The 71,497-nt window shown below is 46.5% G+C and overlaps 1 protein-coding gene and 1 non-coding gene across 4 annotated transcripts; both read right to left on the bottom strand.

Annotated features, from left to right (window-relative positions):
• Positions 1 to 30,827: 30,827 nt before the first annotated feature.
• On the bottom strand, positions 30,828 to 69,176 carry MTARC1 (mitochondrial amidoxime reducing component 1). 3 transcript variants are annotated; one of them, XR_006213975.1, is made up of 8 exons: positions 68,890 to 69,176; positions 65,476 to 65,649; positions 59,829 to 59,991; positions 58,737 to 58,877; positions 54,200 to 54,261; positions 54,031 to 54,102; positions 45,847 to 47,630; positions 30,828 to 30,839 (listed from the first exon to the last, which is right to left on the bottom strand). XR_006213975.1 is itself a non-coding variant. In XM_042976293.1 (7 exons), the coding sequence occupies exons 1-7, from the start codon at positions 69,174 to 69,176 to the stop codon at positions 47,504 to 47,506; spliced, it is 1,026 nt and encodes a 341-aa protein (XP_042832227.1). In that variant the 3' UTR covers positions 43,689 to 47,503. The 3 variants fall into 3 exon arrangements, 1 of the variants encoding a protein (XP_042832227.1); XR_006213976.1 differs by lacking the exon at positions 30,828 to 30,839 and adding an exon at positions 37,070 to 39,036; XM_042976293.1 differs by lacking the exon at positions 30,828 to 30,839 and having other exon boundaries at positions 43,689 to 47,630.
• On the bottom strand, positions 34,591 to 34,711 carry LOC122236064. Its single transcript, XR_006214270.1, has one exon. It is a non-coding gene; the product is annotated as a U6atac minor spliceosomal RNA (small nuclear RNA).
• Positions 69,177 to 71,497: the final 2,321 nt, after the last annotated feature.

The raw sequence follows: 71,497 nt of genomic DNA, 5'->3' as shown, positions 1-71,497 counted from the left end.
TGGTTCCTTCCCTGCAATCCCCTTAGTGGACCTCACTGGATTGTTTGCTCGTTGTGGTTTTCAAAATCCCCAAAAGAAAGGAGTTTTACTCCAAGAATACCAACATTTCAGATGAGGACTTATACTATTAAATGAAGGCTTAATCTTGGCTGAGAAATCATGGAAGCAGGCAGCAAACACAAAAATGAACCTGTCACACGCAGGTGACTCTTCCTTTACACTCGGAGTAGGTGAATGGTTGACGATTACCCATGGAATTCCAGCCCAAACTCTCAGAAAAAGTTGGTTTGCTGTGACGAGCTTCTGTGACTGATTCCCTGACTTCTCCATGTATATCTAGCTACCTACTCAAAACCTCTGCTGTTGGTCTCATCTGTACCTCACACTTGCTGTCCCAGAATTAGCTCATCATTTACCTCTCCAAGCCGCTTCTCCTCCAGGGTTCTTGGTAAAGTCACCCTTGCCACCCCCCACTTTTTCTTTTTTTTTTATAATGTTTATTTTTTTTCTCTTTTTTTTAAATTTTTTTTTTTTAACATTTATTTATTTCTGAGACAGAGAGAGACAGAGCATGAACGGGGGAGGGGCAGAGAGAGAGGGAGACACAGAATCGGAAGCAGGCTCCAGGCTCTGAGCCATCAGCCCAGAGCCTGACGCGGGGCTCGAACTCACAGACTGCGAGATCATGACCTGAGCTGAAGTCGGATGCTCAACCGACTGAGCCACCCAGGCGCCCCATATAATGTTTATTTATTTTTGAGACAGAGAGAGACAGAGCATGAACGGGGGAGGGTTAGAGAGAGAGGGAGATACAGAATCGGAAGCAGGCTCCAGGCTCTGAGCTGTCAGCACAGAGCCCGACGCGGGCTCGAACTCACAGACCCTGAGATCATGACCTGAGCGGAAGTCGGCCGCGTAACGGACTGAGCCACCCAGGTGCCTCACTTTTTTTTTTTTTTTTTTTTTGGTTTAGTTAGTTGGTTAGTTTGTTTCAAAACCTGATCATCATCCTGGACTCTTTCTCTCATTCCGTACATCCAACCAGTCTTCCAAGTCTCGAGAACATTAAAACCCTTCCATTTTTCTCCCTCCCCTGGTCACCTCCTCAGTCCAGGCCACCATCGTCCCTCCTTCGAACTATCATGGCAGCGTCCTGACCCACCTCCCTACAGCCCCTCTTGCCTCCCTTCAGTCCGGTCCATAGTCTGCAAACGCAGTATTCTATTAACAACTCACTTCCAAGCATACCACTCCTCCTTCGGAAATCCTGCAGTGGTTTTCCACCTCCCTCAGCACACAGTCCCTAACCCTACGCATCACCTACAGCGTTCTGCGGATCTAGGGCCCCGTCCACTTGCCCAACCCCATCCAACTCCGCGGGCTTCACTCTCTGCGTGGGAGCTGAGCCAGCCCTCTCTAGATTCTGTGAGTGCACCGTGCCCTCTCTGCTGTGGGGCCCGTGCCGGCCCCGTCTCCGGACGCTGGAGCAGCCATCGGTCCCAGGCCCCTTCTGTCTGGCCACCTCTCACTTCCGGCTGTCAGTTTACAGGACATTTTCTAAAGAAGCCCCTCTTGATGCCAGCTAAGTAACGGCTGCCCCTTCCTTGCTCCCTCCCGGAGCTCCAAGCATCTCTTTGAATTGGTCCCCATCACATCTTTTGTCCACTACCTGTCCTCCGCCTATCCACAACCAGCTCTAAACTTTATGAGGACAGGGCCTGTGTTTGGGAAGCTAGTGAAGTGCCAGATATATATTAGGGGCTCAGGAAACACTTGTGGACTAGTTAAGGGTTGACATAATGGATTGGCTCACTGCTTTCACGTCTAGGTTCATTCGTTTTAGGATCTCCCATCCACTGATGTCGCATATTCTCTTGCCTGTCTTCCACTGGCCACGTGAAGAACTAAATCAATGGACAGAGAAATGGGGAGCAATGCTCCCTCCACTCCTTTTATTTGTAATTTGGCAATTTCCTTAGTTCCAACTGCTGAAGGGGGCTGTTTGTTTACTGGGAGAGCCTGCTTTCTCACACACGGGTCTTCCCCTTATTCGAGATGTCTGGCTTTATATAGTAGTATCGACAGAAAGCAGACAAATAGAAGGCACTAGATAAGGTCCCCTTTTCTCTATGCAGCCAGTATCATGAAAAATTGAGGGTTATGGGAAGTTGTATAAATAGTATAGGAATGTGTTTTACACATTCCTTGTTATCTTTTGATCTGCCTGGCACCTTTTCCTTTTGGGAACTGCCTCCAAGAGCTGCGGGTGGTGGATCACGGGACCCTGCACAGGACGAGTACGCCACAGGCACACATGCAACCAGATGCATGAGACCGCAGTGAAACCAATCAGACTCATTTTCCAAGGTTGGTGGAGAAGGTAAGAGAGAGAGGATCTCTCCCTCTCCCTGGAATTACTGGTTCGAAGGAAAACATATGCCTGGATGCCCATCAAGAACACGGAACCTGTCGAAGAGAGGAGCCAAGAAGAACTGAGAGAGAGAGAGAGAGAGAGACAGTCTGGATATCAACATCTGGTATTCGGTGTGCTGCTGAGGCTCCTGGCCGCCCCTGGCAAATTTCACTATTGTGCCATTTCTTTCCAGGGCTTTGTTCCTCCCTGTTGAAAATTATGGGCTCTAACTTAGTTTCTCCCTCATTGCTCATTGCCTTTCTTTGCATAGTATCCCGCAATGTGAATGTATGGTAGCATATCATTCTTATATTGATGGACACTTATCGGAGTTTTAGGGTTTTCCCCCCATGATCAGTGATATTTTTTTGCAATAAGCACCCTTGTGTGTTGGTCCTTATATACTGGTTTCTCTCTCCCTCTCCCTCTCCCTCTCCCTCTCCCTCTCCCTCTCCCTCTCCCTCTATAAATATATATATAGAGAGAAGCTGGGTGTGTGTATATTTCAATATACGTATATACATACATATACATTCAAGTAGATGTTTTCAGATTGTTTTCTAAAGAGGCTGTAACAAATCACCTTCCTGCTGCCAGTCATGACATGAACTTTATTCCCCACATCCCCGCCACCCGTAGATCGTATTGGTCCTTTTAGCTCCTGCCTACCTGATAGGCATCAATTGGTATCTCATTATCATTTCAACTTGCATTTCCCGGACTTCTGGCCAGAGTGCACAGTTGTCCCACCCTCTCCACGGTGGATGCTCGCCATCTTTGTTTGCCTCTCTACATGATAAACACACAGTAACTCTTCAAGTGGCCCCTGTTTTCAACACACCCTTGTCGGGAAGAATCCCAGCTCCGTGAACCCTCCTCACGAGCCCAAATCTCTCTCTCCAGCGTTGGGTGCACACACTTCCTTGCCTCCCACCTTCTATGAGGCCGTCTGTGATCAGAGCCCAGCGAGGGACACAAGACTCTGCCCAATCCACATGTGCAAACGAAAAGACATCCCTCTGTTTATATTCAGTGCCCGTGCACTACTCAAAGCGCATCACCCTGAATATTTAAAATCTTCAACCAATGAAGTATGGTTTGGAAAACAGTCCAAGGAAGGCATTTATCTAAACCGGCTCACTCTCCGGTCTTGCCCTCAATCATAACATTCAGGTCACCTTTTTCCTTTGCAGCTTGGGAGCAGGGTCTATTTTGATTGCCGGCAAAGCGCCCAACTTGAGAGCCATGACCCTCGGGACCTAAAAATGCCTCTCAGCCTTATATGTGGCCTCCTCTCTCTAGTGCCCAACCGCCCACCCCCACTCCCGGCTCCCACCCCCATCTTTCCACAGCAGCCACGCACGATGGAGAATTCCACGGGAAAGGGGGCATCTGAGGAGCCCCTGAGGCAGGAACCCCAGAAGGCTGAGTGGATTTTAAGTGGCTTCCCTGCAGGCGCCCAGAAGCAGGCGTCCGGGACAGCAGGAAGCCTCCACACCGACAGGCCTGGCCTGTTATCCCGATCAGCTGGGAGGTAAAAGGGTATCGGCGACCCTCGACCCTCGACCCTCGTCTTTCCTTTGCCCTTCTTTCCCCTCCCCTGTAACACATACAATTGAGTCATTAAAGTCATGGAGACTCTTCTGAAACTTTCCTTAGGTTTGCAAACCTATTGCCACCTCTGGGTTCAGAGACTCCTTGCTTTATGCCTAGATAGATAAAAACAGTGAGTACGAGGGCCTGACACTCTGCTAAGCTCTTACAGATATGATCTCAGTTGATTTCAAAAACAAACCTAGAGGGCGCCTGGGTGGCTCAGTCAGTTAAACGTCCGACTTCGGCTCAGGTCATGATCTCACGGTCCGTGAGTTCGAGCCCCGCGTTGGGCTCTGTGCTGACAGCTCAGAGCCTGGAGCCTGCTTCGAATTCTGTGTCTCCCTCTCTCTCTCTGCTCCTCCCCCGTTCAGGCTCTGTCTCTCTCTGTCTCAAAAATAAATAAACATTTAAAAAAAAAAAAACCTAGAAAGGAGCTTTCCATAGGATTTCCATTTACTGGGGAAAAATGGAGTTTTAAACAGTTAAGTAACCTGCCTAACGTCACAGTTAGTAATTGGTGCACCTTGGGTTTGAAACCGCTTTTTTGGTCACGAAGGGCCCTTGTTCATCCTTCTCCCAGCCATTCCTTGTTCTTGTTCTTTCTTGAGGTAAAGAGCCAGAATCTTCTCTCCCAGTCACCATAGCCTCTTGCACAGCAGTATCCTGATCAAGAGTCTTTTCCAGCCTTTTGTATCTGAAATCTTCCATCATCATTGACTAAGCCTGATTCCCCCCACCTAATCACGTCTGCTCTCTGCTCCACTCTCTCCTGCCCGAGTGGTGCACACACCGGGCTCTCTGAGTTCATTGCCCTTCATTCTCTCCCATTCATTGCATTTCAGCTCACTGGCCTTTCTGTCTCTGCAACATACGAAGCTCTGTGACTTTGTACCTGCTGTTCCTTCTACTTAGAATACCCTTCCCTGTGTTTTGTATGGCTATCTACTTTGGGTCGGTCAGAGTTCAACTCAAATGCTATCTTACAAAAGAGACCATCCTTGAAAACTACTCATTACTCCCCATGACACCACCCTATTTTACTTTCTTCAGTGCATTTCTAGGTACCAAGAACTCTGGCATTTATTTTTTCAGACGTGTTTATTGTCTGTCTATCCGCACCAGACTGTAAACTCTCTGAGGTCAAGTCTTTATCTGCAGACTCACTGCTGTTTCTCCCATAAACAGCACGAGGCACATAGTAAATGTTCAATAACGGTTTGTTGGTTGACTGCTAATCAGAATGCATCTCGGGAACTGTTCATTTTCCCATCCCTGCTGCCACAGGTCTATCCGGACAAATCTACACCTACCGTTTCTTTCACAGTTCAAACTGAGCTCACTTATGCTGTGAGGGTCACCTTGATTAGTTCCTCCTCATGATATGTGTTCAGTGTCCCTTTTCCAGAAATCTACAGAAGCTCATTTCTCACTACAGTCCTCACGTCTCCCCACTTTTCCGATGCCATTCCATGTGGAATGTCTCAGGCATTCTATTTTTGTGGGTGCTCTTTCTCCAATATTCCCAGAAGATGAGACATACCAGACAGTTTAAAAGAAAAATATAGGGGCGCTTGGGAGTCTCAGTCGGTTGAGCGCCCGACTTTGGCTCGGGTCATGATCTCGTGGTCTGTGAGTTCGAGCCCCACGTCAGGCTCTGTGCTGACAGCTCAGAGCCTGGACCCTGTTTTGGATTCTGTGTCTCCCTCTCTCTCTGCCCCTCCCCCGCTCATGCTCTCTCTCTCTCTCTCTCTCTCTCTCTCTCTCTGTCAAAAAAAAATAAACATTAAAAATATATACATATAGGGGTGCTTGGGTGGCTCAGTCAGTGAAGCGTCCGACTTTGGCTCAAGTCACGGTCTCGCAGTTTGTGAGTTCAAGCCCCGCATAAGACTCTGTACTGAGAGTACGGAGGCTGCTTGAGGCTCTCTTTCCCTCTCTCTGCCCCCTTCCACTTGCATTCTCTAAATAAATAAATAAATAAACCTTTAAAGAAAGAAAGAAAAATATAGATGTAGTCCTCAAAGTAGTTTGTCCACAGCTTTGAATCCAAATTCCAACAAATACTGTCAGCCTCAACCTTTTATTTGAAAAATGAACCTGACATGGTGTTAGTTGATCCTGACAGCCCTATCATGCACCTAGTTTCTGTTAAGTCTGTGATTCTCAGTCTTTGGTAGAGGCCGTTCAGGACACGCAAAAGGCCTTGGTGTCATTGGTCCTGCGTTGTAACCAGTGTCAATAGTAGGATCGAAGGGATCGCATTGAGTTAGCAAAACACTGGGGAGATAGGTCTGCTCCCCTAAGCTGCTTTGTTATTTTACCAATAAATATTCAATAGTTAAGTGAATCCTCAGTATTTCCTCGGAAAAATTTGCAAGGATAGAGCTGAGAATGAGGGGCAAGTGGGTAGATGCTTATACTGAGCTTAGCACAGGTTCAGTGTCAACAGAAGGGCCAGTTTACAGGACTTATCAGTGTACTTCTCAACTTCGTGCAATTACTTATTAGATCACAAATATTAACTGATGAAGTCAGACCTGGTTTTCTCAGATCTGGTTTTCTCCCTATATTTGCCCAGAACCTACTTGAGATTGGCCACAAATCTAGGGTGTATTAGTTTTCGGTGCCGAGGAACGAATCACCACAAATTTAGTGGCTTGACACAAAACATGTCTTATCAGGGTAAAGATGTTTCTCAAGGCCACTATTCAATTCTGTATGCGGCCTTGGGTTCAACTGACATTTTCACAGGGTTTGGTTGTTTTCAATTTCCTTTATCAAAATTGCCTTTTCTTGGCCCTCCCTCATTTCTTCCTGACGAGATCTTAATATTTTCCTTATTAGTAGCTGTGAACTTTTATATATGGAAGATGTGTTATGACTTTTGGTCTTATTTCCTTTTTCCCAGCTTGTGGCTTGCCTTGACTTTTTTTTTCCCCCCTTTGGCTTTGTCCCTAAACTTTCAGGAGAACTTGGGGCCTTGCTATCCAGGCCTGGATATCCAAGTACCACGGCTGCCTTACAGCCGTTGCTGTAGTCCCTACACCTGGGGGACAACCCCCTCCCTCCTTGTTAGACCTCTCCGGAGTCGGAGTCGCAGTCCCAGTCGGAGCTGACAGCTTCTGTGTGCAGAACAGTCGACTCAATCTACTTGCCCGTCTAGCTTTCCTGGCAGCGGGGACTGCTTATTTTCTGTTTCACCTGTCCTCAGTTCACCCTCTCAGGGCTAAACATACCACAATGTAAAAAAGAGAGAGAGGGGGCAGTGATACTTAAGATACACCCAGGCAAAAATCTGCAGCCAGTCCGATGATGAGCCGGGATCAGTGGTCACAACTCATTACAGTTTGCCTTGAAATATATGTTTAATATAACTGTGTAGTGAATTGGGTTGTAATGTTATTTTTAATTTGCTTATTGAATTATTTTCAAGAAATTCCTCTTCTTAATACTCTCAATATAAGCTCCAGAATGAGGACTGTTTGTTTCTCTGAGGCAGAAGTACCTCAGTGCTTTGTTCACTTGGACGTTGCCTAATAACAAGGAAAAAAACGTAGGTGTTTCTAGAACTCCTAGGTGAACAATGTAACTTCAATCGTGTGGACAGAGACTGTAAGAAGGAATATGTCTCAGAGAAGTTAGAAGATTCTCGAAGCAAACGCCAGACTTGACAACTGTGGGTAACCCCAGTGGAAGAAAGGAAGATACCAGAGAAGCCAACATGGTTGTATAGGGAGGTGGGGGCTCTTCAATAGCCTTCAGTTGTTTTTCTTTTTTAAATCACATCCAGTTACCAAGATCAAATCCAAAAGACTGGCAGGAGCCTCTGTGTATGGCTGCAGGATAGAGCCCAGGGAAACTTTCTAAAATGCGTGATTGGTAACAAATAAGACTTTTAAATTTTTTTTAACATTTATTTATTATTGAGAGACAGAGAGAGAGCATGAGCATGGGAGGGGCAGAGAGAGGGGAGACACAGAATCTGAAGGAGGTTCCAGGCTCTGAGCTATCAGCACAGAGCCCGACGCAGGGCTAAAACTCACAGACAGCGAGATCATGACCTGAGCCGAAGTCAGACACTTAACCGACTGAGCCACCCAGGCGCCCCAACAAAGAGGACTTTTAAATCTGTGTCTTCAAAGAAGGCTGGAAAAGCACCAGGCTTCAGTGAAAAATGTGTGATATCAGTAGACAACAGAGAAGTCAGAGTTAATCAACTTTTTATTCAAGTCTTCTAAGAAAGAATGGTTTTGAAATTGCAAATAATTTTTAAAAAGCTAATGTAGGTTTGAAGTTCACTCCAATACACTCCTTTATATCCACTTTAGTATGGAAGGTGCTAAAATAAAAAACAGTTACTTGAAATAAATTCAGTCTTTGAGCTCATATTCCCTATGTCCCAAAGTGTTAAAAAGCATTCAGATATAATCTTAGATTAATTATTATTTTGGGGAATCTGTTAGGAATGGAGAGGTGCCAAGCCCAGAGGCAAAAATTAGGCCAAACTGTAAAGTATTTTTCAACTTTAGACTATTAAGTATGATATTATTCTCTAGAAATCCTGGACTAGAATATTAAGCACATAATTTGCTTTGTTGAAAAGCAGATAGAATTCCTTTGAAACAAATGGATTTTTTTTTAAAGAACAAGTCATGTCAAACTAATGACATTTATTCTTCCAAAGTTGATAAATAATTAATTCAGTTCATTCACAAGTATTTATTGAGTCAGGCACCATGTGCCCGGAACTCTCTTAGATAACTAGAGAATTTTAGCAGGCAACCTAGCAGAACAGAACAGACAAGTCCTTGCTTTCTAGAAGCATACGTTATAGAGGGGAAGCTGGCAAAAAGTGAATAGATCTATCGTGTGTTAATGGTGATAAATGCTGTGCAGAAAGATAAGGCAGGAGAAAAGGATTCAAAAATAAGAGGAATAACACTGGAAAACCATATTTTGATATAAGTAAAACATTCAGCAGTAGCTGCATAACATACTTTAGGACAAGACAGTGAAATATGAATTACTGATGTGATACTAGTTGATTGACTTCTCCGAGCCTGACATCCAGTAGTGGATGCAGCCACAGGTTGGTTGAGGAACATGCCTCAAACTGTTTCTGGCTGAGTCCTGATCCACACCAGTATCCATGATGTTGATAGAGACGTTTAGAAGGCACATTACCAAATATGCGGTGCAAAAAACCTATAAAGAACAATCAGACAAAACCGAGAGAAAATCAAAAGAAGGCAAAATGATGGTCTGAGGGCCTCTGAAAATCCGCCCCTTTATAAGAACAATCAGAACATTGGGAAAAATAGTCAAAGTCAATTTTTTTCAGAACTCTAGAAATTAGCCAAAACCTTACAACAATTTGAGAAGTATTTATTTGAGAAAACTGGCTGAGTCTTGGTTGGAGCTTGAGGGTATAATGTTAAGTGAAATCAATCAGTCAGAGTAAGACAAATGCTATATAAATTCACTCATATGTGGAATTTAAGAAACAAAATAGGGGCACCTGGGTGGCTCAGTCGGTTAAGCATCCAAGTTCGGCTTGGGTCACGGTCTCATGGTTCGTGAGTTTGAGCCCCGCATCGGGCTCACTGCGGTCAATGCAGAGCCTGCTTGGGATTCTCTCTCTCCCTCTCTCTCTGCCCCTTCCCCACTCACCCTTTCTCTCTCTCTCTCAAAATAAATAAACAAAAAAAAGAAGTAAAACAAAGGAGCAAATGAAAGAAAAAAGAGAGAGAGTCAAACCAAGAAACAGACTCTTAGACAACAAACTGATGATTGATTACCAGAGGCGAGGTGGGTGGGGGGATGGGTGAAAGAGGTGATGGGGATTAAGTCATGATGAGCACTGGGTGACGTATGGAATTGTTGAATCAGTATGTTGTACATCTAAAACGAATATTAACACTATATGCTAACTATACTGGAAAGAATAGAGTAGAATAGAATAGAGGAAATAAAATAAAATAAAATAAAATAAAATAAAATAAAATAAAATAAAATACAATGGCTGGATCTTGTTAATAACAGCAAGCTTTATGACACTTCAGCTTACCCCATTCTGACCCCCTGTCTTCAGTTATGGAGTAGCCATGAAAACCAACAGCTTTGCAATTATAGTACCATGAAAACTAGCAGCCCAGCAATCATTAGAGCTGAATAATTTTGGAGTTCCCCAAAAGTCCCATCCGCAGACAATTGTCACTATTTGATCTGACAGTTCACGAGAAACTTCCACTTACAGGGCTAGCTTTTATCTCACCTGATTCAGAGTTTACTTGGTGTGAATGGCCTTTTCCTGGGGTCATTTATCAAAACAATCAACAACAATCGTTTAACCTCACATCTACCTGAATCTGCAGTAACAGTTGGGGCAAACAAGAACCTGATCAAAGTATGTTTTTAAAACGTCGGGAATGAGGGGCTCCTGGGTGGCTCAGTCGTTGAGTGGCCAACTCTCGATTTTGGCTCAGGTCATGATCCTAGGGTCATGGGGCTGAGCCCCACATTGGGCTCTGTGCTGAGCGTACAGCCTGCTTGGGATTCTCTCTCTCTCCCTCCACCCCTCTCCCCAGCTTATGTGCTCTCCTTCTCTCCCTCTCTAAAATAAATTAAAAAAAATTTTTTTAAGTCGGGGAACGAGAGGTCTCCAGGCGGCTTTATAAATCTCTGGCATATTCCTGAGAATCTGTAAGGTCATGCACACAAGCAAAGGTTGGCATGTGCTCAGGAAAATCTGAGGAGCCCTAATCTCCCATCTCTGGCTGACCCTGAGGATGTGCAAAAGCAGGAAATAAAGGCTAAAATTTTATCGTAAACTGCCGGCCACAGCATTAAACATGCACCCTCGACACATCCACAGAGCCTCTTGGCAGAGGCAGGAAGACGTACCAGTACAAGGTATATAAAGAAATCTCTTCCCTAAGGGCACCTGGGTGGCTCAGTCGGTTAAGCGGCCGACTTCTGCTCGGGTCATGATCTCGCAGTCCGTGAGTTCGAGCCCCGCGTCGGGCTCTGTGCTGACAGCTCAGAGCCTGGAGCCTGTTTCAGATTCTGTGTCTCCCTCTCTCTGACCCTCCCCTGTTCATGCTCTGTCTCTCTCTGTCTCAAAAATAAATAAACGTTAAAAAAAATTTTTTTAATAAAATAAAAAAAAAAAAAGAAATGTTTTCCCAATCACTAGTTGACCACTAAGCTAACTGAGCGAATCCTTCAGTGACTCTTAGTGATGATCTGCACTGACAGTGCAGAACCTGTATGGGATCCTCTCTCTCTCTCTCTCTCTCTCTCTCTGCCCGTCCCCTGATCCCTCTCTCTCTCTCTGTCTCTCAAAAATAAATAAAATTAAAAAAAAAAAAAAAACTGTCCCAAAGACACTTGATACTTTGGACTTACTAAACAAAGACTTACAACTGGCTCCTATGGATGTGTTCAAAGAACTAAAGGAAACCATGTTTACAGGGTGGAAGGAAAATACGAGAATGGGATGTCACCTAAGAAGGAACGTCAATAAAAACAGTCATTTTGAAAAGTTGAATGGAAACTCCGAAGTTGAAAAATCACATAAATGACATTGCTTTTTAAATACGCTAGAGGTTTGACAGCAGCTTTGAGTTGCAAAATAATGAAATAGTGAACTTGACAATAGGTCAATTGAGGTGCCCTGTGTGAGGAACAGAAACAAAAATTAATGAAGAAAAATGTACAGAAATTCACCAAGTGCACTAACATACACATAAGTGAGAGTCTGAGAAGGAGACGGGGGGAACAGCAGAAAGGATATTTGAAGAAATACAGCTTTAAAAAAAAGTCCCAAATTTGCTTTTTTTAAAAAAAACAAACACATTCATCTACACATCCAAAAAGTCCCACCACTTCCACGTAGGATAAATACAAAGAGATCTACACCCAGACAAATCATAATAAGACTGTTGAAAGACAAAAAAAATATCTGGAAAGCAGCAAGAGAGACGTACTCACCACGTATGAGGAATTCTCAAGGTAACTAACTGCTTTCTCAGTAGAAATCGTGGAGACTTTCTTTACAGAGATATTTGACAGTGTCCATTTTAATATATTCAGCAGAAGAAATCCCTCCAAAACACAAGTTTCCTTTTAAAATTGTTCAAGATTGGGGGCACCTGGGTGGCTCAGTTGGTTGAACATCCAACTTCGACTCAGGTCATGATCTCGCAGTTCGTGGGTTCAAGCCCCGCATCGAGTTCTGAGCTGACAGCTCAGAGCCTGGAGCCTGTTTCGGATTCTTTGTTCCCTCTTTCTCTGCCCTTCCCCCACTCACGCTCTGTCTCTCTCTGTCTCAAAAACAAACATTAAAAAAAATGTTTTTAAATAAAATGCTTCCATATGTGGGCACGTTAGTACTTTTCCATCTTATTATTTTCTTCTTTTATGTTTAACTTTGTGATTGTTATTATTTCTGAATTGAATGCTTTATTTATTTTTTAAATATTTATTTACTTAATTTAAGGCGGGGAGGGAGAGAAAGCAAGAGCAGGGGAGGGGCAGAGAGAGAGAAAGCCAAGCAGGCTCTGCACTGTCAGTGCAGAGAGCGAGGCAGGGCTCAATCCCACGAACTGTGAAATCATGTCCTGAGTCAAAATCAAGAGTCAATCGCTTGACCAACTGAGCCACCCAGGTGCCCCAGGATGCTTTATTTTTAAACTTTATATCTCCTAAATGATATACATTTTAAAACTCCAAAATTTCCTCTAAGTATTGCTTTGGCCATATCATTTGTTCTGATAACTTCACTTCTTATCATTTATTTCTAAATAGGCTTGATTTACTTTTAACCCCAAGAACCTAGAAAGACATTTAAAATTTTCCAAGTGGAGAGGTTAATATATGTGTGTGACAGTCACTTTTGGCAATTTTTATTTTTATTGCATTGCACTCAACAAATGCAACCTGTATGATTCCATTTATTTTGGGATATGTTGAAATTTTCTCTGTGGCTCAACATATGTTCTAATTTTTGTAACGTTTTAAAAAATAATCTGTGTTGTCACTGGTGAGGGCCAAGTGTTACATATATCTATTAGGTATATACAGGTTATTCAAATGCTATTATTATATCGTTACTTATTTTTGTAGACTTTATCTGATTTTTGTGTATCTTCATCAGTTTCTCCTTGCATTTCTATTGGTTTTATTTTGGTTTTTTTTGAAGTTGCTGTCAGATGCTGAGGTTAACAGCTTCTTGGTGGACTATACTTTTAATCAATATCAATCCATTTCCCCTTCCTTTTAACCTTTGGTTCTAAATTCCATTTTATCTTATATACATACTCTAATTTAAATTTAATTAAAAATTTTTGGTAGTGTTATAGTCACATATTCCAAACTTGAAAAGAAATAAAGACATATCCAGAGAAGTTGACTTTTCACTCCAGCTCTCCCCAGCCGTAGAATTTCCCTCCCCGGACACAAGTGTTATCAGTGTATTTAATATATATCTGGATTTGGGAAGGAGTAGGGAAGGCCAGCTCACAAGCTCAAGCTGCCGTCTTGATTCAGTCTCTATTATTTTCCAGTGTTGTGAATGCAGCCAGAGTATATATAATCTTGCATTAGTCTAGAATTGTAAATTCTCACATCAGACCCTAAAAGAATTTCTTGTGATCGTTCCATCTCAGGGCTTTGTGGCCTAGGAAAGCCCTACTGTATTCCAGGACCCAGACTATTTTTTAGTTTGTTGGTGGGAGAAGAGAGAGGAAAGGGTAGTGGGTGTGGAAATGTTGACATAGGTTTGAGCCCTGACTTAACTCATCTTGAAGAAATTTTCCAATTTTTATTTCTTGAAATGCCCACACATGAGAGATTTTCTAGCATTTCAAAACTTTGGTACTCAATAATTAACTGATCAATCAACCAGCAATTTCAACCGATGCTCATTGTCTTCATGTAGATAACCATCACAGACACAAGCTAGTTCCTATCATTGGAAAGCTTAAAATTGACATGCAGCTAAAAATATTCATGAAACAAGTAATAACATGAAAAACATAAGATCAGCTCTATGCTTCAGGATGATCCTGTTGGTGTGAGAAAGTGCTATTGGGATAGTTTACATAACTGATAGGCAGATGATAGATAGATGATAGATAGATAGATAGATAGATAGATAGATAATAGAGTTAGTTACACATGGTTATGGTACATTTGATATATAATATATATTATATAGTGTTATAGAACTCGTGTGTGTGTGTGTGTGTGTGTGTGTGTGTATTTCACAGAACTCCAATATATATCTTTAAATGGAGCATTGTTTCCTGCTGGCTGTTCCTTGCACATAGCATTTGAAACACAGCCCTCTGATATTTATGGGAATCATACCCAAAGCATGATTTATATTAACCGGCTATATATAGTTGCTGATACTTTGGGCCACCGATGGAGAATTAACTCTTCTCCCATTCGTTTGCCACTTTCTTAATTTTCTCCCCATTCTTAATCTTGTTCTATCTTTTCTTTCTCTCTCTCTCTCACTCCTCCTTTCGTTCTCCACTATCCTTCTCCTACCAGGTCTGATGTATTCCCCGCAAGCACTCTGAACAAACCGTCCTCTGTGGGCCTCCCTCCTGAGAAATTAGGTGGCTGGGTCAATGCCTCTGATGCCTATTTTTACACTCATGTTTGTCCGGAGTCTGACGTGGTTTATCACAGTCTCTCCAAAGGCCCATTGTTCAGCGCTTCAAGAAGAATGTTGTTATATTGACTGTTAGTGCGTCAGCCCCGCTCTCTCTGGAGGAACTTTTGGATGAAATTAGATAATTTCCATTAGGAGACCGTGCATTATTAGTCCCCGGTGCCAAAGTGGAGAATGAGCCAAGATGACTATTTCTGGCCAGGCTCACCTCAGGAAGGAACCTTCTCGGCTTTAATGGGATTTTGCTATTGTTGGTCGCCTTCTGTTTGACACTAGGCCAGCCCAGGGTTGGAAATTGTTTAGAAAGCTGCATGAAATATAATAGAACCCCAGCCATTTGCTGAGGCACATTCCTGCACAATGTTTATTTTGAAGAAGGAAAAAAAATATATTGTCCTTGGCAGACAACAATAAAAAAAAAAAAAAAGCTGTAACTTGAATCTTTGACCATATGCTTCTTGTTGCCAGTTGTGTTTAAAAACTCCCTGCTGGTATCAGAGAATTTCACACTGAGGTGATAAATCTCTTGCAATATTTATAAGCAGCTTCATTACAGACTCAGAAAGATATTTAAAGTCACCAAGGCCTTCAAGGCTGACTTCGGAACGGGTGGGTGATGTGGAGGAGATGGGCACCGAAAGCTATTCCAGGCTTACTCTGGTCCCAGTCTGGGCCCAGAAGTCAAGTCCACAAAAATCCCTCTGCCCTGCTGTCTCGCCAAGACCTTCCTCACCCAGCTATAGGAACCGAGCCTTTGTGAGCTAGCTCTGAAGCCAGGGGAGATGGTAGGCATTAACCCCTCTTCACTCTTGAGGAACAAGTGTAAAGGTCAGCTTTTGAGCAGAATGGTGGGGTTTTGGGTTTTGGTTTTGTTCTGTAAAAGCCGGCTCACCATCAGAGTTGACTTTGGAGCAAAAGTTGTCTCTATTCTGGCAGCCCTATTGCATGAACTGTCTAAGGATATTGAAACCTTGGGCGTTTTTAAATGATATTGAAATCCCTAAATCGCTTTCGTACATATTTGGTTAGTGTCACAGTCCTGGCCTTTTTTATTGTCCAACCCTTCTTAGGCTAAGTGTATGTATGTGAAAGTGGCAAACAGAACAAAGCAAAATAAAACCAAAAAAACTTAAGATAGGGTCTCAATAGACAACCCTTGAAAAGGCAATCAAATTCCATTTATAAGAGTTCCTTGGTTGAATAGCAGTTTCCCAAGACTGTTTAAAGATAAAATCTTCAAGTCTAGAAGCTGATTCCATCAATTGACATTTAGATGTCCTCAGACATGCTGCTTCCTTTCAATTATTTGGCGTTAGCCTTGGCCTTTTCCTTTTTAGCTCTTTCAATAAATAATATGTACAACTAAGTCTTGACTGTCGACAACAATAGGGGAGAGGGGAAGCAGAGATAATTAAAAGATAATCGCCAAATCTAATCACCAAATCAACTTTAGACATAAATGTCGCCGTTTTCCCATGAAATCTTGCACTGGAAATGCTGACCCGTGACCAAAACTGACTGATGGGTGGTAAGTGAGCCCTGCACGAGAGGAAATGGACACACAGAATTCCAAGTGCGCGTAGCTCACGAACAGAATCTGCGCTGGCCCTGCCTGCATAATGGGATGGGGTCCTGTTTTCACCTGAAGGAGGCCAACACATCCACAGGCACCAGGAACGAGTTCCACATGGCAGGCGGACTCCTAAGATGGCCCCCAAATACCACTCCCGGGTGTACACGTCCAATGTAATCCCCTCCCCTTGAGTGTGGACAGGCCCTGTAAGCAGGGTGGAGTATCACTCTTGTGATTAAGGCAATTCTAAGGTAAAGACGGAGAGATTTTGCAAATGCAATTGAGATCTCAAATCAGTCAGTCTCAAGCAAAAGGGAGATTGTCTTAAGTGGATCTGACTTATCAAGTGAACAGCCTTTTCAAAGGAAGCCTCAGTCCTTCCTCAGAAGAGAGATATTCTCCTCCTGGCCTTGCAGAAGCAGAAAGCTATGCCGTCAACTGCCCGTGGAGAGGGGCAACATCTAGGAGTCAAGGAGTCCTACAACTGCCAGGAACTGAATTCTGCCAACAGTCTGAATGAACTTGGATGGGGAGGCTGAGGTCTAGATGATACCATAACAGCCCAATAGCTCTGTCTGTAGCTTTGTGAGACGCTGAGCAGAGGACCCAGCTAACCCATGTCCAACAGCAGCTGTGAGACAGTAATGGGTGTTTCTGTAAGCCACTACGTTTGTGGTCATTTGTTATGCAGCGATAGGTGACTGATACAAGTGCCCCACGGACAACTTGACCAGTTTGGAAATGGTAGAGCTCTACCTGACATCCGCTATTGCTGTAGGTAAATCAAGGGCGGTTCATCTATGGGGATACACCGACGGTGGGCAGAAGACATTGCAGGGTCCGTGCCTGAGATCTCTCGATGACTTTCAGTGACACATGACTGCCTTCCTGGAGCTCCTGAGGCCCTCAGGGACCAGTGGCCACTTTTTTTTTTCTTTAGTCAGCATTGTGGATAGTTGGGGGACATGACATATTTTGAGACCATATCCTCCTGGGTTTAAATGCCCCTTCAGGGGCGCCTGGGTGGCTCAGTCAGGTAAGCATCCGACCTCAGCTCAGGTCATGATCTCACAGTTTGTGAGTCTGAGTCCCATGTGGGGCTCTGTGCTGACAGCTCAGAGCCTGAAGCCTGATTTGAATTCTATGTCTCCCTCTCTCCCTGCCCCTCTCTTGCTCATGCCCTCTCTCTCTCTCTCTCTCTCTCTCTCTCTCAAGAATAAACATTAAAAAAAGATTTTTAAAAATTCTTAATGTTTATTTATTTTTGAGAGAGAGAGACAGACAGAGTACGAGTGGGGGAGGGGCAGAGAGAGAGGGAGAATCCAAAGTAGGTTCCAGGCTTTCAGCTGTCAGCCCAGAGCCCGAGGCGGGGCTCGAACCCAAGAACCGCGAGATCATGACCTGAGCCAAAGTTGGACGCCCAATCGACTGAGCCACCGACGCACCCCAAAAAAGATTTTTTTAAATGATATTTGTTAGCCAGGTAACTTGGTCAGTTCATTTAATCTCACTGAGTCTCAGCCTTGTAAATGGAGACAACAATATAATTTCCAGGGTTATCACAAGAAGTACGTGAATTATCCGTATGAACGCCTGGCCCGGAGACTGGACTACCACACGTGCTACATACGTTCATTTTCTCCAAGACGTCGCTTGAGCTCTGTGGGACCACCAGCTTTGATTCTGCCTCTGCTGCTTGCTGGTAAGTCACTTCACTTTCTGCTTCCGTATCATCATGAATGAAATGAAAACAGCATTAGTACTTACTATATTTGGTTATTGTAAGCATTCAAGAAAATCATCCTGGGGCGCCTAGGGGGATCAGTCTGTAGAGTATCCGACTCCTGATTTTGCCTCAGGTTGTGATCCTAGGGTTGTGGGATCAAGCCCCACGTCGGGCTCCCTGCTGGGCCCCTCTCCACGTGTGCACGCATGCTCTGTCTAAATAAATAAACACACAAACAAATATGTGAACAAAATATAGAAAAGAACCCAAGTAGAGCACTTAGCACTTGCCCAGAACATAGTCACGTTAGTCTGTTATTATTGTCACTCCTTTCCCAGTTCCCAGACTTGAGTGCATCATTTCCTATCCCATGATCTCATGAACCTTGATTGGTTGCTAAGATACCACTTCTCATATTCTGAAACAGGTGTAATATAGTAAGTTATGTACATCTCTTTCTCTCCCATTCCACCTTTTCCTTTTTTGAGGGCGCAAGTCATGACTAATTCGTTTCCGCAGTGCACGCAAAGCTTTGCCCATTGCCTTCCACATAGCCCAAGACCAAGACGTATTGACTTGATCAAATTTTCAGTTGAAGTAAAGAGGCCAGGATGAGATAGGAGCTAACTATGGAACCCAAGAAACGGTAGTGACTTTGTAAGATCATTTGGTCCTTCATCTCAGTAGATCAAGTCGGCCAAGAACAATGCATCTCTAGTCTTGGTTGAAAGATCCCTACATAAGTAGTTGTCCATACCATTCATTAATCAACCAATCGGGCATCTGTTTCTGAGAATAGATATCTAGTAGATGCTGTGGCGGTACAAACCAAGAGATGGGAGACAGATCTCTGCCCCCAAAAGACTTCTTTTTCTTTTTTAACTTTATTTATTTTGAAATAAAAAGAGAGAGAGAGGGAATGGTGGGGGGGGGGGGGGGAGGGCAGAGGGAGAGCAAAAGAGAGAGAATCCCAAGCAGTCTCCACCCTTTCAGCGTGGAACCCAACGTGGGGCTTGAACCCACAAACCAACCGTGAGATCGTGACCTGGGCCAGACCCAGATGCTTAATCCACTGACTGAGCCACCCAGTCACCCCGAGCTTCTCGATTTCACAGGGAACGTGACCCCCCTAGACCCAGAACTCTTTTCCCTCCATATCCCTCCCTCCCTGTTGAGGCTCTGCTCACATCCTCTCCCCTGAACCCAGGACAGCTGTTCCCCATCCTCAGCCACATGACCCGCACATATTTAAGGCCCATTACCGGGTCACTCCTCAACCCCTGCATCGCTTAAGCTCTGCTTCTAAAGCGGGGATATTGATGACGACCTGCCCGGTGGGGTGACTCAGAAATAACTCATTCAAATGGCTGTGTGGTACGAGGAAAAGGCCAAGGAACAAGGCCGCGCGGCTTTCCCCAGCACTCCATTCATTTTCGAGGGAAAACAGCTCTGCATCGGAGCTATAAAAAGAACGTTGAAGATAAAGTCTGCATCTCTCCCCACCTCCAGGTCTTTGTTTTCAATGAGGACCCAGGCACTGGCCCGCCTCCTTTCAGACTTTATCACAGCACATTCCTCATCTGCTCTTTTATTCACGCGGGCTCATTTTCATTGTCTCCTGCTCAGAAGTGTTTGATAAGAATCTAGCTGAGTGGCATTAGGAAAATCCGCTGTTCAACAAAGGAACCTGCCATTGTGCCCCGAAGCACTTCAAAGCTCTCACAATATCTTATTTTTATTATTCCTTCATTTTTTTTTCAAAAGTATGAACAATGTGTTTTGCATCCTAGACCGTCTGTGGGAAAATGTAATTCTCATTCGTTGCATCCTGAGCCGCTATGAGTGACAAAACGCTATAGTAATTCAGGCTAAGATTTGTAAACAGGCTTCAGTTCTTTTCTCTTCTACTGAAACGGACAATGGTGCCGATTAGACGTCACTGCGGGCATCGGGAGAAACCAAGGGTCGGAGGTCGCACATAAATCATTCCAGACTTCATGTTAGAACATCTTTGTTTAAGTATTAACTCATTGTAACGGAGTGTTAGGGGTGAGGAGAATGAAAAGAGCCTAGATTCTCACAGAAAGGGCCTGATGTGTCCCCCAGACCCTAAAGGACAGTAACGGGGGCAGACGAATGGTACGTACAAAGAGCGTGAGGCTCAACGGATTTTAAATTCTTTTAATGTTTATTTATTTTTGAGAGAGAAAGAGAGACAGGGTGGGAGTGGGGGAGGGGCAGAGAGAGAGGGAGACAGCATCTGAAGCAGGTGCCAGGCTCCCAGCTGTCAGCACAGAGCCCCACGTGGGGCTCGAACCCACAAACTGCATGATCATGACCTGAGCCAAAGTCGGACGCTTAACCGACGGAGCTCCCCAGGCACCCCTCAAGGGGATTTTAGACCCAACTCGGGCCTCGCGATTCTATAGATCACTCTTAACAGACGTGGGGCTCATTTCACAGATCAAATTTATCAAAACAAAACTGATGCTTCATTATAGACACCAGGAACTAAGAGGAAATACCGCAGAGGGCAAGGAAGCATAAACTGAAAGGGAACGAGAAAGTTGGTTGCTGTGATGCAGTCCCAGAAGCAGAAGGAGTAGTGTAGACTCAGCCAAAAGCGGTTCTTCCCGACCCCTTCCTCTCCAGTGCCACCCTGGGCCTTCCCCGGCGGCGCGTGATGAATGCTCACTCCTCTGGCTTAGTGTCCTGGACGGGAAAGCGAGGGCCCAGAATGTTCCTACTTTACCCAGACCGTTCACCCAGCGTCTGGCAAGGTGCTTGGTGCTCAGTAAGTATGTGTTGTATGAATGAAATAATGAATAAAAACCCGAGTCTAGGGCTTGTTGGGCTCTGCCGTAACAGCACGGAGCCTGCTTGGGGTTCTCTCTCTCCGTCTCTCTCCCTCTCTCTGCCTCTCCCCTGCTTGCTCACACACTCTCTTTCTCTCTCAAAATAAATAAAAACTTAAAAAAAAAAAAAACTGAGTCTAAGAGGCATCTCAGCACTTCCTCTCCTTTCTTCCATCAACCCTCTGCTTTGTTCTGCTGTTGTCGTGATAGTCGGTTGGACCCGAGTGGCAGGTATTGAAACTAAACCTCTTTCTCGGCCGTGTCACACCGTCATCATCAGTGCTTGCAAGTCCCCTCCCTTAGTTACCTTTTACTGTGTGACCTCCTCCCCCTACTCCTCCAGCCCCACTCCCATCTCCCTCTCCTCACCGGCCCCAAGGTATCCAATTTATGTTCTTAATTCCGGGCGCACTTGTAAATACCGCGGTATTATCCCTGTGCATGTGTGTTTGATTCTCACATTCACCGCGGACCTCAGTCTGTTTCTCATCAGGAGACGGTATATGATAAAAATCTAGTCATGTTGTTGTACATCTACACATGTTGGGTTTTTTTTTAATTTGAAAGAGAGAGAGCGGAGGAGGGGCAGCGAGAGAGAATCCTAAGCAGGCTCCACACTCAGTGCAGAGCCGGACTCGGGACGCGATCCCACCCCCCTAAGACCATGACCCCAGGCGAGATGGAGAGTTGGATGCTCAACCAACTGAGCCACCCACGCATCCCGTGTATACCTATTTTTAATTCTGACAACCACATTCTCTTCCACCTTTTGTGTATACATAGCATCTTAGACTTATCTGTTCTCTTAAGAAGGGACAGATGAGGGGCACCCGGGTGGCTCAGCTGGTCAAGTGTCTGACTTCGGCTGGTGATCTCGCCTTTCCTGAGTTCGAGCCCCATGTCGGGGCTCTGTGCTGACAGCTCTGTCTCCCTCTCTCTCTCTCTCTCTCAAAAATAAATAAATGTTTAAAAAAAAAAAAAAAAGAATGGACAGAGATTGCCTCGAGCTCTCCACTATTTCCATTACTCCTACTAAACAATCAACTCTTTCTCCGTAGATTTTGTTAAGAATTTCTAATTTTGATATAATTTCAAACTCACAGAAAAATTGAAAGAATAGCACAAGGAACTCCCATCTAGTCTACCCATATTCATCAATTATTTACATTTTGCACCATTTGCCTTATCTATCATCTCTATATGTGTGCTTTCTTAAGCATTTAAGAGTAAGTTTGGAGGGGCGCCTAGGTGGCTCAATTGGTTAAGCAACCAATTCTTGATTTTAGTTTGGGTCATGGGATTCTCTCTCTCTCTCTCTCTCTCTCTCTCCCTCTCTCTCTCTCTCTCTCGCTTGCTCACTCTCTCTCTTCCTCAAAATAAAGAAATAAACTTTAATTAATTAATTAATTAAAAGTAAGTTTGGAGATATCATCAGACCTCTTTATCCCTAAATATTTTAAAAACTATTTTTTCAAATTTTGATTTATTTTTGAGGCAGAGGGAGAGAGAGACAGAGCACACGCAGGGGAAAGCAGAGACAGAGGGAGACACAGAATCCAAAGCAGGCTGCAGGCTCCGAGCTGTCAGCACAGAGCCCGACGCGGGGCTCGAACCCATGAACCGTGAGATCATGACCTGAGCCGAAGTCAGAAGCTTAACCGACTGAGCCACCCAGGCGCCCCTTCCCTAAATATTTTTAGTGCCTTTTTCCTTAAGAGCAAGAATTTGCTCATAGGTATCACAGTTTTATTATCAAAATCAGGATATTAGTTACTGAGTGCATAATTCAGGGTGCATATTCAAATTTCATCAGCTGTCCCACTAATGGTATAAAGTTATTATGCTTTCCCAGTCCCAGGGTCATGCATTTTGTGTCTCTTTAATCTCTCTTTTTTAACGTAATCTCTACACCCAATATGGGACTCGGCCTCACAACCCCGAGATCAAAAGTCCCATGCTCCACTGACCGAGCCAGCCAGGCACCCCCTCTTTAATCTCCTTTTATTTGGAATATTTCTTCAGCCCTTTTCTCAAGCTTCACATTTTGAAAAGTGCAGAACAGTTCTTTTGTAGAATGTTCTTCAATCTGGGCTTGTCTAAGGTTTCTTGATATAAGGTGGTGCCACTGTAACAGGAGCACATTTTTCCTTCCTGAATAATAAGTAATATATTTGAAGATCCTTTGACACCATGTAAATATTCTGTTCCTCTCCAAACTTTCAGTCATTAGTTTCAGCGTTCATTGAGTATTTTCTTTTTTTTAAGATTTTTTTAAAGTGTATTTATTTATTTTGAGAGAGAGAGAGAGAGAGAAAGAGAAGGGGGGGAGCAGAGAAAGAGAGGTAGGGAGAGAGAATCCCAAGCAGGCTCCACACTGTCGGTGCAGAACCTTATGCAGGGCTTGATCCCACAAAGCATGAGATCATGACCTGAGCCAAAGCCAAGAGTCAGACGCTGAACCAACTGAGCCACACAGACGCCCCCATTATTTTCTAATTCCACTGTGCCTTCCATCATAAGAAAGAGCTTGCTCTTTACCCACATTTATTTATTATTTATTTGCTTATTCGTATCACTATGGATTGGTAGATTCTCATTGTATTTAATGAGCTCAATCCTTTACTGTTTTTCCTTATTTTGATTATAAAATTGTCACAGATGTCGTTAGTGATAGCCACTTCAAACTAGCTTCAATATCATTTTGACATATCCCAATTATTGGTTGAACACTTCCTGACTTTCTGGCACAACAAGATGCTCTGGACTCACCTTAGAAATTCCTGCCCTCAGGGCTCTGGGTAGCTCAGTCGGTTAAGCATCTGACTTTGGCTCAGGTCATGATCTCGAGGTTCATGGGTTCAAGCCCACATCAGGCTCTGTGCTGACAGCTCAGAGCCTGGAGCCTGCTTCGGGTTCTGTGTCTCCCTCTTTCTCTGCCCCTCCCCCACTCACATTCTGTCTTCAAAAAATGAATAAACATTAAAAAGATTTAAAAAATAAAAAGAAATTTCCTCCCCTAGCCCTGGAATCAGCCTTTCCTTTGAGGATCTATCTATCTATCTATCTGTAATTATATGTGAGTGCGTGTATATATACATGTAATTATATATGTGTGTATATATATAATTATATATATGTGTATATATGTAACATACATTGTATAATGATTTGTAATCTAATTATAGAAAACATACTCTGTGAGATTTCGATCTTTTTTCAACGTTTTTTTTTTTTTTTTTTTTTTTTTTTTTAATTTTTGGGACAGAGAGAGACAGAGCATGAACGGGGGAGGGGCAGAGAGAGAGGGAGACACAGAATCGGAAACAGGCTCCAGGCTCCGAGCCATCAGCCCAGAGCCTGACGCGGGGCTCGAACTCACGGACCGCGAGATCGTGACCTGGCTGAAGTCGGACGCTTAACCGACTGCGCCACCCAGGCGCCCCGAGATTTCGATCTTTTGAAATGTATTCAGACTAATTATACAGCCCAGCATGGAGTCTATCTTAGTAAATGTTCCATGTGCCATGACAAGAATGCAAAATCTGCAGGTGTTAGTTATAATGTTCTATAAATGTCATTTAGATCAAGATATGTTGATAATATTATTCAGATCTTCCATATCCCTAATTATTTTTTTGTATAGTTGTTCTATCAACTTCTGAGAGGTAAAAGAATCTTTAACTATGATTGTGGGATTGTTTATTTCTCCCTTTAGTTCAATTGATTTTTGCTCAATGTATTTTGTAGGTCTGTTATCACACACACACACACACACACACACACACACACACATCTTTTGGGTAATGTTAGGTTTTCCTGATGAATTCACCATTTGTGATTATGAAATGCCTCTCTTATCTCTGACACTATGCCTTGCTTTGAAGTCTATTGTGCCTGATATTAATATGGTCACTCAAACTTCCTCTTTTTTATTTTTGTTTTTATTTTTTAAATGTTTATTTCTTGTTGAGAGAGAGCAAGTGAGGGAGGGACAGAGAGAGGGAGACAGAGGATACAAAGCAAGCTCTGCACTGACAGCAGCAAGCCTGACGCAGGGCTCGAACTCACCAGCTGAGAGATCATGACCTGAACTGAAGTCAGAAGCTCAACCGACTGAGCCATGCAGGTGCCCCAGTCCTTCAAACTTTCTTATGTGTATTGTTTGTATTGTATATCACCATCTGCTCTTTACTTTCAAACTATCTGTGTTCTTATATTTAAGGTACTTCTTTTATAGACAGCAAATGCTTTTTTAATCCATTCCCACAAATTCTCCTTATGAAATTGATCCATTTACATTTGATTTAATTACTGATGTGTTGGATGCAGGTCTACCATTTGCTCTTTGTTTTTTGTTTCTCCCATTTGTTTTTTTTTTATCTGTCTGTTCCTTCATATTAGAGTTAATATGAAAATATAAGTTAATATAAAATATAACATGAAGTATAAAGATAGCACAACAGTATAGTTCCTTTTACCCACCTCCAGCCTTTGTGCTATTGTTATATATATATTGCATCTTGTACATTATAAATCCCCAAATAGAGTACTATTATTTTTGCTTTAAACAGTCATACGTTTTCAAGAAATTAAGGAGAGGGGCGCCTGGGTGGCGCAGTCGGTTAAGCGTCCGACTTCAGCCAGGTCACGATCTCGCGGTCCGTGAGTTCGAGCCCCGCGTCAGGCTCTGGGCCGATGGTTCAGAGCCTGGAGCCTGTTTCCGATTCTGTGTCTCCCTCTCTCTCTGCCCCTCCCCCGTTCATGCTCTGTCTCTCTCTGTCCCAAAAATAAATAAAAAACGTTGAAAAAAAAAATTTTTTTAAAAGAAATTAAGGAGAAAAAAGGAGTACTTTCAACCACTGAGTTCTTTATTTCAACTATTATTATTTTCATATTCAGGATTGCCAAATGGAAATATGGCTCATATTCATAAGTTATTATTCCTGCTTCATGTTTTTAATATTCTTCATTAAGGCTTTGAAGATATGTATTAAGTTTATTTTACATTCCCATTCTTCCCTTTTCATTAATTCTGCTTCCTCTAGTATATGTTGTTCAGTTTTTGGCCTTTTTTTCATGATGTTTGTATTCCTTGGAGATCTCTTTTTTTTTTTTTCTTCTGAATTTAAATCCACTGGACACTCCAAAAGCCCTAGACTTCATGACATCCAAGTGAGTTGGGAGATGGAGAGTCTCTCCATGCTACAATTTCACTATAATCATTACCTATGTAACTACCCCTTCAGGAAATGCCTAGAACCTCTACCCTGGACCTGCTCTTTTTCAGAGACGATCTTTCTCTGTGGTCATCACCAAACCCAAAACCATCAGCAGGGATGTTTTAGTGAGGGAGTACTCAGAGGGGGCTAGCTAGCCTCCACTAACATTTCTAAGCAAAAGCTAGGATCATATTCTGCTGCCTTTGAGATACACAATTTTTTTGTTGTTCTGTAAGGTCCGTGTGGTGGACGTGATTCATCTAAGTTAATATGAAGGAGAGAAAAAAATCCAACTGGAAAGTACTTTCCTGGCACAACTATTGTGCCTTAGTCAGGGTTCTCCAGAGAAACAGAATGGATAGGTGATCAATCGATCAATAGATAGATTATAAGGAATTGGCTCCTGCAATTATGGAGCTTAATAAGTCCCAGGACCTACAGCCAACAAGATAGGGATCCAGGAGAGCCAATGTGTTGATCTAGCCCAAGTCTGAAGGCCTAAGAATCAGGAGAGCCAATAATGTAAGCTTCAGTCCAAAAGTGGGCAGGCTCAAGACCTGAGAAGAACTACATTTCAGTTCAAGTCTGAAGGCCAGAAAACACTGATGTCCCCACTCAGCAGTAAGGCAGAAGGGATGTCCTCTAACTCAGACTTTTTTGTTTCATTCAAGTCTTTGATTCATCCACAATGGGGAGGGTAATCTTCCCTAGTCATCTACAGATTCAGATATTAGTCTCATCCAGACACAGAACAGCATTTGACCAAATGTCTGGGCACCCCATGGCCCAGTCAAGCTGACGCCTAGAGGTGATCGCCATGTCCTGTCCTTGCCCCCTTCCACTCTGCATTCCTGTATCCCACCCTCACCATGATCCCTAGACTCTTCTCTTAAGCTCCAGGACCCATCAACTCCCTCTCACTTCTCCAAGACTGGGCTCTGGGAGGAAGCCAGCACCCTGTGCTAGGTGACCATCTTTCGTGGAGCCGGAAGCTCTCAATGTGTTTAATTTCCACTTCTTTAGAAAACCCCTGATGGTGAGAGATTTCTTTAAAAGGTGTGAAAGCCTCATTAGCAACTTTCTTAACACTTAACCCTTTTCAGATGTTTAAGAAACTTGTTATTTACCACATTTTGTTTGGTTGGGGATTTGTGCTTTGTTTTTGGTAAATGAGTTCTCATAGTTGCAATTCAACATAGTAGCCGTAGGAGAAATATGACAGGTCATGGGCCAAACATAGTCAGCTATAGGAAGTGGAAATTCTCAACAAGGCAGTTAATGAGATTCACTGACTGATAAATATAGTACATGCAGCAAGCTCTTAACCCCAGAGGAAAATGATTTTATAGACTCAGCATTATTGATGGCACAAGATTTCCCTTTCCCCCAAGGAAGCATTTCCCAGTTCTTCATCCAAACTTCCCGTTGCTCCCCTGCTCTCTTTTTCTCGATGGATATCCCCAAAGTCCCAGTTAGAGAATGCTCCTGGATGAATGGAGAGATGCAGAGCTTCAGCCTGAAAAAAACTAATAAAATCCAAATAAATATGCCAGGGGGCGCCGGGGTGGCTCAGTCAATTAAGCGTCTGACTTCAGCTCAGGTCACGATCTCACAGTTTGTGAGTTCGAGACCCACATCGTGCTCTGTGCTGACAGCTCAGAGCCCGGAGCCTGCTTTGGATTCTGTGTCTCCTTCTCTCTCTGCCCCTCTCCTGCTTGCACTTTGTCTCTCCCTTCCTGTCCGTCAAAATAAATAAACATAAAATTTTTTTTAAAAAAACAAATATACCAAGTATCAAAGTGCTATTAAGAGCTTCATCTGGACTCTGGTGTGGTCTGTTTGTTCTTTTATTTATTTTTTTTTTTAATTTTATTTTAAAGAGAGTGGGGGAGAGGGAGAGAGGAAGAGAGAGAATCCTAAGCAGGCTCCACGCTCAGCTCAGAGCCCGACTCAGGGCTTGACCCTGGGACCGTGACCTGAGCCGCAATCAAGAATCAGATGCTCAGCCAACTGAGTCACCCAGGCGCCCCCGGTCTGCGTTTTATGTTGCACTTCAATATGCCTTAATCAGTCTCTCCGTTCTTGAGGAAGAGGGGAGGGCATGAGATTTCCACTGCACCTTCCCTCGTTCTGTTCTGTGCAGAGCAGAGCTCTGGCCACTCTTGCAGAAGGAGGCAGGTGTAGGTTTGGCCACATACCTTCTTTAGGTTTTCCTTCCACCAGGTTGCCAGGACTCACTCAGATGGTGAAAGTCAGAAAGAACTCATTTTACAGGGGTGGGGGGAGACTGAGGCCTCGATGGAGTCAGTCATTAGCTTAAGATCTCACAGTGGCAGAGGTGGACTGGAAGCCGGGTGACCCGACTCCTCACCGATGGTTTTTCTACCAATAATGATTGTTAAAATCTGCCCTTTATTTTATTTTAAATGTTTATTTATTTTTGAGGGAGAAAGAGCGTGTGAGTGAGGGAGGGGCAGAAAGACAGGAGGAAAGGGGATCCAAAGCACCCTTCGCACAGAGCCCTACGTGGGGCTCTAACCCACGAATCACGAGATCCTGACCTGTGCCAAAGTTGGATGCTTCACCAACTGAGCCATCCAGGTGCCCCTAAAATCTGCCTTTTAAAGCTCCCATCTGTTCGGGGTGCCTGGGTGGCTTGGTTGGTTGAGCATCCAGACTCTTGATCTTGGCTCAGGCCATGAGCTCACAGTTGGTGAGATTGAGCCCTGCATCAGGCTCTGCGCTGAGAGCAGAAAGCCTGCTTGGGATTCCCTCTCTCTCTCTCCCTCTCTCTCTCTCTCTCTCTCTCTCAAAATAAATAAATAAAACACCTTTTTAAAAATAAGAAATAAGGCTCTCACCTGTTAAATGGAATTAGGTTTCTCATCCTGAATGAATGGCTGACCTTGGTTTTCAGAGATAAAATTTTTTTTCTTATTTGTTCCCATGGTTTTGCTTCTTCACATTTGGGGGAAGGCAATGAGGGTGATGGGTAAAAGGTAGAAATAAAGTAGCCTAATTCGAGACAATTCACATTTGCCTTTTTGTTGTTGTTGTTAATTTGTTTTGGTTTGGTTTTACAGTGTATTTATATTTATTTTGAGAGCAGTGGGGGGGGGGGAGGGAAAGGAGAGGCAGAGTGAGAGGGAGAGAGAATCCCAAGCAGGTTCTGCACTGCCCGCTCAGAGCCTGACGTGGGGCTGGAACTCGCAAACCGTGAGATCCTGACCTGAGCTGAAATCAAGACTCAGACTCTTAACCGACTGATCCACCTAGGCCGTCCTTGCATTTGGTTTGTTTGTTTGTTTGTTTGTTTGTTTGTTTTTGGACCCAAATGTTTCTTTCTTCTTTTTTTTTAACGTTTATTTATTTATTTTTTGAGAGAGCGAGAGAGCGAGGGAGGGGCAGAGAGAGAGAGGAAGACGGAAGATCTGAAGTAGGGCTCTGCAATGAGAGCGCAGAGCCCGTGCGGGGCTCGAACCCACAGACCGCGAGATCGTGACCGGAGTCGAAGTCAGACGCTTAACGGACTGAGCCTCCCGGGCGCCCCAGGACCGAAGTGTTTCTAAAGTGGTGGCTGAGAGAGACGGAGTAGAACACAAGAAGACCCTCCCTTGCTCACAGCCCTGAATGATAGGCAATAATCGGCGGGCCAGCTCGGGCCCAGCTCCAGCTCGCACTGCTGTCCCAAACTTCCAGTGAGTTGCATTTTAGTCACCTACTCTCCCCGGCGTCCTCCACAGGACCAGCTCACGGTCGGTGGCAACTACTTATTAAACGAATGAGTGCACAGAGAAGCATTACAGGTTTTGCAAACACCAGGTAGAATGTATAAAGGACCGAATGCTGTGTCTACACACACAGGTAGCAAAACCAGCAGCCACAGGTTAAATCTGATCCACGGACTTTTGTCTTTGGCCCACGTCGTGATTTTTAGAAACTGAGCCACATTTGACTTAAAAATATCCATTCTCTTACTCATAAATATGGAGAACCAACTGAGGGCTGCAGGAGGGGTTGTGGGAGGGGGGAGGGGCTAAATGGATAAGAGGCATTAAGGAATCTACTCCTGAAATCATTGTTGCACGACATGCTAACGAATTTGGATGTGAATTTTAAAAAATAAAAAATAAAATTAAAAAAGATATACATATCGATTCTCTTGAAAGACCAGCGGACTCTCTGGCAAACAGTGCGTGCTTATTCCAGAATGATGCCACCTGGTCCGAGCTACGTGGAACTTAGATCCCTTTCAATGGAGCGCAGGCCCAGAGGTGATTGTGTCCCTACCTGTCATACTGGGTGGACTTGTGCGCCTCACCCAGACGTCTTCTGTCATTTGTGTCACCGATGAGGATCCTGGAGGTGTTTCAGTCTTGGTCTGGACGGTCACAACGGTGGAAATGCATGTGGGGAACAGTAGGTATAGCTGGGGGAACTAAGGAAAGATTTCTGGAGTCCCAAAGGCCCGTAGAAGTGCAGACAGGTGCATGTGGGGACAAGGCAAGCTGGAGAGAGGGCAGCTCACCCTTTGCTAACACTTACATTGGCTCCGCCTAAGTGACCTTTGAGGACAAGGAAGGCCTCGCCTCCAGTTTCCCTCCTGAGAAAGGAGATTTTCAGTCGATGCTGACTTCTCAGGATGGGGCTGGGAGCTGCTGGTTGAATTGCTTCTCTGTTGAGGTTCTCCCAGGAGAGACGAGGAGTGTTAGTGCTCCAAAGAAACCGGAGGCCTGTGATCCGTCCTCACGTTTGCCTTTGAAGAAACTGAGGCTGAGACAGGAAAAGTGGGTTAGCCAGGGTCACACGGCAAGGTTAAGAGCCGAGACTAAAACCCAACTTCTCTCTTTTGCTTATTACCCCACCAGAGAAATACATCAAAGGGGAGGAGAGGGAAGAGATAGGTTCACAGAGACGAAAATATGGAACAAGTGCTCTGCTTTTAGGATAATCAACTCTGAATTCAGAAGGTCTTTTCTTTTCTTTTAAGAAAGGAATGTGTTTTTATCATCCACTTCAATGGCCAGTGGCGGGGGGAGGGGGGAAGGGAGGGGGGCAGGGGAAGCCCTTCAAATCCCCAGGGAATGTGAGAAAAAACTCCATTAAATTCTAGTCTTCAAGTCTGTCTCGGTCATAATAACTATAATAAACTCCGGGAGTGTGTGTTTTCTTCGGGTTTCTCTTTTGGTCACTTATGTAAGGGGTTGAGAGAGGACAACAAAAAGGAACAGGCAAGTTTAGTGTTTTGTTTTTTTTTTAACGTTTATTACTTACTTTTGAGAGACAGAGAGAGAGAGAGAGAGAGAGAGAGCGTGCACAAGCAGGAGAGGGGCGGAGAGAGAGGGAGACACAGAATCCGAAGCAGGCTCCAGGCTCCGAGCTGTCAGCCCAGAGCCTGATGCGGGGCTCGAACTCACGGACCGTGAGATCATGACCTGAGCCAAAATCAGACGCTCAACCGACCGAGCCACCCAGGTGCACCATGGAACAGGCAAGTTTTACGTGGATAATAGGAAAGTGGACAAATTGGGATGGTTTCATAATTAAGCACAGCCTCTCTGTGTCCAGTCAAGAAACTACATTCGCAGACTTCCAGAGGTGTCGAGATGAGAGGCTGGGGGTCGGATGGGGAGAGGCAGACTATGGCGTTACGCCCTTCTCATGGAGGAATATGGACATATGGACTGTTTGCTGGGAATGCTTTTCCTGACGTCTGACCCTAACCTCCGCCACACCCTTCCCTGGGCTGAGGCCATTATTCTTCAGGACTCAACTAAAACACCCCCTTGGCACCCTGCATTTCCCCCTTCAGAGCACTCATCACACTTGCAATTAATTACCTGTGTCATTCGTTGGTTAATGCCAGGCTCCCTTACTGCACCACCAGCTCCATTAATGACTGCAATGCCTGTGTCTGTCTTGCTCATGACTAATGGTGCCTCATCCATAGTAGGTTCTCCATAAGTATCTAGTGAATGGCTTCAAGATCTCATCCTTACCTCTTAAGACCTCACAATCTTATGGACAACACTCAGAGGGCAGCGAAGCAGTAAATGGGTGTTCAAAATGGCTGCCCCTGGCCTCCCTTCCCCTCTCAAATGTTCCCTGGCACATCTCATCTCCAAACCGAGGCATGTGCTTGAGGAGGCAGGTATAGAAGAGGGGGAGTCCATTGGCTTGGGTCCAAATAAGCAACGTAGAAAAACTTCTAAAGGCATCAGTTGCTGTAGAAGAAGTGAGTCTCGGGGCGCCTGGGTGGCTCAGTTGGTCAAGCGTCGACTTCAGCTCGGGTCGTGATCTCACGGTCCACGAGGTCGAGCCCTACGTCAGGCTCTGTGCTGACAGCTCGGAGCCTGGAGCCTGCTTCAGCTTCCGCATCTCCTTCTCTCTCTGTTCCTCCCCTCAACATCATGCCTCTACTATGGATGTCTGCACAGAGGTCGGCAAAGCCCTGGTCACACATTCAGCGGAACCAGAGCTGGAGCGTGGTCGGGCTGCTCTCCCGGCCACTTGCCCGTTCCCTCTTGCCTGTCACATGAGGGCCAGAGTTTCTTCCAAAGAAAGCGGACGATGATGATGTTGGGACCTGGAGCCTTCTATTCCAGCAGGCAGGTGGACCCCTGGACGTGAGTGCTTCTGCAGGGGGCCAGTCGGACCACTCCCGGCTGTGCTCCAGTGCAAGGGAAACCTCCCCACAGGCCAGGCGGACGACCTTGTTACTAAGCTCTGTTGACCTGGCTACCTCGTGGTGACCCCAGCATTTGGTGTCCCTGGTGCAGGGGAGAGTGGGGAGGGGGTCCCCCTGCGCGTATGGCCTTGTGTTCTTTGCACTTCAGAGGTGGGGGCCAGGGTCCGAGTTTGTGAAGCCCCTGCCCCGGGGAGGGGGGTGGCTCTGGGAAGCCCGTCCAGCCCGGAAAGTTCACTGCGGCGGGGTGGGTGCAGGGCAAGGAGGGAGGAACCGGGCCTGGTTTGCAAAATCAGTCTCCAGGCTGTTTTCTCCAGGAAAGGAGATGGGGGTGGGGGGGGCAGCGAGGGGGGGGGGACCTCAGTCCTCAGCACAGAATAAAAGAGAAATAAGGGAGAAAGCAGATGAAGCTGCTTATCTCATTTATTTATTTTTCCTTCCCCGCTTCCGCTTATTCTCCTCCAACCCACGTCCCCGGTGCCTCTCCCCAGCCGCTATCTGGCTAACGAGCTCCCCCATTAGAACTCCCGGCCCCCCTGCTCCCCGGCATCTCTTCTCCAGACTTGGCTGAGGGTGGGATGTACCACCACACAGGATTTCCGTGGGTGATAACCGCAGCCAGGGCCCCGCTCACCCCGGGGCTGTCCCTCCGAACGCGACCGTCCTCAGCGGTCTCACCTACACCAACAGCTCTGCCCGCCTCTTGGTCAGCGACACCTCACCCTTGACACCCCTCCGCCCTGGTCTCTGAGGGTGTGGATGCCTCAGATGGAGAGACAGGAGATAAAGTACCAAGGTGAATTTTCTGAGGTCACTCACAGGTCTCTAGACCGGGGAAGGACCACCAAAGGCCCCCTCGTCTGGGCCTCTGCCGACGGCCCTTGTCAAGCCAGGTCCCTGGCGGCCATGCTCACGAAACGTGCATTCACCCTCTCCAGAGCTGTCAGCTTTCCACTCAAAAGAGCGCGCACCTCACAGGGTGATGTGTTGTTGGCTTTTTAACCTTTTATGGATGTGCATTCGGGGCGTTCGGAAAAGTACCCCAGCCCCAAGCCCCACAGAGTTTCACAAGATGGAGACACTGAGATCATCGGCGACCAGACCCATAACAGAGTATGTCCCACAGCCCTTTATTAGGCCCCAACCTCACCACCACCCACCTCCTCCCGACCCCGAGCCCCCACCCCCCTCAACCGCTGTCCCGGCTTCCAACACCACACGTCAGTTCGCCTCATGGGATTCCCTCTGAAGAAGCTGGATCCCAGAGGTGCACAGAAAAGATTTTATTTTTTCTCTTCATCAGCAATATCTGGGAGGCGGGGGCTGAGCCCGAGCTGGGTGCTGTCTTCTATTTCCAACCATCAAGATCCCTAACTCCTTAACGCCACATAAACTGCGAGGAATTTTAGGGAAAGAGTCATCTCAGGGAGAAACCCCCACGCAGCGGGCGGAAGGCCAAGTGGGAAGGGACATGGAGTGAGATAAGAGGAAGCCAGTATGAGGAGATGGGGGCCCCGGAAGAAGAGCGTTCCAACCTCTCCCACCAGACGTCAGCCCGTCCTTGCCTCTTTCCACCTTTTTCTCTATTTCTAGAGACGCTGTTTTCAGCAAAGCCACACCCCCACCTCTCCGCTTGAAACAAACGTTGAAAACAGAAGTGTAACGGGAGACACATATGCCATTTTTTATGTTGGTGAAATACACTGAGCATAAAATTTATCATTAGTGACACTTAGGACATTCACGCTATTATGGAACCAACGCCACTGTTTATTCAGAACATGTTTGTTACCCCAAAAGGATACCTGGTTCCCACTCAGGGGTCACTCTCCTTTTCTCAAAACCACGTTTAAATGCCATCAAGTAGGTGGCAGTGTGTTGTAACTATGTGTGTGCCGCATAGGCCCCCTCTTCTTTCCTTGTCAAAGGGGATGCTGACCTTCTCTCCTCCGTGCAACATCTACGTATGTCATTTTAAATTTCCTAGTAGCAGGGTGCTTGGCTGGCTCCCTCGGTAGAGCATTCAACTCTCGATCTCAGGGCTGTAAGTTCACGCCCCAAGTTGGGCGTAGAGATTACTTAAGGATAAATAAATAAGTAAATAAATAGATTTTCTAGTAGCCACATTAAAAAGAAACAGATGAGGGGCGCCGGGGTGGCTCAGTCGGTAAGGCGTCCGACTTCGGCTCAGGTCATGATCTCGCAGTCTGTGAGTTCAAGCCCCGCATCAGGCTCTGTGCTGACAGCTCAGAGCCTAGAACCTGCTTTGGATTCTGTGTGTGTATCTCTCTCTCTGCCCCTCTCCCGCTCATGCTCTGTCTCTCTCTCTCTCTCTCTCAAAAATAAGTAAACATCAAAAAAAAATTAGGGGCATCTGGATGGTTCATTCAGTTAAACATCCGACTGTGGCTCAGGTCACAATCCCGAGGTTTGTGAGCTCGAGACCCACATCGGTCTCTGGGCTGACAGCTGGGAGCCTGAGGCCTGCTCCGGATTCTGTGATTCTCTCTCTGCCCCTCCCCCACTCGCACTCGGTCTCTCTCAAAAATAAACAAACATTAGAAAATATTTTATTTTATAAAACAAATACATTTTTTAAAATTTTAAAAAAGAAGAAACAGATGAAATGAATTCCAATAATTTACTTAATCCAATTTATCCAAATTGTTATCATTTCAACATGTAATCGTTTTAAGAACGATTGCTGAGATACCTTATACTCCTTCGTTTTTACGAAGTCTTTGAAATCCTGTATATACGTTACATGTACAACGTATCTCAGTTTGGACCAGCCACATGTCAATAGCCCCTAATGGCTACCGTCTGGACAGTGCAGCTCTAAACAATTTGTAGAACGCTATTAATATCCTAAATCATCTTTGTAAAAGGTGATTATTAAGTACACAAGTATTCTGAGGCTATAGTTCTATTTTTAATGTAAATGTATTATCCTAATTGTGAAAAATAATAGAAAAATTACCCATAGGTGTCAATACAAGAAAAACTGTAATAACTGAAAAACTTTTTTAAATGTTTATTTATTTTTGAGAGAGAGGGAGAGAGACAGAGAGAGAACACGAGCAGGGGAGGGGCAGAGAGAGAGGGAGACAGAGGGTCCGAAGACGACTCTGTGCTGACAGCACGGAGCCCGACGCGGGGCTCGAACTCACGGACCGTGAGATCATGACCTGAGCCGAAGTCAGACGCGTAGCTTTGTTCCCTAACAAAGCTAGAGGCCACCGAGCCTAACCTAGAAACCTGGCCTTGGATTTCGAAATTCCTCCCCACCCCCAGATTCGTATGGCTTTCTCTCCCACACACGTTTGAACCTAAGTTTGAAAACATGTCCTGGATAATGAGGAGGCTGGTGATCTAGCTCGTGCCTAAGAGCCCTTCCAACCAGAACATTCCAGGGTACTCGGCTGCATTCATTTCTCCACCCGACAGGCACACATGGACACACAAACAGACTCACACACAATCACACACACACGATCTGGGTCACCGGTTCCACCCCAGAGAAGAGCTTGCAAAGAAGGAAGAACACCTCGACTCAACCTCGCTAACTCACTGGGAAAACACAGAGATCTAAACAGAAGGACTCGTATTTGGCATTCATGCTCAGAAGGAAGAAAACCCAGCAGAAACCAGTCTCAGTACCCAAGAATGTAAAAACATTTCTTTTTTTTTTTTTTTAGGTTCTCAGAAGCTTTGTACCACAATGCCCCAAGTTGGAAAAAAATGTGCCATTTCATATGTTTATAACAACATCTGATTTAATATTATACAGTTTTGCTTAGTCACAAACCAGAACAAATACTTTCAGATTTATTACATCCTTCTATTCAGAGACTTAAGTAATCACAGTTAATAATGCAGCCATTCCACAGCCCAAGGAAAAGCTTTATAATTTGAGGGGACCAAAAATTCCTGAGAGGCAGGTTATTTTCAAGAAGGATTTAAGGTTTTAGAGCTCTCAATGAAGCTTGAAATTCATCTTTTCCAGTTCGCATGGAAAGGGTTTCCTCCAAAGCTTGGCTGGGAGGTAGAAAGAGAAAAACCAGTAGGCACACAGCGTCTCCCTGCGCCCTTCGAGAATGTAGCAATTACCCATCCATTACTAATCTTTACCTTGTCTTTTTTTTTTTTAACGTTTATTTTTTTTTTGAGGGGGGAAGGGGCAGAGAGAGAGGGAGACACAGAACCCCAAGCAGGCTCCAGGCTCTGAGCTGTCAACACAGAGCCCGACACAGGGCTCGGGCTCACAAACCGTGAGATCACGACCTGAGCTGAAGTCGGACGCTTAACCGATTGAGCCACCCAGGCGCCCCATCCTTACCTTGTCTTTAAACATTTTTTAAACCCATACCACCGGCTCCCCTACTCTTTATGTTATTAGCATTTTGGTCCTCCTTCTTATGTGTTGATTCATTGAAAGGCATTAATTGATTTAAAAAAGAAGCAAATATTCTTACAAAGCATACTTTCTCATTTCTTCCCCCCCACACATGTGCACATGGCGTTTGTTGCCCAACTTGTAAACAACTCTTAAACCCCAAGCATTGCCCCTTCCTGGCAAATTAATTCAGGAGTAGTTAATGACATGGCAGTGAACTCAATTGCTCGGAGGCTTGGGTCATAGGTTTGGTGGCTTCAGAGCTCTACTCTCTGTCAGGGCACAGATGGTCCTCCACTGCCTCCAGAAGGGGGACTCTGGCCCCCTGAGGGCTGGAGGCTCCTCTGTGTGTTTGGATGAGTATAAACCCATCATCCAAACTGTGTGCGTCCATGTTGCACTATACGTGTTTAGTGAGTTCCATTTTTCAAAGAAAGCTGGGATCTGTTACTCCAGTGTTTCTTTAGCCACCATTAAGGAGAACATCAGCACTAAAGTAGGGTGAGGATTGTAAGAACTTGGTCTACAGAAAATCAGGTAAGAGTTGAGGACAGTTGGGTTTTTATAAAAATGGGACTTCCTAAGTCCCGCTGCAGACCCACATCAGGACACCTACATGTCAGATACAGGAATATCCACTTGACCCAGGGTTCCCACGTGAGTCACAGACACACTACGACTTACATACACTGATCTTAAAGGTCCCTTCATTAAGTCATAAGCAAACGCTTCAAAACGAGATTGATTATAGGATTAAACCAGTTTCCAGTTGAAGATACTACCACTCTTTGAAATAATTCTTGCCAACTGATTCTTTCGCAGCACACTTCCAGAAGCCAGAAGGCGTGAGTAACCATAGCTAATCATCGACTTCTATCAACCTAATAATCTAATTCTAGTAATCTAATTGTACTCGCCTACAACATAGGTTAGTCCCTTAACGTCTTCAAACCTTACAGACACGACTGACGTGGGTAGGGAAAGTGCGGTTACAATACCGAAGGAGCTCACGGAAAGCTTTCACATCCATCCGACCTTCCTGGATCGTCAGAAGGTCAAACAGCGTGTACGGGTGACAGGGCTCTGCAGACTTCATGACATGCTACACACGCGAAGGCATAACGAGAAGGTGGCCATGGATTAGATTTCTAAAAATCCTCTCGTTTTAGATCACAGTGTCTGTTTTATTACTGATAAAAGTTCGCTTGGCAAGGACGTGCTTCAGAATTATAGAGGCAATGGAGTTTCTCCCACTGGATCCCGGGGTTGAATTCATCCATCCAGCCTCAGGCAGCACCAGACAAAGCTGCAGGGTTTCTTCCAATAAGGGCAGGGCTTTTCTGCCAAGCTCACCACCTGGCCCAAAGACACCCGGGACCCCGCACCTTGAAGATGAGCAGAGCCCAAGAAGCAAGGTGGAAGGGGGGCGGGGGGCAGAGCTCAACTGTGGCTCCCAGGTTCCCCAATCAGATCTCTCCTGAGTAGGAGGATGTGAGGAGGCAGAGAGAGGCCAAGACTAATTCACATCCCTTCCTTGGGGTACATTAAGGGTAAGTGTGATTGTAATACTGAAGCAGTTTATTATAGGGAAGTTGCCACCTCTGCCCTGAAATTCTTCCATTTTTTGTTCTTTGGACCCACCGTGTCTACCCACAATGCCTCTGGCCATCCAGAAGTGGGACAGTACCCTTCAGCACCCCTAACACCAGCCACAGCTCCATCATAGATCTTCCTGGGCAAGCAGTGTGGGTTTTTGTCCCATAAGATTCTGAGATGGGTCAATACAGGACATTGTGTTCTTCGAGGCCTTTCTGTAGTCAAGACAGAAAATATAGATTCTCTTCTATTTTCCATCTCAGTTTATCTTCAGCCTCCTCGACCAACGTAACCTATTAGAAATGATGCAGTTTAATCCAATGACATCATGAAGGCACCCCAAAAATAAAATGCCAACAATAAGATGTTCTGCATTTGACTTCTCTCAAAATATTAAATTACGGGGTGCCTGGGTGGCTCAGTCCATTAAGTGTCCGACTTAAGCTTAGGTCATGATCTCACAGCTTATGGGTTCAAGCCCTGCGTCGGGCTCTGTGCTGACAGCTCAGAGCCTGGAGCCTGTTTCGGATTCTGTGTCTCCCTCTCTCTCTGACCCTCCCCCGCTCACTTGCATGCATGCTCCCTCTCTCTCTCTCAAAAATCAATAAACCTTTAAATATATATATATATATATATATATATATATATAATTACCAGAGAGTCTGAAGCTCAAAATTAAATCCCCTTACAAGTTAAGCTCCAAAGAAATTAAGACCAAAAAGTAAAGTCTAAAGTTAAATTATGTCACCCTCCATCAAGACTGAGGTTAAAGCCATTATGTGTCAATTTCTTATTCTCCTTAGTCTCAGCGAGGGGAGTTCTGATGTTCTGGATGAGGGTGGGGGTCCTCAGTGGCTAGCGTTGGGCTGTTTCCAGAAAAGAGGCCTTTCGGTTTGGATTAAATCAGCTCCAACTCTCTGATGAGCCCGAATTTTTCTATTACTCTTTTTTTTTTTTTACTGTGGCGAAATACACATAACTTAAAATGTACTCTCTTAGCCACTGTGAGGTATACAGTTCAGTGGTATGAAGTCCGTTCACACGACTATACAACGACCACCACTCCCATCCCCAGAACTCTTTCCTCCTGCAAAACTGAATCTGTCTCCACCCCCACCCCCTCCCCTGCTTCCTGGAAGCCACCGTCCTACTGTCTGCTTCCGAGACGCTAGCTACCTCCTACAACCGGAATCGTGCAGTTTGGGCCCTTGGGTGACTGGCTTGGTGACTTATTTCACTTAGCATAATGTCTTCCAGCTTCGTCCATGCTGTGACACCTGTCAGAACTTCCTTCCTTTTTAAGGCTGCATAACATTCCACTCTGGACATACACTACATTTTATTTACCCATTCGGCCATCGGCAGACCCTTGGGTGGTTTCCACCCGTTGGCTATTGTGAATAGTGTTGCCATGAACATGGGTATCCGTGCCTCACTTTCTAAATGAATCAAAGGTTTAAGCCACACAGGAGGTTATCACGGAACTATCTCCACACCACGAAATTGAGAAAATAATTCAGTCCCACGGGGTGCCTGGGTGGCTCAGTCAGTTAAGCATCCAACTCTTGACTTCGGCTCGTCATGACCTCACGTTTTTTGTGAGTTCGAACCCCGAGTTGGGCTCTGTGCTGACAATGCAGAGCCTGCTTGGGTTTCTGTCTCCCTCTCTCTGTTTCTGCCCCTCCCCTGCTTTCTATCTCTCTCTCACAATACATAAAAATAAACCAAAAAGAAAGAAAGAAAGAAAGAAAGAAAGAAAGAAAGAAAGAAAAGAAAGGAAGAGGGAAGGAAAGAAAGAAGGAAGGAAGGAAGGAAAGGAAAGGAAAGGAAAGAAGAAAGAAAGAAAGAAAGAAAGAAAGAAAGAAAGAAAGAAAGAAAGAAAAAAGAATTCAATCCCCAATCCCAGGGAGGTTAACCAGGCAAAATCGTGATTCAAAAGCCCATTGTGTGGTGCTAACAAGGACTACAGCAGATTCAGAAGAGAAGATTCTTCTAAGGGAAGATTCTTCTAAGAGAAGATTCTTCTAAGGGAAGAAGGGGAAATGGTTTTATCTGAAGTACTCCTCGGTCATTGCCAGGTGACCATAATCCACACAGAATTCAATTGTGGCTCCGTGTTTACCATATCCAGGGGAGATGAACTCAGCCCTGTAAACAGTGTGCTCTCTCAGAGAGTAGCACTTGAGACATTACTGTATTAAACACGTTTTCATGGTCCAAAATAAGAACGCGATTAAAAAGGATTCTAAACAAGGATTTATTTTCTGCCTGAGAAGCTTAAAATGTGGACACCGCCAGCAAAGGCCAACACTTCTGAGTGTGGCGTCACAGAGAGGAAGACGAAGCGTTCGACCAGTCCTACAGCCCGCGGCCAGAAGGTCGTCTGCCAGTGTATAGACGTTGTCAACTAAAATGATGCAAAATGTCAGCCTCACATCTGTTGAAAAGGGGCTCCTCCTACAGGAAGCAAGATGGTGGGGCAGGGGGCACTAATATAATTAAAACTTGAAGGCACAGTGTAATACAGGAAAATGTCGTTGAGCAACACATCGCTAAGACTTGAAATCTTTAGGGGCACCTGGGTGGCTCAGTCGGTTAAGCGTCTGGCTTCAGCTCAGGTCATGATCCTCACGGTCTGTAAGTTCGAGCCCCACGTCGGGCTCTGTGCTGACAGCTCAGAGCCTGGAGCCTGTTTCGGATTCTGTGTCTCCCTCTCCCTCTGCCCCTCCCCTGCTCACGCTCTGTCTCTCTCTCAAAAATAAATAAGCATTTAGGAAAAAAAAATTTTTTTAAAGCCTTGAAATACGTTGTTTCTTTTCAAAAGCACTGTGAGCACAATGAAAAGAATACAGCTTTAAGAACTAAGCTTCACCCCATCAGGCATTAATGGAGTCCAGAAACTATGTGAACAATCTTACTTGACATCCCAAGACATTATATCGGTCCAAAGAGAAAACCAGAGGGGGGAACATGTTAATTTTCTCAGCCTTTTGATAGCACATACACAAGATCTCTTAGCCCCACAAAAAGCTCCAAATATTCTCTAGAACTTCAACTGCCTTAAAATATAGACTTGCATTTATCTTGGCCACATTAACGAGATCTGTTTGACCAATACATTTATATTTATGGTGACTAAGGGCAGATTATGGTTGTTAAAATTTGTCCTTGGGACATGAAAACACTCCTCTGTCATTAATACATTTTGTAATATAAACTATGATGTCAGGTCAACGTAAAGGGTAAAAACGTTCCTAAAGTATGCACACATCATTTTTTAAAGCAATTGAGCCTAATGGAATAACAAAGGTCATCATAACAAACCATTACAGCCTTGGTCTTGGCAACTCTGGCCACAGAAGAATCTCCAAGAAACGATCATCATTCCTCCAATGTTATGGCATCCAGACGACAGGAATGGCTTGCAAATGAGTCATACAGGCTCAGATCCTCAGTAGCTATGTGAGCGCTGGACGATCAATTATTCATGTGTTTACAGAGAGCTTTCCCGGTTGATGTTAACCAGAGCTGCTTGCAAAGAAGAGTTCTCCAGCTGTCCTCGGCCATCCTGGGCCTCCAACTAACAAGCCGATTTAATTGCTGGGCAAGGTCATCTGGGAGGTGCCCCTCCCCTAGACCACAATCCCTTTGAGACTTTATTAGGTGTAAAAATACTAATCAGAAATAATTATGACAATACTTTCTTTACCTTACTCCCAGCAAATCCCAAAGACAGAGCTAGAAGTTAGCCTTAACTTAGGTCCCACTGAGCTCCGCCAATACTGGAGTCTGGACTACGGAAGATACAGGTCAGGGATTGGTAGAAGGTACGGAGAAGGAAAGGAAGGGAAAGAATCAGGGTCTTTGGGCTTCATGAGGGAAGTGGGAGGAAGTGCAGTCTAGAATGCCATGTGAAGGTATGGGGGCCCGACTGACGACCACCAAGGGCGAATAGATTAGGTTGGTCAATATCCAAACGTGATTGAACTTGACCCACCCATCAAAATTGGCCTTGGAACAAGTTAAATCAGAAGGCACTTCTCAGCCCCTTTTGTTACTACAGCCTGTCCAGGAAGACTAATAATGTGATTAGGGCAACTCCTCTTTCTGAGCTCGGCCCAAGAGGATGGGACCAGATGGCCCCACCAGTCCCCTATCAGCTGTGTTTTGAGGGAGACCAGGATCATGGCCAAAGCTGTTGCCTGGGCCTCTTCCTCTGAAGACGCTGCAGTCAAAGCAGACAAAGGGATACCTCAGGCACATTTCTATTATCCCAGTTCCAAGAGCATTTGTTGAATCCTTCAACCAGATTCTTCCCCTTGCTTGAAACTGGGCAAATTCAGGCACTATCAAAACTCACTTGTCCATTTCTAAGAAAGTGGTAGAACCAAACGGTGCTCTTACTGATATAAGATCACGGTGGAAAGGGGGGCACCTGGGTGGCTCAGTCAGTGAAGCGTCTGACTTCGGCTCAGGTCATGATCTCACGGTCTACGAGTTCGAGCCCCACATCGGCCTCTGTGCTGGCAGCTCGGAGCCCGCAGCCTGCTTCAGAGGGTGTGTCTCCCTTTCTCTCTGCCCCTCCGTCACGCATGCTCTGTCTCTCTATCTCTCAAAAATCAATAAACATTAAAAAAACTTTTTTTTAAAGATCATGGTATAAAGGGAGTATATGTGTATGGTCAGAAGCACTAAGACCCTGGGGTAGTTCTGCTTAAAGCAGTAGGAGGTGGGGCGCCTAGGTGGCTCAGTCAGTTGAGCGTCCGACTTTGGCTCAGGTCAGGATCTCACGGTCTGTGAGTTCGAGCCCCATGTCGGGCTCTGTGCCGACAGCTCGGAGCCGACAGCTCTGTGCCGACTGCTTCCGATTCTGGGTCTCCTTCTCTCTCTGCCCCTCCCCCGCTCATGCCCTGTCTCCCTCTCTCTGTCAAAAATAAATAAACATTTAAAAAATAATAATAATACAAATAAAGTAGTAGGAGGCAGCTCTAGCTGAGAGGTTGCGAGGGAAAGGTAAAGCTCACAGATGGAAAGATCGTGCCCCTCCCTGGTGCGGAGGGCATCCTGGAGCACTTGTGTGGTGTCGTAAGGCCAGGACTAGAGTCTGCGTCCGCCCCGCCAACCCTGATTCCTGCCATCCATCCATGAACGCAGGTTTGGAAAATGAGTCCAGAGGAAAGGAAGGCTTCTCCCCAAGGTCCGCCACAATAGCGAAGCTGGTTAAAGATGCTGTCTCCACACCTCCTTTCACCTTTGAGCCTCAGTCCCACCCTTCAGCCCCAGTCAGAGGGATGAGAGAAAAGACAAGAGGAAACATCCCAAGAGAGGCCTCCTCCATGTGGCTGGGCCTTCTCGGGAGGGCACCATTCCTGCTAATCACGATTCCTTGCCCCTGGCTGGTGCTCCCTCTAGAGATCTAGCGGTCAGAGCAGATTTCTTGAGAGGGGGTCAGGTATAGAGTGTAGGGGAGGGCAGGGTCAAGCAGAATCCTTCATTTTAGGTCCCACACGTCCCATGAGCTGCTGGGCCTGTGAAGAAAGCCCGAAGGGAGGTATGCGGGACTTTCCAGAGTCACCGGTCCAAGAAATGCCTTTTCAGGAGCGTCCCTGCAGGCAAACTTTCAGGGTTTCATGGACCAACAAGACCTAGGGCAGCGTCGTGTTCGGGGATGGCACCAGCGCCCTGGCTAGACCTACAGTCGCGGCCTGGTGTGAGAGCCTCTCGGGCACATCTGAGGGACTCTCCGCCGTCATGGGCCGCTCCAACTTGTCACCCTATCAGAGTCCTGGGGTCGCGTGCCTGGTGCTCCAGCCTGCCATTACTGTGGGTCACAGCCTCACAGACGGCTTCCCAAAGTCACAAGCTGGCCCGGCCTCCGCACGGTCTCACCGAACTGGCCGCGATCCCCGAGCGCACCTCCTCACCCTGCCCCTGCATCCCTAAGGGCACAAAGAGAGGAGGAGGAGATCTCTCAGTGCCGGACAACTGCCCGATTTCCAGCGTGCCTAGCCTGATTTCTGTCTGCCCTGGCATGTACACGTCGCTGCTTCTGTCTCCTGGGCGTGCAGCTCCCACTTTTTCTGTGGAACAACCATGAACGTGAGCCTTTGAGCAGCCTGCCCGGGGCCTCTCTCAAACTCTCCTTCTCAGCATCTCCAGCTCTTGGCTGCTAATTCTCTGCTGCGATGAAAGCATAAATTGCCACCTAGAATGAAACACAACACCCAGCAGGAGTGGACGTTCTGACCTGACCTCGAATGTCCATCGCCCACGGCAGTAAGACCGTCCTGAGGGTCTGTGACGGTCTCTAATCCTGATCCTATATTTCAAGTGGAATTGTGTGCAAATGGTCAGTATCCAACACAAACGAGGCATCAGCCCGGCCTTGGGCATGAACCAACTCATTAAATATAAAATCAACACAAGTAAATGGCTCTTAAATCTCACTGACACAAAGCTTGGCAGGTCCTCTGAGATTCTAGGGGTCATTGGAACTTCTCTCTCCAGACAGGAATCTTCCTCCCACCCTGAGGGGCAGAAGGGGACCCCCGACAAACGATGGTGTCCGCACGCCCCCTCCATTCGAGGGCTGCTCTGCACCACAGACAACGACAGGGTCTGCAGGAAGTGTGGCCTTTGACACAGAATGGGTCGCTGGGGAAGTGGATGTTACTATTTACAAAGGGCTAGAAATTCAGGCGAAGGCATTCAGCTTGCCACCGATCACAAATCCCTAGGAACAGCTACCGAACCAACCTTGAGTTTGTCACTGGTGCGTAACTATTGGCTGTTCTCAGAGTCAATCTTCACATGGTTTCTTAACTCCCGGCTGCATTCCACCACGCGTTCCCAAGGTCCCATTCGTAACGTTACTTGCCGAACTCTTATTTTTGCCTCAGTCTACCTGTAGTTTCAGCACAAAGTGGGTTTACTAGGGGAAGGTGATGGGCCAGGTGACCTGACCGATCGTTTTCGCTCTCTGCTTCGTGCCAAAGGTGCAGAAAGCAAATTGGAGCGAATCACCAACCAGAAAACACACATAGATGCACCTGTTGACCTCCAAGGTTACCTCGGAGCTGGGCTAGATTCCAGTGATTACTAACCTCTTTTATAAAACCGACGTGGAGAACGCACAGCTTTTCGTGAAAAGCACGTTTGCTTGACAGCCCATCGGAGATGGGTGTTCGCCTGGGGAAGCTGTGTGTGAGCAGCTCCATCTATAAGAGACCCAGCTCTGGTCGGGCGGCACAATTACCGGCTTCGCCCATTCACATCAGTCAGGCTTCAAAGTCCGATTTTTGTGCCAAGAAGTTAGTAAGACCTGAAACGAGTTAGAGTAGCTTCCGTTTATTTACAGTTTGGGAACATTTTTTCACGATTTAGTCAGCTTCCTAAGGACAAAACAGCAGTGAAGGATATGGTTCCTCAGCTCTTAGAGCTAAATCATTAGAAAGTAGAAAGATTAGATAGCGGTTTTTAATGAACTGACATGATTTCCTCTTCTTTGAAAGGTTTTCAGCGGCCCATTTCAAATCACAAAATCACGCTTCTTCTCATCCACGGACTCCAGAACTTTCTCACCCAGAATTTGAGGAGGAGCACCCAGCCATGAGTTGATGAGACCAGCAAGGATCCCAGGGGGCTTTGTGACAACAGAGCCACCCTCCTGAGAGCTTTTAGGAAATCAAATACTTACAGCTGAGAAGCAGAGAGTACCTGGAGGGTGTCCCCACTTCCTTAAAAAAAAAAATCAGGAATAGAAAATTAAAACCCAATCACAGGTATTTTTTTTTTCAATCTTTTCCACAGCATGGGCTAAGCTATCATTCGCCACCACCAGGGGGCGTCATCTTTCTGCTTCTTTTTGCTCATCCGCCAAGAGGGGCGCCACTATTTCACTGGGCAACATTTAACAGCGTCTCGGTCGTCTTCCCCTCTCTGGGGCTACCGCCCACTCTCCTATGTTGGGAAAAACGTTTGGATCACTAATGAGATGTACTTGACATTTGTCTCAAGACAAGGAAGTCTGTGTCTGTCTTGCTTTCCACGTGTTGCCTGTGGGCGTCTGCCAGCAATGGCTGTTCTCAATGGTTGACTTTGCACCATGACATTTCTGCTGTTCTACAGCCCAGAGGCACTGCGTGCTATTGAAGGATCCATCCAATCCTGTGGACGTTGTCTGAGAAGTAGAAGTGCCAGTTCCATGATGATCTATAAGAGGTTGACATCTTAAGTGTTTCCTGAAGATCGGGGTCTTTATGCTTCCTCAAAATGTAGTCCAGGGCTTGAGGAGAAAAGGGATGTGACACTCCAGCCTTATCTGGGGAGCTATGTCATTTCCATTGCATTCTTCCAGAACATTCTTCACACTTCCCCACTCTTCCTCTTTCTCTTCTCTTTCCTCCGGAGTGGTAATGAGACGATGGAGGTTAGCCCTCTGGATAGGTGAATGGAAAAGGGGAACAGATTCCACAATCACAGTTAAACAAGGGATTTTCGGTGTTCTGCCTTGTCATTTAAGTGCCTTGCAGATGTCCTACTAAGCTCCCAAGGACTTATTTCTTTGCCTTGTGCACTGGGACCCTGGGAAGGACTGAGGCACAAAGAAGTCTAAAAGGCAAAAAAAAAAAAAAAAAACCCCGGAAGTCACAGACCCAAAGAAGCTGCTGAGGTATCGGTTCCACAGGCGTGCTTCCCAGCGTTGGCGTCTCTGACGATATCTTTTTTCAAGGTATCTGATATTCCAGGACAGGATTCCTGTCACTGGCCCAGCAGGTGCACAGGATCTCCCACTCTGACTGTCCCTGGGTTTTCCAGAACAAAATACTGCCCAAAGAGAGGCGATTTTCCGTATAGCTTTTGCTCAGAAGGGTCACACAGGCGATAACTGCAATGGGAGAAAGAGCATGATGAGTCTTGGCCGAAAGAAAGCAAGAGCTCAAATGGCCTCTTGGTTCTTCTCAGCTGAAGTCAATGCCCGCCCCCCGCCCCGTCCCCAACCCACAGCCACCGGGGGCCCGGCTCCAGACAGCACCAACCCCATCAAGGTCTGACAGGACGGCGCCTCCTGGGGTCGTGCGGGGAGCAGCCCACCCGGAGCACAAACCCTGAAAGGCACCCAGCCCCCCACTTCTTTTCTCCATGGAATGTTCCCTCTGCCGGCCTTACGAGATGAGGCACTCGGGACGTTCAGACACCCTTTACCAGCTTCCTTTGCCCCAGGCGGCTCTCCTCCCGGCTCCCCTGCGTCTGTCACTAGAACCGCCCGTCCTACCAGCCCCTGGGCGTGGAGCCCCGGGGTCATCTAGTCCACCTTGCCCCTCACTTTCCGCCGCTTGTCCCTAGCTGCCAAGTCCTGAGCTTCTTCCTGCGCCACGGCCTTGCCTTGGCTCACTGCTTCTCCCCCCTGCCCTCGGCATGCTCGGACCAATGTGACAACTTCCCAACCCATCTCTTTTCCTCCTTCTCCGACCGCCACCCCCCCCACCCCCCGGGGCTTCCAATTCATGGTTGGGACGAAGCTATGCCACTTCCTTCCTTTTGCTCTGGTCTTGTCGTTCCCAGGCCCAGAAACTGTCAATGGCTCCCCGGTGCCTAAAGACAGCATTGCAACTCTTCAGCGGGGCATGCAAGGCTCTCTACCTGGCCCCAGCAGCTTCTCCAAGCCTGTCACCCCTCTGCCCTTTACATGAACCTGTGTAGCTCTCCAATGGATTACTAAATGTCCTTTTTTTTTAATGGGGGGGAGGGGCAGAGAGACAGAGGGAGAGAGAGACTCTTAAGCAGGGCCCATGCTCAGCACAGAGCCTGACTCGGGCGGCGGGGCGTGATCCCACGGCCCTGGGATCATGACCTGAGCCGAAATCAAGAGTCAGAGGCTTAACTGACTGAGCCACTCAGGTGTCCTTTCTCCATGTCTTTTTATCTTGCTTTGCATTTTACTGGCTCAGAGACTCCTATGGGACACCACCCCTCGTCCACCTCCCCGTGCGTTATAATTCTACCTTTTCCTCAAGGCCTAACTCAAACGCCACATCTCCTAAGAAGGAAGCCCAGGATCCCCCAGCCGGGAGTATCTTTCCCACCCTCGATTTTCCCTGCCGGCTCCTGGAACATTCACATGCCTTGTCCTAGAGTCAAGGCACACGTCTACCTGTCTGCAAGATTGGTGGTGGGGGGGGGGGGTCCCCGGAGAGCAGGGACTGTGGCAAACTCCCTTGTACTGCTCACAGGTCACCAGTGACCCACAATCATTTGTTGAATGGATGAATGTGTTGGTGAGCAAAACCCTCTAGTCGAATCAGTATGAACATCTTCGTCAGGCCGAAAACACGAGCAGCACAGGAGGGCACAGGGGCAGATGTGTGGGAATAACATGGCGAGATTCTCCCCTTACCCCCCTGAACCGGGAGAAAGTTTTCCTCCAGTTTCGCACTTAAGCTAACTCCAATTTTACATCACCTTTTTATTTAAAACATTTTTTTGGAGAGAGGGAGAGAGGGAGGAAGGACGGGAGCAGGGGAGAGGGGCAGAGGGAGAGAGAGAGAATCTCAAGCAGGCTCCCCACTCAGTGCAGAGCCCGATGTGGGGCTCGATCCCACGACCCCGGGATCATGACCTGAGCCGAAATCGAGAGTCGGATGCTCAACAATCGACTGAGCCACCCAGGCACTCCAAAATATTTTGATAGAAAACATTAATTTTATTCTACAGTGCTTTAAAAAGAAAAAAAAAAAAAAACGTTTGTGGCAACCTGGTCCTAATTTCGTTCATCGGATCAGAGGGGGCAGATGAGCCACTGGAGAGGATCAAATCCAGAGGCCCCTCGCCAGGCTGCAGGCACCTTGCCTGACCGGCTCACTGCCAAGGGCGCCTGAGAACCGAGGTCTGGCCCCTCCACCCACAGTCACTAGGCTTCCTACCCAGGATGCGACTGATCCTTGGTCATCTATATTCCTTGCGAGTGTGGACACAGGCCTGGAAAAACTGAGTGGGTTGCTATTAAGTCTTCTACACAAAGGTTTGGCCATTCATGGGTTTCACCTGCCTTCTCCCATCAACCACTCACATATACACTCACTCCCCCCACCAGGTAACTGAGAGTGCAGGGCCCCTTGCAGCCCGGCCCCTCAGCGCAAAACGGGGCAAGAAGGTTGGTTTGTACAAGCGCAGGTTTGGTCACCTGGTTCGCAGGCGGCAGTCCATTTCGGCGCCTGGGAATCGAAACAGGAAGCGCTGTGGCAGCGGTCGAGCCCTCCAGGGCTCCCCTACAACCCTCCCCCACTCTTGTCCCACCTTCCGGTCCCTTTAACACGGTCCCCCACCCCTCCCCGCAGGGACGCGGGAAGACCCCATAAACGAGTTCATCGGCGACCTCTTGTGGGCATGAGTGGGTACTGCAAGCGGTCTGCAAATTCATGTGCCCACCGAGCTTTGTTCAACAGACGGCAGAGTGCTGTATCTTGTGGGGATCGCCTACGATTTTTCTTCCCCGCATATGTACTTTTTGGTGGGGATTAATAAATTACAAACGCATTTAAAGGTTCCTTTCTTAATGCATTTTCCTTTTTTAATGAGTAGGGAACCTACAACTTCTCTAATGAGCAGGAGGTCCAAGCCCCTGTGTTTAACTTCAACAGAGGTCTCCAAACTGCAAGGGTAAGTGTGACTGGAAACGCTGCCACCTGTAAAGTACGTGCACTGGTGCCGGCTGCTGCCCATTATCACTCTGCCCGGTCTGCTCGCTTACTGGTCAATGCCCAGGCCGTGGCTACAAGCATGGTCTCTGGTCACCTCTGGGTCCCCACCTTGGGGCACAGGCCACTTCTGAGACCTCACAATCTACTACCTCAATGGCCAGGGTAAGAATTAAACAGCACTGGGGGGCACCTGGGGGATTCTGTCTCCCTCTCTCTCTCTGCCCCTCCCCCACTCATGCTCGCTCGCTCTCTCTCTCTCTCTCTCAAAATATAAATAAATGTTTAAAGAAACCTTTTTTTTTTTTTAAAGAAAAGAATAGTTCCATCTCCATATTTTCCCACCTCCCCTCCTCCTCTGTGCCGCCCGCTCTGAACTTTTCCCAGGCAAGGGCTCCCCTGGGTTTGGCCCACGGATGGTCCGCAGCGCCTGACCTATTTCTTCTCTCGTTGCTCTGCCACCTGCATTCTGCCAGCGGGCGCCAGGCCTCCGCGGGTGAGGCTGGCAGACAGGTCTCCCCGCTGGGGACCAGCAGGCACCACACTCCGGGGCACCTGAGGACACGGCAAAACGCAAAGCAGTCTGGCGTCGGAGCGACCTGCCCGAGAGCGGGGAAGGTGTTCTGGGCGCTACTGTTTGCTTTGCTTTGCTTCCCGTGATTTATGTCCCGAGGCCGGGCCTCTCTCTTCCAGATTTATGGCCACCTGTCCTGGGGAGAGCATAAATTACTACCTCTATGGCAGCTCCAATCCCCGTCAGAAACAGGGGAAGACACCTAGGTGGGCTGCTCCCTCTCCGGGGGGATTAGGAGCCATGGGGGGGTTGGGGGGTGCTGGGCTGCAGAAAGCCTGCAGACCATTGGGAGAGCTGTGCTGGTTCCCGCGACCCCCGCCTGCTTGTCCTCACTCCGTGTGGGGGTCAATTATCCTCCTTCTCTAAACACAGATTCCCGATGCAGGAGGCTGTTCCCACCAACAGAGACACTCTCTAAATCCAGAGGGAGGGGGTGACAGACACCAAGTCACGTGATGGGGGAGAGAGAGAACAGGATGCACAGAAAAAGGGTGATGGTCAATTCCTACAATCGCTCAGCTGGTCTGCACACAGAAGCATCCAGATCTGTCCTACCCGGCTTGTTTCAGAGGGAAGAACACCCATGGCCTGCACGAGAGGGGGACCGGCGGACACTCGGGACAGCTGGCCGCAGAGCCAGGGTTCCGGCTCCCGGGACAGGGCTCTTTCCGGGGCCACCTGCCCCTCTCCCTGCAGCTCCTTTACGGCCACAGGAAGTAGGAAGAGCAAGTTCTGCTTTGTTCTGCCGCTGAATGAGTGAGTGCGTTTGGAGGCATAGCTGGTCTGTCGTTGCTGCTTCTCAAAACCCCACTCCCCTTACTAATATTCCAACACACATAGTATTTATTATTACAGCTCCCAAACATGCACACAAGTTAAAAGAATTTTATAGCAAACACCCACTTACTCATCACCTGGACACTACATGTAACACTTTACTGTATTTCCTTCATCACATTTTATCCATCCCTCAATTCATTATATGTACATTTTTGCATTTGCAAATAATTCGCGGACATCAGTGGACTTCACCTCTACACAGTTCAGCTGGCATATCATGTCCTAGAGTTAAAATTTTCGTTACTTTTTCTGGGGTGGGGGGGAAATGTACATGCAGTGAAATATACAACTCTCAAGTATGCTATGATATTACATTCTTTTTTAAAGTTTATTTTATTTTTGAGAGAGAGAGAGAGACAGCGCACAAGTGGGAGAGGGGCAGAGAGAGAGAATCCCAAGCAGACTCCGTGCTCACGGTCCAGAGCCCTCCACGGGGCTTGATCTCACGAACCCTGAGACCATTACCTGAGCCAAAATCAAGAGCTGGACGCTTAACCAACTGAGCCACTCAGATGCCTCGATCATATTAAGTTCTTAATATTAGGTAATAAATATTAAGTTAAAGTGAGAAAGTTAATTAATGTTGTTTTGAGCATTGAGGAATCCACAGTGCCCCTCAAAATGATGAGAGCTGCCTTGGGCTGTCTGTACCCCTCTTGGAATGTTCCTGCAACTCTACACCCAGCGGTGGGAACCCAGGTGAAAAGCAGCCATTTGCTATTCATTTCAAGAATACCTCTCCCGGGGTGCCTGGGTGGCTCAGCCAAAGCGTCCGACTTCGGCTCAGGTCATGTCGTGGTTCGTGAGTTCAAGCCCCGCATCAGGCACTGTGCTGACAGCTCAGAGCCTGGAGCCTGCTTCAGATTCTGTGTCTCCCTCTCTCTCTGCCCTTCCCCCACTCACACTCTGTGTCCCTCTCCCTCAAAAATAAACATTTAAAAAGAATTTTAAAGACTGCATATAAAAATTTTTTTTTCTCATAATTCCATTACCACAAGAGCACCTCCATTCATGTTTTTGTTTATAAATTTCTAGTCCTGGGGGCGCCTGGGTAGCTCGCTTGGTTGAGTGTCCAACTCTCAATGTCAACTCAGGTCACGATCCCAGGGTCATGGGATTAAGCCCCATGTCAGGCTCCAGGTTAAGCATGGAGCCTGCTTGGAATTCTCTCTCTCTCTCTCTCTCTCTCTCTCTCTCTCTCCCTCTGCCCCTCTCCCCCACTCACTCTCTGTCTCTCTAAAGGAAACAAAAAACAAAACAAAACCTTCCAGCCCTTTATTTACTCATGTGCTTTTATATATTTTAAAAAGTAAAATCAAATAAAAAAATAAATATATGTGCTATTTTGTTATCAGCTTTTAAAACTCAGTGTTATTTTAACTATCTTTCGATGCCATTTAAACTTATCTCTGTAACTGTATCTTTCACTTAAAATGTTTTATTATGAATACTTTAAAGTTAACATAAAAGTAGAAATGCTGATGGGGCACCTGGGTGGCTCAGTTGGTTGAGCGTCTGACTTTGGCTCTGGTCATGATCTCATGGTTCGAGAGTTCGAGCCCCACATCATGCTCACTGCTGTCAGCCCAGAGCCTGCTTCAAATCTTCTGTTCCCCTCTCTCTGCCCCTCCCCCTGCTCTGTGTGTGTGTGTGTGTGTGTGTGTGTGTGTCTCAAAAATAAATACACATTTAAAAAAAAAAAAAAGTAGAAATACTGCCATCAATGCCCGTATAATTATCACCCAGATTCTATTTATCAAAGTTTTGACACAATTTTCCATGTGACCTTTTTTGTGTGTGTGTGCTGTAGTAATAATATACAGCACATCCCAGACATCATGTCATTTCCCCTAATTCCTTCAACACCCTTCTCCAAAATATATGTATCTATCTTATATCCAAGTGCCATTATCACACCTAATAAACATTTGGTATCATCAAAGACTCAGTTCCAAATTTGCCAAAATATCTAAACAATGCATTTCTTTAATCGGTTCCTTTGAATCATGAATTCTGAATGAGAAATATAGTTATTTATGCAAGGAGACATTCTGGGAACCATGGCACCCAGGAATATCTCCCCAGTTACCCAGTCACTAGGAACCCCCTCGGCTTCAAGACTGTGTGTTCGTGCTATTTTCTCTGCTTCCCAGAGACGTTGAGGTGCCTGCTCCTACCTCTTCAAGGTCTCCAGCGGCTCCTTCCTGCTCATGACGCCAGTGTCTGGGTCCACCGTGGTTAAAATGCACCTGGACACACACACACACAGCATCATACAAGGGACAAAGCAGGCTGACCTCGGCCCTCCCACCGTCTCCACTCCGGGGGTGGAAGGAAGTGCCTTACCTGGAACAAGCCGTTACTCTTTTCAGTATGACGTCACCAATAAGAAGCTCATCCCAAGAATCCTACGGGGACAAAGCACAAAATTCATAAGGGCACTTCCGAGCCTTAGCTGTGACACACCTGTGTAGGGACTTCGCATGAGCTGACACCTAATGAAGCCACTTATACCGTAGATGGGAGACTTTTACACCAGCCCCGAGAAGCCACACACCCTCCTGTCCTCTCTCTGCCTATGACAGTTCATGCCCCTATAGTGAAATGCTCCCTCTGCTCTCACTGATAAAACTGCAATCGAAATTCATCTCCCGAGCGCCTGGGTGACTCAGCCGGTTAAGCATCCAGCTGCAGCTCAGATCATGATCTCGTGGTTCATGAGTTCAAGCCCCGCGTCGGGCTCTGTGCTGACAGCACAGAGCCTGGAGCCTGCATCAGATTCTGTGTCTCCCTTTCTCTCTCTGCCCCCCTGCCACTTGTGCTCTCTCTAAAAAATAAATAAATACACTTAAAAAAAAAAAAAAAAAAGAAACTCACCTTCCTGACTGATCCCATTGGACTCAAGGAGGAGCGAATGGAGGGGTTGGGATTGACAGAGGGTGTGGGTGACAGAAAGGACATGGACAGGGGGTCACTCTAAACTATGCATGCCTCTGCTGGACCTAGATCCTTAGGACACTGATATGTTCACCTTGAATCTCCCCTTGCAGATACGAACAAATCAAGAGTACTCCCCACACCCTTATGGGCTCCACCGCAGGGAGCTTCTCAGGCATTTGCCCACAGCCTGGGTCACTGGTGCCTACTTTTCAGGACAAATAAAATCAATGGACTAGCACCCCCTCGAATCCAGCAGGGGAGACAGGGCATACACACAGGAAAAGTTAACGATCAATATATTTTTGAGGGTTCCAGAAAATTCGAGAGAAAGCAAAAATTGGAGAGAAACCCACACTGTGCGTGGGTTTAACTACACAGGCAAGAATTGACCTGGAGGTTTTAGAAGAACAAGCCCTCAGGCTGCTCTGGTCAGGGGAGGTTTTAAGGAAAAGATAGGATTTGAATGGAACCTTCCAGAACAGAGACTTTGGAAGGCACGAAAGAAGGGTGAGGAGACTGGGGAAATAATTAGAAGGAAGACACTGAAGAGACATAGAACATCTAATCATAGTCCTGAACTTCTTACCCTGGGAGAGAAGTGCCAGCTGCCTCAGGGCTGAAGACAAAAATTCATGAGCTAAAACCAACCTGCCCTGTCCGGTGTGATCACAAGCCAGAGACCTGGAGACTCAGAAATTTAACTCTCGGAGTGTATATCATTCTTGCTATATGTATTGCAGCTGGTTTTTTAATGTTCTTATTTATTTTTGAGAGAGAGAGAGAGCGCGCGCACAAGTGGGGGAGGGGCAGAGAGAGAGAGGGAGGTATTGCAGCTTTTAAGCATAAAATGGGTCTCTTAACCATAGGTCCAAAAAAGCTGGGCCCCTGGGGTTAGAGAAGCCCCATCCTGTTCTGTGTGTGTTTGTCCACCAGGGGGCACCATGGTCATAAAAAAACATAAAAGATCCAAGAGAAGAGAAATGTGGGCTCTGTTAGGAAATTAATTAATTACTAATTAATTTATGTGCACTAGAAACTGTTGGGGATCAAGTCACAGATAAATAAGGTAAAAAATTCCATAATAAGGGAAGCCAGAGATGTAAGCGGGTCCAAGCCCTGAGCCCTGTGATACTCGGGCCTTGAGCTGACCCCTAGCGGCCCTGTCATCTCCCAATCCGTCGGTGCTAACAACATCCTTGTGGTCACCTAACACCCTGCATTCACCACCTTCGTTGCCTGTCTTGCTGGCCTGTTCACAATCTGATCGCCTTAGGAGAAACAACCATGTTTCTTCAATCCTGTTTTCCACAGTGCAGCGGACCCAGTGGGACTAACTCATCGTGCAATGAGTGACATACTACTGTAGTCAGTTAAGTGTCCCAACTCTTGGTTTCAGTTCAGGTCATGATCTCATGGTTTCATGACTTCAAGCCCTGCATGGGGCTCCACCCTGACAGCGTGGAGCCTGCTTGGGACTCTCTGTCTTCCTCTCTCTCTGCCCCTCTCCCACTTGGCTCTCTCCGTCTCTCTCAAAATAGATAAATAAACTTAAAAAAAAAAAGAGTGACATGTTATTATAAAATGAGCTCAGCCACAGTGTTGTATTAACATCCAATTTAAAATGTGAAATGTTCCCAGCTAGGAAACACTCAGAGTTATAAAGAAATGAAGGCCTCTAAAACAAGATTCAGGGGCGCTTGGGTGGCTCAGTCAGTTAAGCGGCCGACTTCGGCTCAGGTCACGATCTCGCGGTCTGTGAGTTCGAGCCCTGCATCGGGCTCTGAGCTGATGGCTCAGAGCCTGGAGCCTGCTTCCGATTCTGTGTCTCCCTCTCTCTCTGCCCCTCCCCTGCTCATGCTCTGTCTCTCTCTGTCTCAAAAATAAATAAACGTTTAAAAAATAAATAAATAATAAAACAAGATTCAGTTCAAACAAATGTAAATCTGAGGTCCTACTCTGAGAGAGCTGTCTCCGCTCATTTTATCTACATCTGACCATCTCAGAACTTTGGGGCAGGAAACATCATCAACATGACCCAGGGCACAAGGATCGCAAAGGGGAAGGAAGCTTAAAGTTGGTCACAGTTGAGGGAATGCCTCAGTCAGGCTCCTTCACTCTGATTATAGGAAAGAGACCATCCCCCACCTCTCTATGACACTTTCTAAGAGCTTTTCCACAGATTGGTATAAACCTTGATTCCAGGGGAGCTGAAATCATCTGCATTTTACAACTGCAAGAAGCAAAGGCCTTGAGGGGTTCAAGGACTTGTCCAGGGTCAAACAGCCACTTACTGAAGCAGGTGGATTCAAACCCAGGTGTCCCAACCTCACATATGCTCCTTAGAATGTTCAGAGTTCCTCTGGCACATGGTACTGTCTGGGTTCAAGACCCAGCTCCTCCACTTTGTGCCATGGGATAGCCTCAGGCGAGCCAGGTCACCTCCCCAGGCCTCTCCCTTCCTCCTTATAAAAAGGGAATAATGACCTTCACCTCCCCAGGCTGCAAAGCACAGTGTGAGCATTAGGTGGAAGCCACCACCCTTTTCCTTTTTCTGAGAAGGAAAACCTTCAGGAGAAACTGCTTTCCTGGCCTCCACTGGTACAAGACAAATATCAATGAGACGATCAAAAGCAACCAACACTGATTTTCCCCTCTTGTCTGAGTCCAGCTGAACTGTGCTGGATGTGAGCAAGGACAGATGAGCTCCCTTGTCACAGTGGAACGTGGAGGGACAGCCCAGGGCAGGCTCTCGGGGATAGCGCACGTTTCCCGCCTTATACTAGAAGCTGACCTGCCATCTTTGGAAAGCTTGGCATGTCTAGAGCGTTTGACGTAAAACATCAGAAGTGGATTTGGAGGTACTTTTACTGCCCGTCACTGACTGATACTGCATTTATACTTTTTACGAGTCACCTTAGCCAACCTGACCCTTTGACAAACCCGTAAGGTAATCCTAGGCAGAAAGGATCACTCCATTCTCCAGGCAGGTACACAAGCCTACACAGAGTCATGCAGAGGCCAGCAAGGAAGCTGGAGGCGGACCTCAGAGCCTCGGGTTTGAGTGTGGGCTTCAGTTTCCTAGATTGCTTCTTTCAGCACACCTAGCTCTGTCCTCACAGTAAGACGGAAAGACAGAATCCGTCTCCCTGAGTGTAAGGGAGTAAGACTCAGTCACTTGGACTCAGTTCTTCCCCTGCCCTTTACCTCCACTTTCCATCTACAAACACCCACCACCAGAACTCTGGAACTCCCATCTGAGAGCTGGTGCCTCTGTCAAGTACCCACATCTGGATGGTTGCCACTCACCAAGCCTCTAGGCCACCGACCTCTGCCTTCATGGTCAACAAGGAAAAGAACTAATGAAATATCCAAAGACAATGACAAAGGTAAATCTGCTGCCAGAATCATGTGACACCGTGGAAGCCCTTCATGCTAAGCCACAGTGCAGGCATCTGAGGGCAGATTGAGGGTGGCAATGGAAGAATTTTATAGGCCATCCAGCTGGGGAACCCCACCCCCGACGCTGCAGCAGCCATACTGTAAATGCCTATCTTTCCCCAGGGACCATCAGTTGAACAGGAAAGCTAACTTCAACAAGACATGAGTATACCCTGCCTTTGTTCCATGGCCCACACACATCACGTATTTTATGCTACGTAAATTTGGCTCAAAAACCAATCCACCTACTGGGAATTATGCTGAGGAGTCTCAGACCCTGAACTGCTCCCTGTACACCAGCACCTCCACTTCATCTATATCTGTGTCCTCCGTGCTGATGTGTGAACTAATCAGGTGCTCAAGAACTCTAAAAACTGAATGGCCCAGCATACCACCAATAACGCATGAATCCTTTGGAATAATCTAAAGCAACATCAAAGAATTTCATACCTTAAAAAAAAAAAAGTTAAATCCAAGGAAAGGGCAAAGGAAAGCAACTTGTTACCTCTGCATAGACACCACACCCTGAAATGACGATATTGGGCCTGAAGTTAGCCACTTTAACTTTCTTCTCCAGCCTGGAGTTGAGATCTGCCAAAGATGCCTCAGAGAGAATCAAGAAGGGGCTGGCATCTGAGTACGCAATCTGGGAAGGAAACAGAAGTGGTTAGAACGTGGCACACAGAGGTCATATGTGGTTAGTTCCTAGAACCCTCCCCTCCCCAGTTCCCAGCACACACACACACACACACACACACACACACACACACACTATTTCTAAGTATTTCTTTAGTTCTTTATATAGAAAAGTCACAGAGGTTCAGAAATCTTAAAGAGCCTTGCAGATAATAGGAATTACATGATGGAATGAAAAAAAAACGTGGCCTTGGGATCCTAAAGCTGCCACTGGCCAAGTCCCCTTGAGGAAGTCACTCCACCTTTCTAAGCCTCAACTTCTCCAGTGCTGATGAGCTTCATGACCTCATTATGGATGATAAAAATATTCCCTGATTCCACGGATACCTATTTTGATGCCTCCTGCAAATCAACATCAAGTACTTTTACTGACTATATATGGAATTTTTTTTTAATGGCCATAGGAATTGTGCTACCAACCCCTCCTTTTACCATGAATCCTTACATTCCTATAAGGGCCAACTTAGTCACTTTAAGTCTGTGGATCTCCATGCCCACACTCGTTTGCCCAAGCATGATCTGACCATTGCAATCACACCGTAAAAAGGTTGAGCTCCACATACAATTACAGAATAGAGTGGAAAAGTTTTGAAACCCTGTTGGCACTGGAAGGCTTACATAAATAGGAAGGTAGATGGCCATCAGGAAAATGCAAGAGTCCCCCAAATCAAGAAACACAGAGGAAGTTCCCAAAGGAAGGGCTTTAATTTTGCCTGTTCCTTAGAATCCCCAGCTGCTGTTCAGGCCAAGCTTCCTGGGAGCTGCCTGGCAAAATGACAGAGCAGAGCTCAGCGACATGCTGCCCTGCCTGATGGGCTGCACGTGACTGCTGTGCACTCCTGAGAAAGCCTGCCTTCCACAGGACACACCGAAGGCCAAAGCCAAGGAATGCTCCTCTGACCTGGTCTGTGGGCTGGAACACATCCATTATTTGGTGAGAACTTCTCGGTCGCATGTGAGGCTCATAGTGCACCAGGCGGTAGGGCTGTGTCTTCAGGAAGCTAGTAATCCACTGGGCCGCAGCCTCCCCACAGTCCCTGCCCTCGATCTCCAGGCCGTGCACTCTGCAGGGAGTGGCAGGAGTAAAGCCTGGTCATGGCTCTGAAAACATGGGACACCCTACCATGTCCTACACATATCAAAAAGCTGTGATGTCTTGGGGCAGCTGGGTGGCTCAGTCAGTTGAGCATCCGACTCTTGATTTCAGCTCAGGTCATGATGCTAAGGTGGTGGGATCAAGTTCCATGTCGGACTCCATGCTGAGAATGCAGCCTGCTTAAGATTCTCTCTCTTTGTCTCTCTCTCTCTCCCTCTGCCCTTCACCTACTCATGCTCTCTCTCTCTCTCTCTCAAATTAAAAATTTAAAAGAAGAAGAAGAAGAAGAAGAAGAAGAAGAAGAAGAAGAAGGAGGAGAAGGAGAAGAAGAAGAAAGAAAAGCTGTGATGTCACTGTGATTCTTTAATTATCAGGAAACATGATTTTAGCCTGGTCCTGCCTCTGAACCACTGTGTAAACACAAATGAAGTCACAGTTTCCAGCCTTGCTTTATCCAGGTTTACAATAGAATGATACATGCCTGTGCCTCCCTATCTGGAAGGAATGCACGGGAGAAGAAAATCAGATCGGATGTTTGAAAAGATACTGAGTTCTCCAGAGGAAAACAAATGCATCAGTATCAAGTAAACTCAAAATTACTGCAAAATCTGGTCCACGCAGCTGGATAGCAGCCAGAAGTCTTTATTAATAGGGTCTGGCGATATTTTACCAGTATGATGATAATACAACTAGATTCAGCAACGTATGTGAAAATGTTCTATAAAATCTAAAACAGTATAGATAATACTCATAATCTAATTTGGGAGCACCTTGGGTGACTCAGTCAGTTAAGCCTCTTGGTTTCAGCTTGAGTCATGATCTCACAGTTCAGGGGATCAGGCCCTGCGTGGGGCTCCGTGATGATAGCGTGGAGCCTGCTTGGGATTCTCCCTCTCCCTCTGTCTCTGCCCCGTCCCTACTGGCAGGCTCTCTCTCTCTCTCTGTCTCTCTCAAAATAAATAAGCTTAAAAATAATAAAATCAAATTAATTAAATTAATTTAATTAAACTAAAAAGATAAAATTTGCATCAAAACATGTCCCATTATAAAATAATAACAGGGGCACCTGGGTGGCTCAGCCGGTTGGGCGTCCGACTTCAGCTCAGGTCGTGATCTCACAGTTTGTGGGTTTGAGCCCACGTCAGACTCTGTGCTGACAGCCCAGAGCCTGGAGCCTGCTTTGGATTCCAAGTCTCCCTCTCTCTCTGTCCCTCCCCTGCTCTCACTCTGTCTCTCAAAATTAAATAAACATTAAAAAAAAATTTTTTTAATAATAACAATAATAGGGACCCCTGGGTGGCTCAGTCGGTTAAGCGTCCAACTTTAGCTCAGGTTGTGATCTCACAGTTCGTGGGTTCGAGCCCCGAGTCGGGCTCTCTCTATGCTGACAGCTCAGAGCCTGGGGCCCACTTCAGATTTTGTGTCTCCCTCTCTGTCTGCCCCTCCCCTACTTGCATTCTGTCTCTCTCTGTCTCTCAAAAATAAATTAACTTAAATAAATAAATAAATAAATAAATAAATAAATAAAATAATCTAATTTGATTTGATTGCTACTAATAAGCATAGGATTTGAAGTCTCCCCCGCTCTCCCTGATATACAGCATGCAGGACAGTATGGGAGTTATACGTATCTCACAGCTGCAGAGAGGAAAGAAACACTTCGGATAGGCCAGTGTTTCTAAAGTGTAGGACCATTGCTACTGTGGGTATTCAAGACAATGGTAGTACTTGGGTACAACAGGAAAGAATGGTGAACTGCACAGAGAGAAAGTAATTCTATTCAGTTTCATGATAGGAAGTCCCGAATGTCCAGCAACACGTGATGATAATCTCTTTCTAAAAAGGAAAAACAGACCTCAGGTCCAGAAACCTCTACGGGCAATAATTTCTGGCTAGAATTAGGTAACATTCCATTTGTAGAATATTTATTATTTCAGTTAACTCCTCCACCGGGAAAGTTGTCTAGGTATCCCTATACGGTTCCCTTTTTAAATAAATGCATTCAACGTTTGTTTGTTTTTAAGCTGAATCAATTGGAAGAAAAGCATTAAGTAAAAACAGTTGACCCTTGAACAACATAGAGGTTAGAGGTGCCAACCCCCCATGCAGTCAAAAATCCACCTAGAACTGATGACTCCTCCAAAATGTAACTATGCAGAGCCAACTGTTGACTAGAAGTTCCACAGTAACGTAAACAGTTGATGGACACATATTTTGTGTGCTCTATGTATTCCATACCATATTCCTTCAATACAGTAAACAAGAGAAAAGAAAATGTTACTAAGAAAATCTTAAAGAGGAAATGCATTTATAATGCTGTACTGTATGTGTTGAAAACAATCTACATGTAAGTGGATGTGCAGAGTTCAAACCTGTATTGTTCAAGGTTCAACCGTGAGAGAGGTGGTCTGTGACCAGCATGAATCACGGTTGTGTTGTGCAAATGCCCAACGTTTGAGAAAGAGGAGTCAGGTAGACCTACTTGGGTGTGAATCCTGTTCCCACAAATGACTAGCCCAGTGACCTTGGAGGATATTTCTTACTCTGTGCCTTAGTTTCTTCATCTATAAAATGGGGATATGGGAATGCAAGCTGGTGCAGCCACTCTGGAAAACAGTATGGAGGTTCCTCAAAAAATATGGAGGTTCCTAAAAATAGAACTACCCTACGACCCAGCAATTGCACTACTAGGCATTTATCCAAGAGATACAGGTGTGCTGTTTTGAAGGGACGCATGCACCCCCATGTTTATAGCAGCACTATCAACAATAGCCAAAGTATGGAAAGAACCCAAATGTCCATCGATGGATGAATAGATAAAGGAGATGTGGTATATATATGCAATGGAGTATTTCTCAGCAATCAAAAAGAATGAAATCTTGCCATTTGCAACTACGTGGATGGAACTGGAGGGTGAAATTATGCTAAGTGAAATTAGTCAGAGAAAGACAAAAATCATCTGACTTCACTCATACGAGGACTTTAAGAGACAAAACAGATGAACATAAGGGAAGGGAAACAAAAATAATATAAAAACAGGGAGGGGGAAAAACCTAAGAGACTCAAATATAGAGAACAAACAGAGGGTTACTGGAGGGGTGGTGGGAGGGAGATGGGCTACGTGGGGAAGGGGCACTAAGGCAGCTACTCCTGAAATCATTGTTGCATGATATGCTAACTCATTTGGATGTAAATTTTAAAAAATAAAAAATTAAATTAAAAAATAATAAAAATAAACCAAAAACAAAAACAAAAAAATAGTAAAATGGGGATAAAATCACAACCTTCTTCTGAGGGTCAGGGATAATCTATACAAAATCCCCCAAAGCAATTCTCAGGTTTCAGATGTGCTCAGTAGATGGTAGTAATCACTCTGGTTTTGTTTTATTGTTTTGTTTTGTCCAGTTATTTCAGGTTAGCTTTCTTCATAGCAGTCTCTTATGATCCTTCGTATTTCTGTGGTATCAGTTGTAATGCTTCCTCTTTCATTTCTGATATCATCTGAGTCTGCTCTCATTTTAAAATGTTAAAATGCATATTAGGACACCCTCAGGATGAAACAGTATGCTAACATGAAAACTGTTACTTTGAAGATTTTTAATAATATGAAAAGGTACTCAACATATCAACTTAAGAATATGACATTAATCGTGTATTTTTATATTTTTATATTATTTTTACATTGTTTCTTTCCAAGTATGAGCTACAAAGACAGAAAGAAAACATCGGAATATTATTTATAGTTACCTCACAGGTTTTTGTTGACTCCTGTTTTTTTAGTTTAGCATTTTACAATTTTTCAACAATGAATATGTATGATGTTTATAATAAAAAAATCATCAAAATTAAAATAAGAACATATCAGGTCTCAAACTCTAAGACAGTGTCGAAACTATACTGGTATTGCATCTTATAAACTTCTTGGGGTCTTCAGATACTTTTCAGCTAACTCGGATCTATATTTTTTTGCTGTGATGTTACTTTCTATGATAGGCTTGGACTACATAAAAACAAAATGCATTCACAATGCATTTTATTTTATTTTAATTTAATTTTTTTTAACGTTTATTTATTTTTGAGACAGAGAGAGACAGAGCATGAACAGGGGAGGGACAGAGAGAGAGGGAGACACAGAATCAGAAGCAGGCTCCAGGCTCTGAGCCATCAGCCCAGAGCCCGACGCGGGGCTCGAACTCACGGACCGCGAGATCGTGACCTGAGCTGAGGTTGGACGCTTAACCGACTGAGCCACCCAGGCGCCCCACAATGCATTTTAATTCAACATACAGAAACTGTGACAAGAGTAGAATTAGACCCAATTCTAATTTTCCCATAATGGGATAAAAAGTCAACTCTAGACATGAGCTCTCAGAAGCGAAGCTAGTTTTCCTACACTAATCGCTTCTTGGCAGTCCTTCTAATGTTGGGGAACGAGCCTCTGTACAGAGTGACCTCCTGGCTGAGTCTGTGCCCTCACTACATGCAGACCCCTGGGCATCTGTGGCTCAGATCACTCTTCTGGACGTAGGTGTCTTTTCTGTCTAGAACTTCCTTTCATTAGTACCAAATGTTCACAAAACATTTGCGACTTCATAGTTTACAAAAACATTTGCGACTTCTTTCCTAGGTGTGGAAGGTTCCCAGTCCTTCCAGGCAAAATAGGGCAAGTCCTATGGTAATGGTAGATCTAATCTCACCTCCTCCTGGACATTTTCCACTGTCACTCCCACCCCATTTTTGTCCTTTATCCTTATTTCTCTCTCGCTGACATGTGAATATGCTTTTTTCCCATGGTTTTCTACATAGGACTTCTACATAGGACTTCTCTGTCTCTCAGCCCCACATTAACACACATTTCTGAAGCTGCTTCCTTTTATTTTTAAGTTTATTTACTTGTTTTGAGAGAGAGAGTGGGCGAGAGTGCATGTGCACACACAAGCAGGGGAGAGGCAGAGAGAGAGAGAAATAGAGAGAGAGGGAGAGAGAGAGAGAGAGAGAGAGAGAGAGAGAGGGAGAATCCCAAGCACGCTCTGTGCTAAGCAGCACAGAGCCTGATGTGGGGCTCGATCCCAAGAACCGTGAGATCACAACCTGAGCCAAAATCAAGAGTCAGATGCTTAACAGACTGAGCTACCCAGCTGCCCCTTTTCCTTCTTTCCTTCTTTCTCTCTTCTTTCTTTCTTTTCTTTCTTTCTTTCTGTCTTTCTGTCTTTCTGTCTTTCTTCCTTTCTTTCCTCCTTCCTTCCTTTTATTTTTTTTTTGAAGCTGCTTCCTTGTTCCTCTTTGTTTTACATCATCATGATGTTGAGGACTTGGCCCTACATACAGTATGTTCTCAATCAATGGTTAATTATCACCAGTGTCTTTTTTTCAGGACTCCTCCTAGTTCACGCTCCCTCAAAACTGCGTGAATAAATACTCACGCAAGGAGTACGACATACCTTTCCCTTACCTGCACTTGTACACAGCATTTGTGGCAGGTGTCTTGATGGGCAACAGCAGGTCCTTCGTGTAGGCTGCACTGAGGGTCAGGGCATCGCCCTCACAAGTCAGGGAAATCAGGACCAGACGGGGTTCCTGCCGAGCAGTGACCATGTTCCCCTTCTCGTTGACCACAAGCCAAAACCTGCCATGTTGAAAACCCAAGAGATGTGTGGCCCAATGTGAAAGGCATCCAGTCACTGCGGGAGCTCTGGTCATGCACAGTCCTCTTTCATTTCCTCCCCATAAGCCTGGTGTGTGTGACTGTGTGTGTGTGTGTGTGTGTGTGTGTGTGTGCGTGTGTGTGCGTGCGTGTCTGTCTGTCTGTCCTAAACATCAACTCAACAGCACAGCAAGGCTGAGTCTGTCCCATTATTTCAAAGGGTTTGGTAACCACTCAAGCATCCAATGTATATAATCTCTTCAGAACCTGCAGAGCTCCTTGATGACACAGAAATCAAAGACGTTATCATACTTTCATCTCAACTGCGAGAAGGTCTGACCACTTTTCGTTAAACGCGCCCCGAGAGACGACAGGAAACGATTTCCCAGAAAGACTTGAAGGGCACACGGAAGGAAGCACAATAACGAGATTGTGGCTCTATTGTTCTCAGAGCGTGGACTTCGGCAGAGAAGCATACGGTGCCACATGTACCTTGCCAAATCCACCCCCGCCTTTTAAAACATTAATGTTTCAATATTCAGGGCTGTGGATGCTGCAATTTGCTCAAAGGTCTATTGTTACCATGGACGATATTTCTTCTAACCCCAGACTCCTGACCTAGAGGTACTTCCAAGAAAAAAAAGATACATGGAGAAATCAGAGCAACAGGAAACTGTCTGGGGGGGCGGGGCGGTGGGGGGGGAGCCATTCGTACGGGTTATTTCTCAGCTGCCAAGGAAGCTGAATATATTGACATTTTGATCATTTCTCACTGGGTCGAGTGACTACAGTTATAGAAGTGAGCTCGTGCTCTTGGAATCCACAGACATAAGATTGAAAGACGGCAAATACGTTAGGGCGTTAAAGCTCCTGTGCGCCACCCCCAGTGGGTCATCATGGTTGAGATGTTTCAGCTACACGAGAAAAATAAGGTTAATGGAAGCCCTTCCCTGAACTGCCGATCGGCCCTCATCCTGGACCCAGTCAGAGCTCTGCCCTGCCCCAGATCCTTGCTCCCAGCACATGAATAGTCTTCTTCGTGTAATAATTCTTCCAGGTGATGATGGCGGTCTGATCTTTCTAAACTACAAATCTAGAAAATTCCACCCCACCCCCGCCCCCATGAAAAATCCCTCCATGGTTCCTGCTTTCAGGATAAAACCCTGAATCTTCAGCAAGGCAGGCAAGGCCCTTCATAACCAGCTGCTCACCAGCCATTCACAACCCCCTGTGCCCTCACGCAGGCCAGCTTTTTAAATGTTTTTAATTGTGGTAAAATATATGCAACATCAAATGTCTAGCATGCTCCTCCGTATATCCAAAAGGGTTGAAAACAGGGCAGATACGCATACCGTGATGTTCACAGAAGCAATGTTCACAACGCCGAAAGATGGAGGAAACAACCCAAGTGTCCATCAACAGAAAACAGATTTGTTTTTTTTTAATGTGTTCTTAACTATCTTAGGTGCACAATTCTATGACCCTGGGTACCTTCACAATGTTATGCAACCATCACCACTATCTATTTCCAAAACTTTGTCGTCACCCCAAATAGAAACTTTGAACCCATTAAGCAATAACTCCCCCTTCTCTCTCCTCTCCCCTGACCCCCTGGGAAACTTCAATCCACATCCTGTCTCTATGAATTTGCCTACTGTAGATATTTCATATCATTAGAATCATAAATATTTGCCCTTTTGTGTCTGGCTTATTTCACCTAACATAATGCTTGTAAGATCCATGCTGCAGTGTGGATCAGAACTTCGTTCCTTTTTGTGGCTAAACACTATTCCGGGGTGCGTCTATACCACATGTTGTTTATCCAGTCATCTGTTGATGGATATGTGGGTTGATTTCACCCTTGGACTACTGTGGGTGATGCTGCAGTGAAGGCTGGTGTACTTGTATCTCCGTTTTCAGTCCCTTTCGGTCATTCCCTCAGAGGGCACTAGCCTTTCCCCCAGCATACCTTCCCCCCGAGTCCGGGGTCTTTACCCTCCTGGCCACCCCAGAGAGTTTCTGGGGCTCCATCTCTGTGCTCCCTGGCACTGGTCACACGGAGTCCGCTATGCCCCTCACTTCTTCAGGCTTGCTGGTAGCATGATGACAAAAATAGCGCCTGCCACAAATGCCAGCTCTTGTAATTATTTATTATCGTATGAGCTCAGTAAATACTCTCAGTCGGTACAGTACAATACCCTTTGCCTCCGGGGCCTACAAAACAAATTCAATACATCGGACCGTCTTTCGGAGTTGGTGACCTCTGTACAAACCATGAAATATCTAGGATTCTCGCCTTGCTTCCAGAAGCAAAGATGCAGAGCTCACCACTCACAAATGTCGTGAATGGCCCTCCGCCTCTCTGCTGCAAGGCGGGGGGAGGGGCGGGGGCGGGCCACGGCCGTCCCCCCTGCCCAGTTCTGGATTACTTGCAGGAGCTGGGGGCTCGTCTGGAAGGAAAGAGCTTGAGGCGCAGCCTTAGTGAGGCCCCGGGCTGGCCTGACGCCAGACCCGGAAGAGAACAAAGCCGCTCACTCCGGGCCGTTGCAACCTTCGCTGAACCCCAGGAATGCACGCAGATCGTGACTACCCTGATAGGCCATTAATAAAACGACTCTTCACAAAGCACCCACGTGCTAAACAAAACAAGAGTCCTGGCTCCCCCGCTGGGTGGCGCGAACCCCAGTTCCTTTGTTCATAAAAAGAGTGCCGGCGCGCATTAGGGAAACAGAGGCAATAGCACTTCTCCGGCCGCAAGAAGCTTAAGCTTCAACAGCCGTCCTTAGGGGCGCTCCACCTGGGTGCGCCCTTTGAGGGCTGCGCTCCGCCGCCCCAAGTTTCCCCCAAGTTCTCCAGAGACAGTTGAATGAAACTAATGTGGCGGGGACCAATCCCTGGAAGCTCGCCGCCTCTGCTAGATGGGGTTGAAGATGTTGGCGGGCACGCGACAGACACCTGGGCGCCCCGACCACTGCTCGGCAGGAGCGCAGACGTGAAAGCGCCCGTGGGGGGTGGAAATGCAGCCGTCTCGGGAAAGCGGGTCGGGACACTTAGGCCCTGGGTCTCGGGCCCCTGGGGTCGGCTGTTGGGACGTAGTTGCCCCTCGTTCTCTTTGTCCTTGCCCCATTGAAAGGGAAGGAAGGACCTGCTGGCGGACTCTGCAGACCGCCCCCGCCCCCGCCCGAAGCCCTCCCCGCGGAGCCCCGCCCGGCTCGGCCCTACCTGTCCCGCAGGTGGCCGCAGCGCAGCCCCAGGGCCGTGCACTCCGCCGCGCTCACCGCCACCCCCTTGCAGGACTTGACCGGGTAGATCCAGAGCTGCGCCACCGTGCCCACCTGCTGCAGCCGCCGGCGCCGCCTGGACCGCGCGCGGCGCCAGGCGACGGTCCCCAGCGCCACGGCGGCCAGTCCCAGCGCGGTCACCGCGAGCCAGCCGGGCCGGGGCTGCGCGGGGAGGCGCGACGCGGGGAGGCCGAGGCGGCCCAGGGCCGACGAGCCGGCGGCGCCCATGGCGGAGCGGGCGCGGGCGGCGACAGCTCCGGCGGGCCCTCCGCGGACGCCCAGCCGCCACCGGTCCAGAGAGCGGTCGCCGCCTGGTGCGGCCCTTGGCCCGGAGCCCAAAGGAAGGGCCGCTCCCGAACCCCTTCCGGGCCGCTCGCAGTATCGCACGACCTTCTACCGAGGGGTGGCCCCTGGGGCGCTGCGGTGGGAGGGGGTGGCCCCGCTGCTGCAAGGTCCTCGCCCCACCGCCTCCTCCGCCTTCCGCCGCCTGCGGCTGCAAGGCGGTGCGCCTTCCCCCACGACCGCTACCGCTACAAGTGACCTCTTTATTTACGTATTTATGGGTTTTTATTAAACGTAAAATGGTCAGATACCAAGTTTGCAGGACAAAGCGTGATTTCTAAATTAGAAAGCAGGCAGCGGGGAGATCCCTGTCTTGGGGATAATGGAGGGCTGGCACGGAGTATCCGCTGACCTCCACCACCCTCCCCGCCTGCCAAGCAGGACCAGGGAGCTTGCGGGAGCCGGAATGAGGGCGGCCGGATGCGACCAGGCGCGCAGGGCCGGAGAACAGGGGCTGGCGGGGAGCTGGCCGTGCGCCCGGGCTCTCCGAGCCGCAGGTCGGAGTTGCACTGGGCGGACGAGAGCGCCCTCTGCAGGGCTTAGGGCGCGGTGCGCTCCTCCCGGCAGCCTTCCCTGGGGCCACGGTTTGGAAGGTTGGTACTGGCACAAGATCCGGAGGCTTCAGGGCAGAAGGGAATGTCCAACTGGCGCTGCAGGCACTGACCACAGTCACTGGTCTCTTTCAAATCAGGTCATGTTTCAAACCACAAGGTCAGTCATCAGGGTCAAGGTGGTTTAAGAGAATTAGGCTCCTGGGGCACCTGGGTGGCTCAGTCGGTTAAGCGTCGTACTCCAGCTCAGGTCATGATCTCGCAGTCTGAGTTCGAGGCCCGCGTTGGGCTCTGTGCTGACAGCTCAGAGCCTGGAGCCTGCTTTGGATTCTCTCTGTCTCTCTCTCTCTCTGCCCCTCCCCACTCATACTCTACCTCTCTCTCAAACATAAATAAACATTAAAAAAAAGTTTTTTTAATTATCCTGACACTTGAAAAAGAATGAAACTGCACCTCTACCTTACATCAGACACAAGAATCACCAAAATATGTGACAAGACACCAAAAGCAAAAGAAAAATAAACAAGTTGAACTAGTCAACCTAAAATGCTTGTGTCTGGCAAAAGAAACCATCAACAAAATGAAAAGACAACCTACAGAATGGGAAAAATTATTTACAAGTCATGTAGCTGATAAGGGGTTAATATCCAAAAATTATGAAAAACTCCTACAATTAAATTGCCAAAGAAAAAAAATCCAATTTAAATATGAGCAGCATTGGGCACTTGGCTGGCTCAGTAGAGCATGCAACTCGATCTCGGGTTCAAGCCCCACACTGGGTGTAGAGATTACTTAAAAATAAAACCTTTAAAACATTTTTTTTTATGTTTATTTATTTTTGACAGAGAGAGAGAGACATAGCATGAGCGGGGGAGGGGCAGCGAGGGAGACACAGAATCCAAAGCAGGCTGCAGGCTCCAAGCTGTCAGCACAGAGCCTGACGCGGGGCTCGAACTCAGACCACGAGATCATGACCTGAGCTGAAGTCCGATGCTCCACCGACTGAGCCACCCAGGCGCCCCTAAAAATAAAATTTTAAAGGGGCGCCTGGGTGGCTCAATCAAACTACTGACTTTGGCTCAGGTCATGATCTCTAGGTTTATGAGTTCGAACCCCACGTGGGGCTCTGTGCTGACAGCTCGTAACCTGGAGCCTGCTTTGGATTCTGTGTCTCCCTCTCTCTCCGCCCCTCCCCCACTTGCGCGCCTGCTCTCTCTCTCTCTCTCTCTCTCAAAATAAACATCAAAAAATTTTTAATAAAAATTAAAAAATGAAATCTTTTAAAAAATGAAAACTTAATAGACATTTTCCACATAAGACATACAATCGCAAACAGGTACAGGTACTTGACATCACTCAGCAGGGAAATGGAAATCAGAACCACAGTGAGGTATCACCTCACATGTGTTGGAATGGCTATTATCAAAAAGAGGTAAGTGTTGGGGAGGCTGTGGAGAAGAGGGAAGACTTGTACACTGTTGGTGGCAATGCAAATTGGTGCAGCCACTATGGAAAACAGTTTGGAGGATCCTTAAAATTTAAAAACAGAGCTGCCAGGGCGCCTGGGTGGCTCAGTCAGTTAAGCATCTGACTTCGGCACAGATCACGATCTCACGGTTCGTGAGTTCGAGCCCTATGTCGGGCTCTGTGCTGACA

The sequence above is a fragment of the Panthera tigris genome, chromosome F3 (assembly GCF_018350195.1).
Source record: "Panthera tigris isolate Pti1 chromosome F3, P.tigris_Pti1_mat1.1, whole genome shotgun sequence".
Classification (NCBI taxonomy): Eukaryota; Metazoa; Chordata; class Mammalia; order Carnivora; family Felidae; genus Panthera; species Panthera tigris.
The sequence above is the reverse complement of the archived record's forward strand: the minus strand, read 5'-3'. Positions and strand labels throughout refer to the sequence as shown.

What these genes read in the sequence shown, in the direction of transcription:
- MTARC1 (XM_042976293.1), bottom strand. Translation starts at nt 69,176, where the DNA reads ATGGGCGCCGCCGGCTCGTCGGCCCTGGGCCGCCTCGGCCTCCCCGCG. An exon ending in AATGCTGTGTACAAGTGCAG is followed by an intron (nt 59,992 to 65,475) that starts GTAAGGGAAAGG and finishes CACTCCCTGCAG; the next exon opens with AGTGCACGGCCTGGAGATCG. An exon ending in GGTGTGGTGTCTATGCAGAG is followed by an intron (nt 54,262 to 58,736) that starts GTAACAAGTTGC and finishes TTGTCCCCGTAG; the next exon opens with GATTCTTGGGATGAGCTTCT.